The 71706-nt window shown below is 45.9% G+C and overlaps 2 protein-coding genes and 2 pseudogenes across 3 annotated transcripts in view; 1 reads left to right on the top strand and 3 right to left on the bottom strand.

Annotated features, from left to right (window-relative positions):
• Nucleotides 1-3418, bottom strand: part of LOC149995321 (uncharacterized) — a 14499-nt gene extending 11081 nt beyond the window's left edge. The window contains exons 1-2 of the mRNA XM_090261365.1: nt 3268-3418; nt 1-170 (exon numbers count right to left, since the gene is read on the bottom strand). The exon at nt 1-170 is cut by the window's left edge and continues 369 nt beyond it. The gene's annotated coding sequence lies outside the window, so the exon portion shown is untranslated. The remainder of the gene's footprint in view (nt 171-3267) is intronic.
• A 5695-nt stretch (nt 3419-9113) lies between these two features.
• Nucleotides 9114-9390, top strand: LOC149995320 (small nuclear ribonucleoprotein E pseudogene; annotated as a pseudogene).
• A 9669-nt stretch (nt 9391-19059) lies between these two features.
• Nucleotides 19060-34025, bottom strand: LOC149995319 (uncharacterized; annotated as a pseudogene). Its single transcript, XR_016507900.1, has 7 exons — nt 33834-34025; nt 31635-31731; nt 31206-31430; nt 28704-28830; nt 28247-28339; nt 22307-22380; nt 19060-21690 (listed from the first exon to the last, which is right to left on the bottom strand). The product of XR_016507900.1 is annotated as an uncharacterized LOC149995319 (transcript).
• Nucleotides 34026-42807: 8782 nt separating this feature from the next.
• Nucleotides 42808-68830, bottom strand: PPP2R1A (protein phosphatase 2 scaffold subunit Aalpha). The gene is made up of 15 exons (XM_090261364.1): nt 68658-68830; nt 63316-63406; nt 60071-60171; nt 55507-55739; nt 54393-54540; nt 54122-54277; nt 51840-51954; nt 51661-51731; nt 51083-51217; nt 48674-48847; nt 48328-48388; nt 47482-47636; nt 45816-45958; nt 43426-43517; nt 42808-43255 (listed from the first exon to the last, which is right to left on the bottom strand). Exons 1-15 carry the CDS (start codon nt 68733-68735, stop codon nt 43239-43241), a joined length of 1770 nt encoding a protein of 589 aa, XP_090117490.1. The 5' UTR covers nt 68736-68830; the 3' UTR covers nt 42808-43238.
• Nucleotides 68831-71706: the final 2876 nt, after the last annotated feature.

The following is a 71706-nucleotide window of genomic DNA, read 5'->3' as shown; positions in this document are numbered from 1 at the left end:
AGAGCCGGATCCTCACTCTCAAAAATGCATCCCAGAGTGCGTTTCCCTTCTTCTTCACCCTCTGGGTCTCCTGCAGATAACCTTTGCCCTTTCTTTCTTCTAAACTCGAAGGGCTCTTCTTTTGCCTCTGTCTTCTGTTCCCGGAGCCCACTTCTTCTACCTCTGGATTCCTAAATAAAATTTCTTATGTAAACAAAACAACAAAAAAGAATGCATCTCAGAGCCCTCCTGCTAATCCCTGGGCCCACCTTAGCATCACGTGGAGCACCTCATAAAACAAGGATGCTCCACACAGAGCACTTGTCACTTTGTGGAGGATGGCACTGCTGAACTCATTTCTTAAAACTCCTCATGTGACCTAACAGGAACCTCTGAGGGAACAGTATAGCTTTAAAATTAGTTGTTGTTTTTTTGTTGTTGGTGGTGGTGTTGCCTTTTTTTTTAGAGAGGAGAAGGGAGGGAGAAGGAGAGAAACATGGATAGGCTGACTCTCACACACAACCCAGGCATGTGCCCTGACCAGGAATCACCTTTTGCTTTGGGGGACAACGCCCAACCCACTGAGCCACACTGGTCAGAATGGAACAGTTTAGCTTTAATAAGCATGCAGACCCCTTGGAGATATAGATCCCACTCTAAGTTATAATTCTATAGGTGTGCAGTAGGGCCCATGAAATGGCATCTATAACTAGTTCCCTCCTGGTACCTGCATGGCTCCCCCACAGCTGTTTTCCATAGCACTGGACGACAGATATATCAGACCCAGCACACCTCAGACCTCTAGGTACTGTAAAGGCTTGGGCAGGAGCTTCCAGGACAGGCTGCCATGGAAGAATTCCTTTTTCTTTTCCAGGAAATTACAGTGAATTATTTTTTTAAAAAAATGATAACATAGGTTGTAAAGATGAAAACTTAACAAAAAAGTTAGCTATAAAAACATGCTCATCAAATTACCAAGTGAATAGGTGGGCTCTGTGGGAACCACATTTCAGGTCAATCCAGTCCATCCTTCAATATTTTCAGAGAATGGACAAGAGAGACTTGAGAGGAACCACTGCTCTGTGGCTCACAGACACTGATTCAACAAATCACATAAAGGGAAAGAAAAAGCTGCTGAATATTAGATGAACTCATGAAACTACGTTCTGACTGTTAAGATCACTGGCATCCTTACCAAGTGTAGTGATATAGCCTCATATTACAGACTAAATACCAATGGATGTTTCAACATATACTAAAGAGTAGAAAGGATGCAAGCTCAGAATATAAACTAGACACAATATAGGTAAAAGAAAAACAATTTGTGATTTTTGTTTGTTTGAGATTTTGTTTATTAGTTTTAGAGAGAGGGGAAAGAAGGGAGAAAGAGAGGGGAGGTCACATCAATGCGTGGTTGCCTCTAGCATGCCCCCAGCTAGGGACCTGGCTTCAACCCAGGCATGTGCCCTGACTGGGAATGGAACCAGTAACACTTTGGTTCGCAGGCCAGCGCTCAATGCACTGAGCCACACCAGCAAGGGACTGGGATTTTTTTTTTATTTTTTTTTTTATGTAATGATGTCTATGGTCAAAGTTTTAAAAAGTTAAAAGACTACCTCATATTTAGAAAAGAACGTTAAGTGCTGGTTAAGAAATATCACCAATGCTTATTTCAAAAGTTTATGACTACATACAGAAAAGCAGATATTCAACAGAGTAAGATTTATGTCAATGTTTTTAAAAAACATAAATTCAATGTGAGATGTAGAAGGAAAAGTAAATCCATAGGGCAGGGAAAAAAGAAGACCCAATATTTTAAATATTCTTTGAAAATGCATCATGTGGTAACAGACTCAGTTACTTCATGTCCCAGGTCACCTCCCTCTGGCCATCCCAGGAAACGAGAAGGGAGCCATGACTGACAGACAAGTCTTGCCCTCTGAGTGAATGAGGGTTGCAGTTGGAGGCAAGTGATTATATAATTCACAAGCCCTATAAACTGGAGATGTGTAATTATCATTCAAATCTATTTAAGGGAAACAATTCACCAAATGTTAAAGTAAATAGATTATAAAGTCACAAGAGGTATCTCACAACTTAATCATCCACATCCCATCAGCTCACCACTCATCCACATCGAGTTCCCCTTCTTCCCGCTGCTCTGTAATTTCTGTGTATGGATGCGTTTCTGTCTCTTCCCCGTTTCTCTGCACTTTTGTGCTTTCCTGTGTGTCCCCTCCCCCCTCCCCTGCTCGTTCTCCCCTCTTCTCTGTTCCCGTCCCTACACCTGTTTCGTGAAAGGACGGAAACCTATTTCACCTTCACTTACTCTACTCCCTCATCTGATGGCTCCGCTCCCATCTCCATGCAACCTGCGTCCCTCCCCACCCCGCGCCTGTGTCCTCTCTGGGGCCGCTGTGAGTCTTCCCGTCACCACCACCCACCCACTCCAGCTCGGTGACTTCAGCGCTGTTTCTCCCTATGACCCGTGACCCCAAACCTCGTTGCCGTCCCCGCTGTCGCGCCCCTAATCCCCTCAGAACCCCTCCCTCCGTCCGAGCGCCTCGCCCTGTGCCGCCCCCACGCCTGCGCACAGGCCCCCGCCCCGTCAGCTCCCCGCGTCTCCCCGGGGCCCCTCCGTCTCCCCGGCATCTCTCCCGCCCTCCTCCCCGGCTGCCCCCCCCAGTGACCCCTCACTCCCACGGCGCTGCCCCGTCCCTCCCCCACCCCCGGCGTCGCCGTCTCCCACGGCCCCTCACCGGCCTCTCCTCCCTCTCACGGCCCGTCTCCCTCACCCCGTGTCCGGATCCCCTCACAGCCTCGTCCCGCCGCCGTCCCGCGGGCTCCTCGCCCTCACCGCCTCCACAAAGGCCCTCCCGCGGGGGCAGGTCACCTCTTCTGGGGACACCGCGGACTTCCCTAAGTCCCACCCCACGGAGAGTGCGCTCGTCCTGCGTTCGGGTCTCGTATTAAATGGGGGTTGGGGGGCGGGGGCTGCAGATCCCCGGCCGCGGTGCAATGGGGCTCCGGGGGCCGAGAGCGGCGAGAAGGGGGAGGCGCACAGTGTTTGACCGCATCTCCCGGGGCTTTAAACAAAGCGGCTGGAACGGCTGCCTAGGTAAGGGCTTTAAGCAGCTAAGCCACGCGGCAGGCGGTGCCCCACGGCCCGAAGTCGGAGGGAGTACAAGCAGGACGGCCTCAGAGTTTCCCCGAAAAGAACACGGAGCCCCCGCCCCCGCGAGCTAAGCGGTCAGGGTTCAAGGCCTCTCACAGCGACGCCGGACTCACCGCTCTGGGAGGCTCGGGAGCGGGCATTTCCACGCCCGCAGCGCCCCTCGGCACTCGCACTTGCGCACGACTATGCACCGAGCCGACCAGGTCAGCACCAGGAAGGCCGCCGTCAGGGAGACGCGGAACACCCTGCTACTCCAGAGCCGCTCCTCGGGCTGCAAGACACTGAGCATGCGCTTTGCCTCGGAAGTCCAGTCCTGCGGGATCGGAATTGTTGCGGAGTGGTTCTGGCAAGTGGCTGAGCGTGAAAAGTGGCCACACCAGTGATGAGACAGCGGCCTGAAGGGGAGGGGGGGATACAGGGGCACAACAAGGGCTCCCCCTCGCTCTCCTTGGGTATAGCCTGTCCTTGTTCATTGTGTTTGACTTACCGCCTTCATTATTCCTAAAATTTGTAAGGTTGCGCTCCAAAATTAATATTACGATGACCCTCCAAGTATCCAATTTTGGATAATATCTTTGCCACATATTCTATTTTTAACATTTCTTAGACGTATATTGACTGATGTTTAGTAATGTTTGACCATCAGTTAAATACATTGTAAAGCTCATCATATTTTAACTTCTCCGCCAGAATGAATTTCTGATGCTCAGTGAAAGTTCTTCCTACCTAAAGTCCTTCCAAAGTCATTATATTTGTAGTTCCCCTCTAATGAGTATTAACTGTGGTATCTGTTTATCAGAGAATAAATCAAAACTTTCCCAATTTTATTGCAAAGGCCACTTTTCATAATAAGAATTCTTTCCAATTGTAAAGAGAAATAACGATATGAAAGAGAAACATGGATCTATTGCTGTCTTCTACTCGCTGGGGACCTAATCCGCAGCCCAGGCACGTGAGTGACAAGAACCACAACCGCCACCTTTCGGTTTACAGGTTTACAGGTTTACAGGACGAGCTCCAGCCATGTGAACCATACTGGCCAGGGCCTGAATATGTTTTTACAAAAAAAAAAAAAAAAAAAATACAATGTTGGGAATGATTTTGGTGATATTTGGAGGATAGATTGTGGAGATTATACATTGATATGTAATACTGCAAATAGTCATGTTGGGATGAAAGATCTCAACGTGCACACCCATGTTCATAAACAAATTAAATACATGGTTGGAGGAACTTTTCATCAAACTCAAAACCATTGGGAAATGGACAATTATCATTGAAAGTGCGGAATTTATTTTCTTTAAAGGAAGTTTTGTTGCTTGTAAATTTTACAAGGGAGTGAAATGAAAATATTCATAAGAATAAAGACCATCTCCTCAATCAATGGAAAGTTCTGACATGTCTCCTTGCAGCATTACTATAAAACAGATACAAATTATTAGATTATTAAACACATCAAAATTATAATAGACTTCAAAAATCTGAAAAACGCAAGCACTTGTGTAACCTGGTGAATTAATCTCTGCATCACAAAAAGACAGACTATTCATTTTTAAACACATAATGGAACAATACTATCAACCAGATTCCACTAGCATCTGTGTTACAGATGGAAGGGGCTGCCTCTGGGATTGAGCCCTTCACCTGTGGGATCTGATGCTATCTCCTGGGCCATAGTGTCAGAATTGCTTTAAATTATACGAAACCCAGTTGTCATCCCAGAAAATTGGAAGGGGGAAAACCCCGCACATTCAGTGACCAGAAGTGTCAGAAGTGTAGTGTCCAGTGTGAGTGTGGTAGTTGAGTGAGAGTAAAGAGGGCACAGAAGAAAGAAACCACAGTAGGTATTTTTTCTATACAAAAAGAGGGAAACAGATTTTTCTTTATAAGAACACTCTACCAGCCACGAGAATTATACCCATTCTTTAAAAATGCTTATAATACTATACACCAAGACTATGCATATGTGCCATGAAACAAGTCTTGATAAGTTTTAAAAGACTTCAAGTCATAAAAATTATTTACAACCACAGTGAATTTAAAATACAACTCAATAACTGAAAAATCTTTGGGAAATCTTGAAATATTTGGAAAATAATAATGGGCCTTGCACTAACCCTGGGACAAAGAATAAATTAAAGTGGGAGTTAGAATGGATTCTGAGCCCAATGAAAATAAAAAGAGAACATACCACATTTATAATTTGCCCCTGCAGCAGAAAAGATTTTAAATACCAGCCAACAGCCCTGGTTTGTGTGGTTCAGTGGATTGAGTGGTGGCCTGTGAACCAAAAGATCACCGGTTCCTATTCGATTCCCTGTCAAGGCACATGTCTGGGTTGCAGGCCAAGTCCCAATTAGGCATGTGCAAGAAGCAACCAAACTGCACATTGATGTTTCTCTCACTCTGTCTCCCTCCCTCCCCCTCTCTATAAATAAATAAATAAATAAAATCTTTAAAAAAGAAACCATCCATCAAAAAAAGACAGCATTTGAACAAAACACCTATAAGCCTAAAGTTTCTTTCTTTTTTCTTTTTAAAGATTCTATTTATTCTCTTTTAGAGTGAGGGAAAGGAAGGGATGCCTCTTGCACGTCACCTACTGAGCACCCGGCCTGCTACCCAGGCATGGGCCCTGACTGGGAATAGATCCAGCGACCCTTGGGCTCACAGGCCAGCACTCAGTCCAGTGATCCACACCAACCAGGGACTAAAGCTTCTCTTATTTTCATTTTGTGTGCTTTGGTTTTCTGTACGTCGCAGTGAATGTCCTGCCTGTAAATGGACTAAGTTGGAAACAGCTCATCCTGGTGGAAGGCTTCCTGAGGTGTGGACAGCATGGAGAAAGAGACCTGGGTACTTGAGATTATTTACAAATACTTAATCACAATAAAGCAGTTGAAAATGTTGTAAATGAAAACACATAGTCCATGGTGGGCAGGCAGACAATGAAAGGCAATGTATTTCTGGATGAATTTATAAAGGGCTCTTTTAATGGAAAGAGAGAATGTAAAATGGAAGAAATGAGGATAATAATGTAGAAAGGGAATCCCTGAATTCAAGATTTCAAATGTGGTACAATAATTGGAGATAAAGTGGTCCCATCTGTAATCTTTATTTTCAGAGGTTTAGGTAGTAAAGAAAAAAAAGAGGGACATTAAAAAAAAAAAAACATGAAAAATAACATACGAAATTAAAGTCACTAAAAGAAAACCCGTCAGCTTTCTTTTTTTTTTTTTTTTTTTTTTTACGTGTCCGCCGCCGCCAGGGCCGCCCCCGTCAGCTTTCTGAAAGCTTTGCTAGAGTATCACAAATTCCTAAATTCTCTTTGGCTTACCACAACAAACCTTTATTTCCTCCTCATCTTACGTCTATTATTTAATAACATACTTAATGCCTGCGTTTTTCAGATTTTTGAAGTCTATTATAATTTTGATGTGTTTAATAATCTAATAATTTGTATCTGTTTTATAGTGATGCTGCAGGGAGACATGTCAGAACTTCCCATTGATTGAGAAGATGGTCTTTATTCTTATGAATATTTTCATTTCACTCCCTTGTAAAATTTACAAGCAACAAAACTGCCTTTAAACAGTGCAAGCTTAATATCAATGGGAAGAGATGTGCAATTTTACAGGACAGTTATAATCAGAAATAATATCACAATCTGCTTCCATCAAATTTATCTGTCCCTCTTGTTCACACAAGACAATTACTTCTGTCCCAAAAGAAATTTTAAAAATTTCTATGTACACATGACTTCAATCACAGATGATTATTGATTTTAGAAGGAGAGAGGGCCCTGGTTGGTGTGGCTCCGTGGATTGAGTGTCAGCCTGTGAAACAAAAGGTCACCAGTCCAATTCCCACTTAGGGCACATGCCTGGGTTGCGGGTAGGGTCCCCAGTTGGGGGCGTGTGAAAGGCAACCACACATTGGTGTTTCACTCCCTCTCTTTCTCCTTTCCTTCCCCCTTCTCTAAAAATAAATAAGTAAAATCTTAAAAAAAAAAGAAGGGAAGAGAAAGAGGATGGGGGAGAGAGAGAGAGAGAGAGAGAGAGAGAGATTGATTTGTTGTTCTACTCATCTATGTGATTCTTATATGTGCCCTGACATGGTATGAAACTTGCAACCTTGGCTTACCAGGATGACACTAACTGACCTACCCAGCCAGGACTTTATTGTAATATAGCGTCATATGGCGTAAAAGTAGTATTTTTTTTTTTGCTATCCTGATCGCTACATCGATGAAGGTGATATGCAGCAGTGATCACCCACTTCCAAGGAAACATTTGCAAATATCAGAAGATTTTTTACATTGTCACAACTGGGGTGGTGCTAGTGGTGTCTACAGAGTACAGTCCAGTGATAACGTGCACATCCAACGCTGCATAGGACAGCTCCATACAACACAGAATGATCTGACCTCCAACATCAATAGAACACAACTTTTCTTTTTAGATGAGACCCGCCCCCCCCACCTAAATACGTCTATTTTTGGTTTTAATAGACCAATCTGATCTTAGTTTCAGAACCCCAGAGTACTCCATCCACAAACCCTAAGAAAAACACGTGTTTCAGGTCCTGTACAAAGCTCTCTGTCTGCACCCTGCTATGACACCTGAAAATGGAACTTCAAGAGGTGTCATGTAGCTTTTCCAAAACCTGTGAGGAACAAACTCATTGATTTCCCATTTCTTTACACTCCTGTTGGACCTTGGACCACTATCAAATACGCATCGCTCTAGTTTGTAAATGTTATTTTAATAAAGTTACAACAATAACACTAAACAATTATATGTAACAAAGAATTAAAAGCAATTCTGCATCATTTCTTTCCAAAAACAGGAGAGCACAAAACACTTCCCAACTCAATTTATGAAGCTAGTATCAACATAATACCAAAATAAGACAACAGCATTAAGAAAAAGAAAATTATCAACTGAATACCACATGAAGATGCAAAACTTCCTAATATATTAGCAATAGAATCATCAAAAGACAGAAAGAATAATACACCGTAAATACATTGGGTTTATTTTAAACATAGAGACTATTACCAATTCCAATCAATGTAATCCACAAAGTTAAAGGCTAAAGAAATCACAAGATTCTATGAACTGATGCAGTAAAACCATTAAGAAAATTCAACCCCATTTATTTAATAAGCTTTCAGAACACTAGGTATTGGAGGATATTTCTTACCTTGATAATAAGCAAGTACCAAAATCTCAGAGCAAACATCACACTTGATGGTTGAATTTTTTCCAAAGAGAGAGCACCAGGCAAGAATGTCCACTCCTTCCACTGCTAATTGACATTGAATTAAAAGTTCTAGCCCTGGCTGGTGTTGCTCAGTGGATTGAGTGCCTGCCTGCAAACCAAAGGGCCACTGGTTCAATTCCCAGCTGGGTTGCGGGCTAGGTCCCCGGTTGGGGGTGTGCAAGAGGCAACCACATATTGATGTTTCTCTCCCTCTCTTTCTGCCTTACCCTCTCTCTAAAAACAAACAAATAAAATCTTAAAAAAAAAAAAAAGAATTCAGAGAACAGCATTTGCTAGTGTGGTTCAGTGGACTGAGCATCATCAGTTTGCAGACCAAAAGGTTGCCTGTTTGATTCCCAGTCAGGGCGCATGTCTGGGTTGTGGGTCAGGTCCCAGTAGGGGAATGCAAAAGGCAGCCAATTGATGTTTCTCTCGCACATCAGTAATTCTCTCCCTCTCTTTCTCCCTCCCTTCTCCTCTCTCTAAAAATAAATAAATTAAAAAATATAAAGTACACAGTTTTATCCTTTTACATTTAGATATGTAAGAATTAACAAAATCCAAGTTTCTTTATGCTACGCCTAAATTATCACATTAGTGGTACATGAAAAAAATCTTGGATAATTAAAACATGACACTGAGAAGTAGCTTTTTGAGGTAGCACGCGGCTTAGTGCTGTCTGTCAGCTTGCACCATGGCATACTGTAGCCAGGGCCAAAAATTGCAGGTGACAGTGCAGCCCATAAACCTCATCTTCAGATACTTGCAAAATAGATCTCAGATTCAGGTGTGGCTTTATGAGCAAGTGAGTATGTGGACATAGGGCTGTGTCACTGGTTTTGGTGAGTACATGAACCTCTTATTAGATGATGCAGAAGGGATTCATTCTAAAACAGGGTCAAGAAAACAACTGGGTCAGATCATGATAAAAGGAGGTAATTATTACTCTCCTCCCAAGTGTCTGCAACTAGAAATAACTAATGAAGTGAGAAATTGTTGAGAAGCAATACAGTTTGTGTTTTTTAGGTGTTCTCTGTTGGGAGTATAATTCTTAAACATTTATTTGTATTGCTTTGATTACCCTCTTGTTATTACCAAGAGGGTAATCAAATTACAATAAATGCTATGTGATTGTTTTTATTAAAATTTTTTTTTACAAAAGGACACCAATGTACTTGGGTAAAAAACCAGTCATGAAGAAAGAACATTTCACCAAACACTTCAGTTAGCAGAAAAGACTGGGTGCATTTCCCCTGACATTGCAGTGGGGAAAGGGGACTGACCAGAGCTCCTGACTAAGCAGAAACCAGTAGAATAGGGAAAAGGAGGAAAAAATAGATTGAGACAAAAAGTCAAAGAGCTGAAACTGTAAAAATTCACAAATCTAAGGACAGAGATCGGATAATAATAAAATGAGGAAATCATATCCTAAAAAGAGCTGGGGTGGCTTTATTCTAAGATGACACATACTATAAGACCAAAACTCTCACAAAACACAAAGAACATTATGTACAATGATAAATAGCTCCATTCACCAGGAAATTATATGCATATAACATGAGAGTGCCCAAGTACTGACAGAAATGCAGACGGGAAGAGGCGCCAGCACAGTAATCGTAGAGGACTTCACTACTTCGGTTTTAGTTATGAATACAAGCAAACACGAGATTAATAAGGAAGCAGAACATCTGAATTACGCCACAGACGCATGGAATCTACAACAATATACAGAACACTGTACCAAACACCAGCAGAAAACATTCTTCTCAAGCACACATGAAACATTCTCCACGAAAAACCACAAGACCAATATTAAAAATGCTTTACAAATTGAATTCGTAAAAGGTATCTTCTTTAACTGCAATGAAATAAAACAAGAAACTAATCCAGAAAAACCTACAAAATGTGGAAAGTAAAATACCATTTTTAAATAACCAACGGTTCAAAGAAATGACAACAGAATTTTAAAAAATCTAGATGAAAATAAAAGTACAACATACTAAAATTTACAGAATGCAGCAAGAGCAGCATTAATAGGTAATAAGTGTAAGTACTTACACGAAAAAAATAAAGATCTCAGCCCTGACTGGTGTGGCTTAGTGGGTTGGGAGTGGTCCAGCTAACTGGAAGGTCACCCGGTAGATTCCCTGGTCGGGGCACATGCCTGGGTTATGGGTGTGTGAAATGCAACCAAGATCAATGTTACTCTCCCTCTTTCTCCCTCCTTTCACCTCTCTCTAAAAATAAATAAATAAAATCTTTTAAAATAAAGATCTCAAACTGGAAATCTACTTTTACACCTAAAAAAAAAAAACCTAACTTAAATTTTAGTAGGACAGAGGTAAATAAAGATTAGAGCTCATTAAAAGAGAAAGTAGAAAAACCCATTATAGAAACCACAAACCAAGAGTTGGTTTTTTGACCTAATTAACAAATTTACAAACCCTTTCCTACACCTAGAAAAACACAGAAGATTCCAATAAATCAGAAATGCAAGAGGGACTATTTCAATTGATGTAAATCTCAAACAATTTTAAGACAATCATATGAACAGTTATACACAAACTACATAATCTAGAAGATGGGGTAAATTTCTAAAACCAGACAAGGACCATTCATGAAAAAATTTAAAATGTAAAGGAAATTATAACTAGACAGATTCAAGCAGTAATTAAAAACACACAACAAAAACCTAGAACAGATGGCTTCATTGCAAAATCCTACCAAGCACTCACAAGGAATTAACGATCCTGCCAAAATTCTTCCAAAAATTTCCAGAGACAACACTTGTAAACTCATTCTACAGAGTCTGCATGATTCTGATAGCAAACGCAAGAAAGACACAAGAAGGAAAAAGAAACTATAGGCTAATATTCTGCGTCAATATTGATGCAAAAACAAAATACTACTAAATGTAGTTCAACAGCACATGAAAGCAGTTATACATCATGACCAAGAGGAATTTATTACTGTAATACAAGTACGTTTCCACATACAAAAACCAATTAATGTAACCCACCACACAAATAGAATAAGTAAAAGGACATGATCTCAAATGATGGAGAAAAGGCATTGGACAAAATTCAACAACCTTTAAAAGAAGTATTGTTACGGCTACATAGGCGAGATTGAACACTCTGAAGCAGTGTATAAAGTAAGCGAAGGATTTTTAATAATGGCCAGGAGTTGGGCAGACCCTGAGCTGGTCTCTAACATGCTCCAACCTACAATGGAGTCTAAACACTGGGTTTTTATACTGGTGCAGTCTCTTTGTTTCTTCTTTGGCGGGAAACAGCCTTAGGAAGAGGGGTGCTGGGCAGGACCAAAGGAATGTCTTGGCAGTAACAGGAACAGAAATTTGCAAGGCTATAAGGTTATCTCTGGCAGCAGCATAGCTCTCCAGCCAGGGAGGATCTCTTTGCAAAGCAATTTATTTTCAAAGGGCTAGATATCCTGTAAAGTATAACTTTCACAAATGTTATAAACCAGACACAAGCAAGCAAATGGAAGGTGATAAAGAGGCTGAGGTGCTTTTAGCTTGTAAATCACTAATTGCTATAACACTCCTTCTTACATTCCTTTTTCCAAGGCCTTTTAGCAAGTCCTTGCTACTTCTTACAAAGAACATTTAAAGCCCTTACATACTTACATATTTAGCAGACCTTTGAAACTTTTTACAGGGAATATTTGGTGCCCCTACAGTGTTAACAGTAAAGCACCTCAATGTTAATAAAGGCCATATTTGAAAAGGAAACGGGAGCATTTGAGATCTTACCCCCCAGTACAGTTTGGCTCAAATAAACTCTTACAAAAATATATTTAAAAAAAACAAAAACAAAAAAAAACAGTTACCATGATACTCAATGGTGAACATCTGAAAGCTTCAGATTCTTGCTGATGAAAAAGGCAAGGATGTATACTTTGGCACTCAACAAAGTACTGGCAGTCAAAGCCAGAACAATTAGATGAGGAAGAAAAGCACCCAAAATGAAAAGAAGTAAAACTGTCTTTCTTCACAGATGAAAAAAATCTTACATGCAGAAAACCATTGATTCCACAAAAAATGTTACAAACTAGAAAACTTTTATAGGAAAGTTGCAAGTAAAGACTCCAAAAAGAGAGAAAGAGCACCATGCAGTTTTAGAAGAGAGATCCATGGGCTTTAAAAGGGCAGAGGGGGAACCATGTGGTTTGTAAGGAGGCAGGAGAGAACCACGTGGCTTTGAAGTGAAGATAAAGAACCATGCGTGATTCAGTGCAACATAGCACGTTTTGCTGGACTGTTATACAGAGGCTGATGACATCATACCCCAGATCCTGAAGGAAAGAGCTGACAGATAAGGGGTGGGGAGCTATTGGGCTTGGTTTTGGTTTAAAGTCTTTTGGGGAGCAAGGGAAGTGCTGGGTGTCATGGGAGAACAGGATCTGAGCAGGAATGCTTACTGCCCTCCCCAGATTGGAATATTGTAAATAAAGACATATTTCCTCAAAAAAAAGAAAGACTCCAAAAAGAAACTTAAAATCTATTTACTAGAGCATCCAAAAGGTACACATACATAGAAATAAATGTAGCCAAGAAGGTATAAGATTCATACACTGAAAATGACAAAACATTGCTAAAGCAAAGGAGACACACATAAATAGAAGGGCATTCCTTATTCATGGATTGCAAGACTTAATATGGTTCAAATGTCCACGCTACCCAAAGCGTTCTACATATTAAATGGTATCCCTATCAAGATCCCAAAGGCGATTCTGGCAGGAAAAAAAAAGAAACACTAGTATTTATACAGAACAAAGCAAAAGGGATCTAGAAGAGCCAAAACACTACTTGAAGTAGAAAAAAGTTGAAGGCTTCACTTTTGTAAAATGAAAAACATATTATAAGCAAGAGTAATCAAGGCAATGTGATAATGGATTAATGTGATAATGGATATGTACAGATATTGTACATATACCAATGGAACAGAATAGAATGCCCTGAAATAAACGCCTGATGAAATCTTAGCTGCATCAAACATAAAGACTTCTCTGTGTCAAAGGATACAAGGGGAAAATGCAACCTCCAAGACATGGATGTGATAAAAAACGATCTAAGTAATCTCCACCAATCAGACATTTTGGTTGATTTCCTATTTTAAACTGATAGTGGGGAAAAACAAACAAACAACAACAAAAACACGCAAACACCCTGTGTCACAGAGATCTGTTTGTCAACTTTCCTCTCCATTCCCAATCATGAAAAGTTTGAAGTCAGTGACTGACTCATTTAGCTTCAAATGTACTATAAACACAGAAAGGTTTCTGCTTATCGGTCCCTTTTTCCTGGACTTACACAGTATTTGTGCATATTACTACATGACTTCTATGTGCGTATTCTTTTCTTGTGGTTGATAATATTCATGTCCCTGGATCATGGTGAGATGGAATTTAAGCAGAGATGACAGGAACTGAGGGCAGGCCCAGGCTGAGTGTGAAAAACAAATGTCAGGCAGATAATTCAGAGTCAGAGATCAGCAAGTCAAAGGGCATTTCTGAGCAGACAGACACAACTACTGAGAATATGACTTTAGCTGAGAAAGAGCCATTGCCGAACCCTCTTTCTTTCCTCTTCCTCCTCTTCCGGGCTTCTCAGGAAACAAGAGCCTTTCGCAGTAAATCTGAAAAGTGGAAAATACGCTGTTTATCCACATAACCCCTTCATGTGCCACAATGACACACATACACACGGTAATGACCTCACCACATGGGAAAGACGGTGTCTGCTGCCCACTGCTAAAGAAGAAATTCAAGGATAGTAAACTGCTTTCAGAGACAAACAAGTGAGTTTCCCCACCGCTTTTTACAGATCAGGCCGCCCTCCTGGTGACACTTTCACACACACACAGCAGTGGCAGGGACCTCCACTGAACCAACACTCTCCTTCAGGTTACAGGTCAGCCCTGATCAAACCCTAAGCAGAGCAGCAACTACAAAGGAGGTGCCTGAGAGCCTGAGCGGCTGGGCTAGAAAAGGACGCAGGGATTGGGAGGAGGGGCGTCTCAGGACAAGGGTGGGGTCACCAGAATCCCAGGACTGATAAAAGTGAGACTGGAAAAGCTGGTGTTCATGCTGTCTGTCATCTACCAGATCCAAAAAGCATAGACAGGGACTGAATCTTTATGGGAGCTTTATTCAGATGGTCCGGGACCTGAGAAGACGATGGGTTTGTACCCTAACAATCTGTCTTCAATTCCATTATAAAAGGACCTTTTTATAAGAAGAAACGTGTAGGTAAGGGGTTTGGAATTCAGGGAAAAGGTTGATCAGATAAAAGCTGCAGCACTCTGCCATCTGTGTCCTAGGGGTGGCCCTTGTACCCTGGGCGGTGGTCTCATCTCACCCTGGGGCACAATGACTCAGATACCATCTTGATGGCTTACACTCCGGAACTGCTTATGGTCTCTTGGAGTCAAGGTGGGTCGGTCAGTTCCTGAAATAAATGTTACGGCTACACAGGCGAGACTGATAACTCTGAGGCGATGACTAGAGTAAGCAAGAGGTTTATTGCCGACCGCCAGGGGAGACCAGAGTCTCTAACAAAGAACCGACCCCGAAGGGGGTTAGGGCAGGGTTTATATAGGCGGCTTCTGGGTGGCCGTTAGGGGGGCAGCAGGATGTAATCAGCTGGAACAAGCTAGCGGGAATGGTTGCAACAACAGGATATCAAAGCGGCAAAAACAGGAGAGTTGCACAAAGGTTAACTTTACAATGAGGAAGTTCATTCTTATGGGTCTGGGGTCCCTTAGTTTTCTAATTCTCTGGTGACTAACAATAGTTTTTTACAGTTATTACTAAGCTTATTAGCTGTTACCTGAAACTATTTTCCAACATTTGAGTCCCCCATCAAAAGGACCTGGGCTCTACGGGGGCGGGAGGTGACGCTGCCCGAGGCCGGGAGAGCGAGGGTGCGGGGCAGATATCTACCTCCCGGGAGGGCTTTAATGGCGGCTGAAGTCCAAAGACGTCAGTAAAGGGTAAGAAGGGAAACAACAGAAAGGCAGAAAAGTAGAAAACAGTGAGCAGCTCTGTAGCCATTTCAAACCTTTAGGAAAGCGCCGGGCCTCTCAATACACTGCCTGAGTTTACATGGCGGGCAGGGCCCGCTGCGGGGTCTCTAGAGACCGTGATGACCACCAGACTCCGAATGAAGAAGACGGGGATTCTGAAACGCAGGAGTAAACTAGAAAGACACAGCCCTCCCCCCTCACAGCATCACTAGCGTCGTCTCACCCCTTCCGGGTTCAGACAAAATGGCGAAGGGAGGGCAAAGGGGAGGTTCTGTGGGCGGAGTCTAGACCGAGCACGCGGGCGAGTGGGGGCTCCTGAGAGGCTGGGCTCGCGCTCCTTCCGCGAGAAAGCGAAACAGACGTTGGTGAAGGAGCGTGGCCTGGGCGGGGCTTAGCGAGCGAGTGGGGGCGGTACTTAGAAGCCAGGCATGCGCAGTAACCGGGGACATGCTGGAGAAAGCCGGCGTAGAGCAGCGACTTGTAAACGAGTCCGGCTGGTTCTTGTTCTGCCGGAGGCACAAGAGGAACTTGATTGAGGGGTGGGTGGCCTTTCCGGAGCTTCCAGGCTAGGGATGCACCGTGACCGCAAGGAATCAAAACTGAAGCTGTGTGAGAACCAGGCTGAGGGGCGCCCTGAGCTGCTCCCCCACTTGGCTCTCAGAGTGCCCTTTTTTTCTTATAAAGTTTTAAAAAATTCTTTTTTAGTGCGCACTGGAGGATATGTTTATTATTATTGATTTTTGAGAGGGAGTCAGAAACATTGATTTGTTTTCTGGTGTTTATTTATTTTGCAGGGTGGGAGAGAACAAAGACCAACGACCCAGAGAAATAAAGGCAAGCAAGTAGGTTTATTGGGATAGGGACAGTGGCACTGTCAGCCCGAGCTAGGTGCAGCAGAGGCCCCGTCTGCTAGGAGCTGGGGGCTTAGAAGCCCTAGTTTCTGCAGGTAGCTGCGTGCTGGCTGCGGTTGCCTCATTCCTGCAGCAGCAGTTCTTTCTGTTCAAGTTTATTTTTGGAACAACCGCACCTTGTTACTCACTTCGGTTTGTTCTTGCAACCTGCTGCTCAGCGTTCTGGCTCTGCCTGGGCTGCATTCAAGGTAATCGAGTTCAGGGCCTCCGATCACCTGACAATTTATGCATCCATTGATTGATGTATACGCTCTGACCAGGGATCAAACCACCAACCGTGGCATATCAGGACACTGCTCTTTGAGCTCCTGGGCCAAGGTTGAAACACCAATTTTTTGTTCTACTTATTCATGCATTCAGTGGTTGATTCTTGTATGTGTCCTGACCAGGGATTAGCCCTACAAACTTTGCCTATAGGGAAGTATCAGGTGGAACACTATAAAATGATTGTCTAACCACTATGACTGTACACCTAAAACTAAAACAAAATATTGAATGTAAACAGTAATTGAAAATATAAAAAATGCTTTCATGTCTGCAGCAGCGTGGCTTCCTTATTAATATTACACTGTCCATCAGTTTTAAGGTAAAAGCTTAGAGCTAGGTGAGCCACTTCTATTGGAAACTTAAGTTGTTTTCCTCTTTAAGCTAAAAAGGTTTAGATCAGAAGCTAATGAGGCTGAAGCAACTCTGCAGGAACTGGGATTTCAGTGACTGACTGTGGGTAGGGAGGACATTGGATCCAGGTACGTTTCTGCAATTAGAATTAATCTAAGCAGTTTTATTAAACAGGAACTGCAGCTGTCTGTGTAAGGATTAAGAATTAGAAAGTGAAATACACAACTCTAGGTAGAACATGCAATTTCATCCTGACACCCAGCAGCATTTCCTTTCTATATCCATTCACCAGGGAGGCCAAGTCAACAAGGCTGAGTTCCAGAATCTTTCACAGGGACACGAGCTGGGACATGAAACACTGACACCTAAGGCATGTGATCATTTAGGACAACACACATTACTTTAAAAAGGAAAATAACTTTTAAAAAACTGTTGTAAATTGCATTATTAAAATAAATGTTTTCTGTACCACACTTAAATTATTTTGAAATACCTTTGAGATAAACTTCTTCACATCATAACATTATGTCAATCATATCTAAATAAAATGTAATTTCAAATTCATTATATGTTCCTTCAGGGAGTAACAGCTCTTAAAAATATATATTTGTTTCTTTTAGAGAGGAAGGGAGAGAGAAAGAGAAACATCAATATTAGAGAGAAACATCCATTGGTTGCCTCCCATAGGCATCCCGACTAGGAATCAAACTTGCAATCCAGGTATGTGCCCTGACCCAGAATCAAACCCTTGACTATTTGGTGTAAGGGAGGATGCTCCAACCAAGCCACACCAGCCAGGTCTACAAAGTTTACCTTTTATTATATTTTATTTAAGATTAAATTTATTTATTTTCAGGGAAAGGGAAGGGAGGCTGAAAGAGAGGGAGAGAAACATCAATGTGACAAAGAAACATCAATTGGTTGCCTCTCCCATGTGCCCCAACCAGGGACTACCTGCAACTTAGGCATGTGTTCTGACCATGAATTGAACCAGTGACATTTAGCTTTTCTACATAATGCCCAACCAACAGAGCCACACTGGACAGGGCAGCACAGTTTTTTTTAAACACTGGATTTTTTTATTTAAAAAAGATAAAGCAATCACCAATTAAGTGGTTCAGATAAAAGAAAAGTATTTTTACCTGAGTTACCCATCAGTCCCGCTCTGACCTGCTCAAGCACCTGCCAAAAGAAGTTTCTGGGTATCTAAAAAGTTCACATGTTGATTCCATTAAAAGTGACCTCTACCATATGGGTCAGCTAACTATGAACATGGTTATTCTTTACATCTATCATATGTACACTGTCCACGATTAGATTGCTCACTAGAGCAATATTTTCTGCAGAGTAGGTTCTTTGGGGCCCAAAGGTAGAGGTGAATTAACTTTTCCCATGTCATTACTTTCACTCTGATCTGAGGTGGGTCTCTGTAGACAGAATATCTATGGGTCTTGTTCTGTCCCTTCAACTACCCTTTTGTCTTTTGATTGGATCTTATGATATAATGATCTGATAGCTGCACTTTTTGTGCTTTTCAGAATGGAGGCTAATTATTTAGGAAACATGGAAATACAATAATTTTATGCTCTTAGAAGCCACTCAATATTCTCTCCACCCCGCTATCCTCTCTCTCAAAAATCAATAAACTTATCCTCTGGTGAGTAGTTAAAAAAAAAGAAATGAGCTGTCTATACTTTTTCAAATATCCCTGATCACGTTTTTATTTCAACCACATCATCACTTCTATCTATGGCTACTATGAAGATACATCAGGATTTTAATAAACTGCCACCATATTTTTCTTGAAGAATCATTGGTAAAAGAACTTAAAATACATAATGTTCCACAGTCTTACACCAATGCAAAAAACGATGCCCTTCATGGTGACATACACAACGTTCTAAGTCAACCACAAACAACATCTCCATTTAGATTTTGTTCATACATTGTGCATTATTATGTCCTCAATCTTTCATGGAAAACTAGATATGAGTGAAACCCACTTAATAGACAAGAGTTCACAGATCTTTAAAAAAGTAACATTCAAACTCATCACGCACACTAGGAATAAAAACATAGTAGCATTTATTGATATGAGAGTGGAATCACATATTTTCTTCTCAAAATATCCAGGTTATCAGTGTAAAATATAATGCACTGTAAGTAATTGTACATATAGAAACACCCATCCCCTTGATATTCTGAAGGAAATAAAGTACTTATCTGAGTTTTTAAAAATTGGATTATTCTGTATGATAAGTATTCTGATTTATAGTAATACCCCAAAACTATTGTTGACTATCTACTGTGAATTCAGTAATATTTCAAAATTCATATTCAATCATAAACTTTTGCAAATTGTTTACATCTTAAGTCACTTTAAGATATAAATTGTTTGGGCTTTTGTAAAGTGTATAATGTGGACAAGTCTTTCAGCCTTTATTATGAATGTAGAAATCTTTCCCAATGTGCAATCCCTGATATTGAGTGAGGATGTTAGGTCCAGCCATAAGGTGTCTCACATTCTTCATTTGTAAGGTTTCTCTCTAGTATGAATTTTCATGTGTTGAATAAGCTGTGAATGCTGAATAAAGTCTTTTCACTTTCTTTACAACTGTAATATTTTGCTTTAGTATGAATTCTAATGTTGAGCAAGATTTGCATCCTGGATAAAGCTTTGACCACATTATTTTTGTTAGTCTTCTATGCAGTATTAATGATCAAATATTGAGAAAAATATGACTGAGGATAAAGACCTGGGAACATGTGTTACATTTATAAGGCTTATTTTTCTGATGCTTAATGAGGCTTGAAACAAAAGTTTTAATATTTTGCCAAATTATTTACATTATTATTGCTCCTCTCCAGCATGAACTCTGCAATGTTGAGCAAGTTTTGAGCACAGGTTAAAGGCTTTGCCACATTCTCTACCTTTGTAATATTTCTAAGTATGAATTCACTCGTATTGGGTAGGATACCACTGTAGATTAAAGGCTCTGGCATGTACAGTACATTTATAAGGCTTCTCTCCAGTATGAATTCTCTGATGTGTAAGATGCCAATGGCAATTAAAGGTTTTGCCACATTCTTTATATATGTAAGGCTTCTCGGTCGAGAATGAATTATCTAATTTTTAGTAAGATTCACTCTCAAGCAAATGTTTTACCACACTCCTTACAACTGTAAGGTTTCCAGTATGAACTTTCTGATGTATAGTAAGTTTTGAACGCTGGGTAAAGGCTTTGTCACATTTTATACACTTATAAGGCTTCTCTCCAGTATGAATTCTCTGATGATCAATAAGGGTCGAGGAAGCTCTAAAGGCTTTGCCACATTCTCTACATTTGTAAGGTTTCTCTCCAGTATGAATTCTCTCATGTCGGGTAAGACACCACCGCTGAATAAAGGCTTTGTCACATTTTCTACACTTATAAGGCTTCTCTCCAGTATGAATTCTCTGATGTTCAGTAAGGGTTGAGGGAGCACTAAAGGCTTTGCCACATTCTCTACATTTGTAAGGTTTCTCTCCAGTATGAATTTTCTCATGTCGAATAAGACACCACTGCTGATTAAAGGCTTTGGCACATACACTACATATATAAGGCTTCTCTCCAATATGAATTTTTTGATGATGGGTAAGTTCTGAGTGATAGATAAAGGCTCTACCACATTCTCTACATTTGTAACGTTTCTCCCCAGTATGAGCTCTTCTCTCATGTTCAGTAAGATACGAATGCCATTTGAAGCCTTTCCCACATTTTCTACATTTGTAAGGCTTCTCTCGAGAATGAGTTATTTGATGTTTAGTAAGGTACGAATACCACAAAAAGGCTTTTCCACATTCATTACATCTGTAAGGTTTCTCTTCACTATGAATAATCTGATGATGAGTAAGTTTTGAGGAGCATTTAAAGGCTTTGCCACATTGTCCACATTTGTAAGTATGATTTCTCTGATGGTCAATAAAGGTTGAGGACTGGCTAAAGACTTTGCCACATTCTCTACATTTATAAGGCTTCTCTCCAGTATGAATTCTCTTATGTTGAGTAATGTTTGGGAACTGGATAAAGACTTTACTACATTCTCTACATTTGTATGGGTTCTCTCCTGTGTGAATTCTCTGATGTTTAATAAGTTCTGAGTGGCAGAGAAAAGCTTTGCCACATTCTAAACATTTATAAGACTTTGTTCCAGTATGAATTCTCTGATATTTAGTAAGTTTTGAAGACTGGCAAAAGCCTTTGCCACATTCCCTGCATTTGTAAGGCTTCTCCCTAGTATGAATTATCTGATGTATAGTAAGACCTGAAGGCCAATTAAATGTTTTACCACATTCTTTACATTTGTAAAGTTTACCACTAGTATGGCTTTTCTTATGTCTATTTAGATTGAATATTTGACTGAAGACTCTCCCATACTGATTACATTTGTAAGCTTCCTCTCCGGAATGAATCTTCTCTTGTTTAGTATGATTTGAAGATTGCTTAAAAGATTTGATATATTTAGTTTGTTCATTTGTCTTTTCTACTACAATAGAAATAATCTGATGTGTATTGTGATTTGACTTTTGGTCAAAGACTTTACCATGGTTCTCTGGAAGCTGAGTTCTCTGATGTTTATTAGGATTTGACTCTTGATTAAAGGGTTTCCAATGTTCATTGAATTGATAACTTCCGTCTCCATTATATGTACTCTGGTAATCATTGAAGATAGAAAAGGCTTTAGTGATAGATATAATTTGATTAAACATGTACACTTATTTCCAAATAACTATCCTTTGGTACCTATTAAACTATGATGGTTGTATTAAAAAACACTTCATGTTTATAAAAATTATAAAAATGTTATTTAATGATGGAAAAATAATGATTTCCTGATAAAGGGAATGCCAATTTCTTCACATTTTAATTTTATATATGTCCCATAAATCTCTAAATTTTAGACATGACTGACTGAAAAGTTTAATTATATCCTACATTTTAAACAATACAAATGATTATTTTCATCACAGATTAAGTGAATTCCTAGATTTTCCACATTTCCTTTTCAAGAATATATATACCCTTAGAAAATGTTTTTCAGTCTTCACATAGAAACTGATTGATTTGCAAATGTAACTGACTTAAAGTGAGAGTTTTTCCAAATGTGTAATATCTTTGACCTCTTTAGGTAACAATAATTTTATTATGAATAATTGTCCCAGGTTAGTTTTATTCATATTAACAGCCTTTCTTCTTGTCACACTATTCCTCAATTTCAAAGGCTTGCATTAAGTGTACATTATCAAAGCCATACCTTCCATATCTTACCAGTGTTATTTTAGAGAATAAATCTTCTATTCTTGGCTTTCGTAACAAGGCCTGGTTGTCTTCAGATGACGTAGCTGAAAGAAATGAAATCAGTTTTCACAGTTATGACATTCAGGTGAATATACTTTGAACTTATCAGCAATTATACATCAAATCACATTTCTGAGTACTCCAAAAGCAAGTTAAGAGTTCAATGCAAGCCCATGAAAGGTACAGTTAAAAAAAAGTCACATTAAAGTGAGGCAAAAAGTTGGTTATATTTGCCACCAATACTGCTCAACCCCCATGGCACACACTGGCAATATTGTAAGAAAACTCCCAATTCCCAGTTTCTTCTCTGGAGAGATAAAGAAAACTGTACAGTGTGTTCAATGATCTCACTGTTTTGCAGCATCTTGAAGAATGTGTTTCTGTTTTGCATGACCCAGAGTGCTAAAAGAATGGCAATACACAGTGAACCCATTGTAGTAGCAACTCAAAAAAAGGAGTAATTGTTCAAATACCACATCTCTATAAGGTTAAAGACAGATATCAAGAACAAAAAAACACCATGGGATCTTAGGAAGAAATGGAAAATATTTTAAACTTGGAATTTACACACACAAAAGAATATAGAGCCCTGGCTGCTGTGGCTCAGTGGATTGAGCATCAGCCTGCGAACCAAGTGTCGCTGGTTTGATTCCCAGTCAGGGCACATGACTAGGTTGCATGCCAGGTCCCCAGTTGGGGGCACGTGAGAGGCAACCAAACAAATTGATGTTTCTCTCCCTCTCTTTCTCCTTTCCCCACTCTCTAAAAACATATAAATAAAATAAAAATAACATGAAAATTAAAAAATAAAATAAATATTTTTTTTAAAACTAGTTAAAAAAAAAAAGAACATGGAACATGCATCTCCACCACAACTGACTGTCATTTTCTTACTCCTATAAAACTCAAGTTCATAAAGCCTGGTTGGTTACAATCTGAACCTCAACAAAGATATCAAGACAGAAAAACAGAAAAATTGTCCAATCAGAAAAAAATATAAATCTACAGAAATTCACACTTCATTAATACAAATATGTTAATTACCTGAAAAAAGAATTGAAAATAACCATATTAAAAATGGAAAGTTAGATAAAACTGACAACTACATAATATCAGAAAAACTGTGGATGACCTAAATGAAAATGCAAAGACATAGAAAATGTAAAAATAAACCAAACAGAAATGGGAAGCTGAAAAATATAATATCAAAATTTTACAATACAGTAGGCTTATCAATGAAAGATGTTACCAATTTAAGACTCAAACAGCTGGTACATTCTTCCTTAAAAATTTCAATACAAGGAAGCCAACAAAAAAACAGAAAAGTGAAGAGAACCTAAGGGACTCATGCGACACCAACAAATTAACCACTTTGCACATTTAATGGACCCCATAAAGACAGAACAGTGAAAACGAGTAGATAGCTTATATGAAAAATTAAGATTCCAAAATTTGCAGAAAGAAAGAGACATACAAATTCAAACAGCTCACTGAATGCTAAATAGGATAAATGTAAAAATGTCAACAGAAAGACATAGTAATGCTGTTTCTCTCCCTCTCTTTCTCCCTTCCTTCCCCTCTTACTAAAAATAAATAAATAAAATCTTTTTTACAAAAAGATAACATGTACAGGACTATTATGCAAAACAAACAATGATACCTTCAAATTCAACAGAGAGAAAAGAAGGAACCTGATTGAAAAGGGAAAGCACAACAGACAGCACACTGAAGAAGATATACACATAGAAAATTAGAATCTAAAAAGATCCCCCACATCTGATGTCACAAAGGAAATGCACAATAAAACAATGAAAATTAAACAAAAAGAACATTCAAGCAACACTAAACCCCTATTGGAAAGTTCTGAATCCAGGACACTGACGACAGCAAATGCTGCTATCTCATTCATTGATGGTGAAAATGCAAAATGCTACAGCCCCTGGGAATACAGTGTGCAGATTCACGCAAAGCTGAACATACACTTACTGTATGATCAAGTAATTGCGTTCCTTAGCATTTAACCAAAGAGCTAAAAACGTTTATCCATACAATAGCCTACAAGGGGCTATTTATAGCAGCTTAATTCATAATTTCCAAAAATTGGAAGCAACGAAGATGTCTGTGAACAGGTGAATGGGTAAGTAAACTGAGGTACATACAATGGAATATTATTCAGTGCTATAAAGAAATAATATATCAAGCCATGAAAAGATGCGACAGAAACCTAGATACATAGAATTAAATAAAAGAATCAAAACCGCCTGGTTAGAGAACTGTCCTTATACATCTAGGTTGTGCTTCTATTCCTGGTCAGGGCACATACAAGGATCAACCAATGAATGCATAAGTAAGTGGAACAATAAAGTGATGTTTTTTCTCTCTTAAAAAAAAATCAACTAAAAAAAATTTAATCTGTAAAGGTTATATACTATATGATAATAACTATATGACATTCTAGAAAAGGCAAAATGAGGGAATCATTAAAAATATCAGTGGTTGCAAGAGTTTAGGGGACATAGGGAAGAACAAGCAGAGCACAGAGAATGTTTAAGGCTGAGAAACTAGTCTGTATGATACTATGATAGTGGATACATGTCAACATAAATATTTCTAAATGCATAGAATGCACAACCCAGCAGTGAACCCTCAGGTATACTAAACCTTGGGGTGATAATGATGTGCCAATAGGTTCACAAATATCACAAATGGACCACTCTGGTAGGGGACACTGAAAAGAGAGAGGCTAGGCATGTAGAAGCAGGGAGCATGTAGGAATTCTCATGAACTCCTACACAATTTTGCTATGAACCTAAAACTGCTCTTTAAAAAAGTAATTCACAGACCTTCTCTGAAGTATCTGTTGTCAGGTCTATGCGTCTTTCCTATGGTTCTTTATGCACGTCTGAGAAATAAATGTTTGTCCTCCATTAAAAACAAAACTCAAGATACGACCTCACAACAATTAGGATGACCAGTATCAAAGAAACAAATAATTTCAAGTGTTTCCAAAAAATGTGGAGAAATTGGACCCTATACACAGTTGAATGAAAAATAAATTTGTGCAAACAGTATTAAAAGTATGGTGGCATTAGTCAAAAAATTAAAAATAGAATTATTCTATGATGTAGCCATCTGACTTCTAGGTATATAGTGAAAAGAATTCAAAGAAGGATCTGCAAGAGACAGGTGCACATCTGTGTCTGTTATAACATTATTCACAAAAGACTGTAGGAAGTGGAAGCAACCCCAATGTCTAAGGATAGAGATAGATGAACAAAATGTAACACATACATACAATTCAATACAACTCTGCTATAAAATAGAACCACATCTTACCACCTAATAGCACAAAGACAAACCTTGAGGACCTTTTTTTAAAGGAAGAGACAGACACTTTTAGATTCCACTTAGGTGAGTAAACTAATAGAGTCTACCTCACAGAAAATAAAAAAGGTAGTTATCTGGGCCTTGGTTTTAAGGCAAATGAAGAAGTGGTTGCTTAATGGATTATTGTGACATTTCTGCAAGATGGATGCTTCCAGAGATCGGACGCACAGCAACAAAGAGAGTATGCTTAATACGATTAAACTGTATAGTTACAATGGTTAAGATGGTAGTTTTTTTCTCACATGGTTTTTAACAAAATTGAAAATAACATCTAAAAGAGATAGTTATACAACATTTCAAAAACTACCTTTAATTTTAAAAAGTGTTTCTCTCACAGAAAGAGAATATAAATTCATAAACAGGTATAGACTATTTTCATACCTATGTAACTACACTGACCATTAACCAAGCACAGAAAGAAACAAGGTAAGTCATGAACAAAGTAGGGTAAAGCTAACCAGACGAACATACACATAATTTCAATGGCAACAGATATATAACTGATTCATATTTGAATTAAGTCTCACAATGTCTTAAGTGTACTGAGCTAAAAACTGTCATTCACTTTGTAATACAGAAGTAAAACCCAAAAATATAAAATAAATTTCAGGAAACTACCATTAAAAAAACAAACACATTGTTATGGAATTGGAAAAGAATAGAAAATTTAAATCCAGAAATCTGAGTGCTATCAATATATAAAAGTACTATTGAAAAAGAATTCTTCTATAAACTATACATTCCAACTGTGAGAGCAACCCCATGAACAGCAAGCATTCTGCATCACTGACGTGTTGTATGGCAGGAAAATTTCACAAAAAATGCATTGAAATCATTCAAAAATAGCTCTAAAAATAATTTTAATAAAGAATATTTAAATACAGTATTCCCTCACTTATCGTGGGTATTACGTTCTAGGCCCCCCACACGAAGTAGGAACCTTACATTTATTCTGCACTCTTAAACCTACGTAACTTGAACAACATACGTATACAGTACCGCAAACTCCCGCGATATAGCGAAAAATCTGCGATAAATAATGAAATATAATATTTTTAAAACTCCTGAGATATAGTGTGGCTGCAATAAGTAAACCATGATATAGCGAGAGACTACTGTAATCCAAGAAATTTTTTAAGCCATTAATATATTTCAGCTATTCTTTTTAAAAAATGTATTGGGGGTGACAGTGGTTCACAAAAGCATACAGGTTTCTAACATACAACTCAACAGATCATCCGCACACCGCTATTTCAGCTATTCTTACACAAAATGTGTAGACTGCAATTCATCCTACAGAAAAAAAAAAAAGCCTTCATTTCTAAATAAAAGAATCATCACAAAGTTGTAAAATATGCAGAGAATAAGTGATGTTTAAACTAAACATCTGAGATTAAGTATGCCATCATTAAGAGACATGCTCAATAAAGGTTAACTTTATTTATTTATGTTTTAAAATTTTTTTTAAAAGATTAACTTTTAAAAAATGCAAGCTAAAAAAGGAAGAGACATGCTGAGGAAAATAAATGAAAAACATACTCATTGCTTTTGCCTGAACTAAAGTTAAACTGAGAAACAAAACATTTTCCTAAATATGAAATGTGTAATAATTCTGTAACTCACTTCTTATCAAAGGAAAACACTGAACATACTGTATCAGCACTTCTGAACCTAACGGCAGAACTTTGAGAAAAATCTAATCACGAAGTGAAAACACACAGGCCACAATTTGGGGCAGCTTTGGACTGAACAAGAGGGAATGATAAAATGATAGTGATGAAGAAGTCAGGTCACAATAGACACTTTCCTACGTGGTGGGCACTGTTCCAAGGTCACCTCAGGCAGTAACTTATTGAAGAATTCTATAAGGTAAATGGACATGTCAACTATTCTGACATGGAGAAATTGGAGAATACAGACTAGAAATGTGTTAGTGAATACAAGGCAAGAGGGCATTTTAAAGTAAAAGAGATAATTAGATTTCCTCCTTCTCAGAAGGTGCATTGTGCTGTGATGTAATCACCGAGTCTAAACTATGTAGGGTCTTGTGTGAAGCCTCCATAGGATTAGAAATAATAAATCAGAAAACATAACACCTGTCCCCAGGGTTCCTGGGATTTCTGCAACAAATTCCAGGATTTCAATCACTCCCTTCATAAACTCTTTACAACACACACACACACAGCTTAACATACAATTCCTCAGCATCGAACACAGATATTCCCAGGTCCCCAAAGCAACAAAGAGGAGCCAGACCATGGCAGCCCTCAAAGGAGAGGATTTTGTCCCCAGATCTAATGTGATTACAGAGGTCACTAGAGCAGAAGCAGAGTCCTGGGAGGATACAGGAGCAAGGGGCATGTTGGAGACCAGCTGGCCCTCTGTGACAGCAACAGAAATCAACCTGGGCTTCTCAAAATCCTTTCCACAGAAGCACAGTTCACAAACCACACTTTAAGTCTGGCTTCCTCTGTGACCTTTGGGCCTCTCACCTGTGTCATCTGCTGTCCCCATCCCACCTACCTGAGTGGGCAGATACTATATTTTTTCTCTTCACATCCCAGTGCTCCTTCATTTGCTCCAAAAAGGAAACCAGGACTGACTTAGAGACAAGACCTGTTTATCAGAAATAAGAACATGAGTTTTGAAAGAGATTCTCCCATTTCCAATCCAGTTTGTGCTCAGACAAGAAGACATGGCATAATATTAGAATATTCTAGAAATGATTTTCCAAAATACTTTTTTTCTGTTAGCACGTTAATTATTCTAGACAACATATAAAGCCTTCAGACACTGCAGTTCTGTTTCACATATATCACAAAGCTTTTCTTTTCTACACCAGAAAAATCCCCATTTCTTCACTGAGAACAGAGATCTAAAAGTCTATCATACAAAGCAGAAGGTACAAGGAGACGTTTTTCTCATGAAGGAAACAAAACCCCGCAGGTGGGGTAAAACTCTGAAAGGAACTCATCCTCACCCAGGGAGACCAGGTTCCTGTAGTTCTCCGACATCACATCCACGTACAATTTCCTCTGAGCTGGGTCCAGGCACTCCCACTCCTCCTGAGAGAAATCTACTGACACGTCCCTGAAGGTCAACAGTCCCTGAAAAATAAGACACATTTACCAAGGGGTCACCAGCAGAGTTAATGATGTAACCCAATGTGAAAACAGTGTTAGAAATGGGTTGGACCTAGGAGAGTACACTGACTCATCCAGTAAGATCATTTCTGACCCAGTGATATTCTCTAATGTACTTTCTAACACTGAGAAATGAGTGACTCATATACACAGTCCACTGCAGAGACGGTACTTTCCAGGAAAATGGACTTTAAAATGAAGGCTTAGTTTGTTGGGTATCATTCTGCAAAGAAAAAGGTCATTGATTCAATTCTTGGTCAGGGCACATGCCTGGGTTGCAGGTCTGGTCCTCGGTTGGGGAGCATAGGAGAGGCAACAGATCGATGTTTCTCTCCCACATTGAGGCTTCTCTCCCTGTTTCTCCCTCTCCACACTCTCTCTAAAAATTTAAAAATGAAAAAAATAAAAAAATATGAAGGCATCAACAGAGACACATGGATTTCTAAGACTTATATCATTCAGAATCATGTGTGTATATTTCTCAGCTGGAAAAGATACGATGAGCTGGAAGTATAAGGACGTCAAGTTCAACACAGACAACAAAGAACTGCAGTTTTTAAAAATGCAGATTCTGATTCAGGAGTTCTGGGATGGGGCCTGTGTTTCCACATCTTTAACAAGCTCACTTTTTACTAGTGACGCCAATATCTCTGGTCCACATGCCATGCTTCTGAATAGCACAGAAAAATTCATAGATGACTTTGAGCTGAAAGGATGCCATAGAATTTACAGTTCTCATAAAACAGGAAGCATAGCAACCACAATCCTTTTTGATAATGTACTATATTCTGAATATTGTAACAAGAGTTTTATATATATTAATTTTTAATATACATAAGTAATCTGAGAAGAATATTATTCTTTATCTGTTATAAGAATATTTTGTGGAACTTCCAGTAAATGGTAGATCTTGAGTTTTAATTTAAAATCTAGAATTTTTCAAAAAGAACACAGACCAATATGCAAAGAACTGTCATGAGCATTCACGGCAATTTCTGTAACGGAGAAGAACAGAAACATCTTAAGCAAGTAAGGAGAAAGAATAGCTCAAATAATGTTAACATTTTATGCACACAGACATACATATGAAAACTATGAGCACATTAACAAGGATGAAATAGAATTTTCACATCAATGACATCAAGATTATTTTGCAATTCTGTAAATCTCATTAATCTTTTTGTGGATGATACTTTGTGTTTTATAAACATGATAGGGAGAGGGACACAATAACTTGGAGGAAGTTACAGCTATTGTTTCTTAGGCTTTCATTTCTTTGAAAATTTTCGTGTACCACCTTTGGTGAGCTATATCTTAGAAACTTAACTGACGTGAACATACATTAATGATACGATTCTTGTAAACTTTCATGAGAAGACAAAAAGGGATAAAGTGAAGTATGTCTGTAATAGGACTGTGGAATGTTATTAAAATTTACAGGAACTTAAAATTTTTAACCTGATTGGTTAAAGCCTCCACATTAACAGCCAATAATCTCTAGGGTCTTCAGCCCTAGTCGGGTAGCTAAGTTGGTTAGTGTGTCAATCTGATGCACCAAGAATCTGGGTTTGATCTCTAGTCAGGGTACATACAAGACTCAACCAATGATGCATAAATAAGTGGGATAAGAAATCAATGTTTCTCTCTCTCCCCCTAAAATCAATAATTTTTTTTTTAAGTAGACAACAGATTTTCCAGATAAAATGTGACAGTTTTTCACATCTCTCAATAATTCCCTATTATATAGTGAAGAGAGCACTTCAGCTAAGTGACTACCAGGTGGACTGGAAAATGAATATCAGGCTTGACTAAGGCACATGGAAGGACATGTCATCACTGCTGTGACATTACTGGCAAGTCTCTTCTATCTACTATTCTTTTGTCAGTACATTCTGAGCCCTCCTGACCAGTAAATGTGCATTTTCTTACCCCTGGTCTACAGACCTGATGCTGTAGCCTCATGAACCTAACTCTACATGTCCCTTCTTCACTGATGCCTGAGCCTCTGAGCCCATCCCAACAGGGATGATGGACATGGGTGTTGTCCCAGGTTAATCTGTCACAGAAGGGATATGCTCAGCAGTTGAAGGTCATTAATTAAAGACAGAAATTCTTCATGACCTTCGGGACGGTGGATAAAGAGAACGTAAATAGGACAAAGGAGAAAAGTATATAACTGCTGACCTAGACGATCACAGAAAGAAAAGAAGAAACTAAGTAGCTGAAAACATTACTAGTATAAAACATCACAACTAGAGGACTAAAGGTTGCAGGTTTTAAATTCACTGATATTAAAGAGAAAAAGAAACAGAGCCTCTGGCCCAGGACACATTGTTTACCTGAGAAGCAGCCATGCCGTCCTGGCCGTGGTCCTGCTCTGGGCTGTTTTCTCAGGCGACGATATGCTGAGGAGTCACGTCTGCATGTTGAGGATTTGCCTTCGTAGGTGTCCGCAGACCCCCTTAAACCGCTTCCGCTACACTCACAAACAGGAGGACCAGGATATGATGACAAGGCCACTCTCTCCTGTCCTTTGTCATAGGAGAGTCAGGAACAATGAGCTCCTACATGGAGACCACACTGTGAACTTTTCTGTTTTCATGTTCCCTCTCCTCCCACAGATGCCCACAAACTCAAGAGCAATGAGAATGTGTGTTGCTCTCCTGAACCCCAAACCCAGCAGAGCACCCTGTTATCTCCTCTGAACATAGCCTGCTCCCCATTCTAAACAGACATTCGGGAGCCCCCCTGCTAGTCCCTGGGTTTACCTTAGAAATGATGCGCCAACCAGAGCAGGTGATCACGCTACAGGGAGCACACAGCCGATGTCATTTCTTAAAACTTCTCAAGTGATCTAAAGGGAACCTGGAGGGGAACCATTTAGGGTTAATGAGCATGCAGGTACCTTGGGAACCTGGACCCTACTCTAAGTTATGGTTCTGCAGTCTGCAGATGGGGCTCATGAAATGGTATCTTCAACTAGTTCCATCCTGGTTCCTGCATTGCTCCCCCAGAGCTGATTTCAGTAGCACTGGGCAACAGATATCTGACCCAGCACAGCTGAGACCTCTGGGCACTGTGAGAACAGATGGATAATAAAACAATAAAAACATAAATTTTACAATGAATAGGTGTAGGTATATATATTTTCTCCCATTTTAATAAAGATTTTATTTATTTATTATTAGAGAGAGGGGAAGGGAGGGAGAAAGAGAAATGTTTCCACATATGATAAACAGTAGAAAGGATGCAGGGCTCGGAATCTAAATTAGATGCAACATATTTAACGTGGAAACGATTTGGGATTTTTAAAAAATGTGATGACTTCTAAAGTTAAAGTTCTAATGATGTTGAGACTATCTCATATTTAAGAAAGAACAGTAGGAGCTGATTATGAGATGTCACAGGCTTATTTCAGAAGTCAATGATGATTTACAAAAAAATAAGATATTTTACAAACTCAGATTTATCTCAATATGGTTATATAAAATAAACTATTTTTGAGAGATAGAAAAATGTAAATTCATTGGAGAGAAAAAAGAAGACTCGAGGTTTTCAGTATTCCTTGAAAGAATCATGTCGTGACAGACTCAAGTCACTTCTTGTACCACGTCACCTCCCTCTTGCCATCCCAGGAAATGAGAAAGGTCCCACTACTGACAGACAAGTCTCTCCCTGAGTGAGTAACGGCTGTCAATGGAAGCTATCTGGTGATGCAAATACTTACAGTTTTGTAATTCCAATTCAGCTGTTTAACAAGAACAATTCAGCAAAAGCCGATATCTCACAAATTAATCGTCCACACCCCGTCAGTTCACCATTCTTCCACATCCTGGTTCCCCTTCTCCTGCTACTTCCACTTCCGTGTATGGATCTGTTCGTCTCCCCCGTTTCTCTGAACTGTTGTCCTTTCCCCTCCCGCTTCCCCTGCTTTCTCTCTCCTTTTCTCTGTTCCTGTCTCCACATCCGTGCCCTGAAACTCCTGAAACCTGTTTCACCTTCACTGGCTCTTTCTCCCTGATCTTCCTCACTGCTCCCATCTCCATACCCGTCTGCGTCCCTCCCCCCGCACCTGGGTCCCCTGTGCGGCCGCTGTGAGTCTTCCCGTCACCCCCCCACCCAGCTCGGTGACTTCAGCGCTGTTTCTCCCTATGACCCGTGACCCCAAACCTCGTTGCCGTCCCCGCTCTCACGCCCCCAATCCCCTCAGAACCCCTCCCTCCGTCTGAGCTCCTCGCCCTGTGCCGCCCCCACGCCTGCGCACAGGCCCCCGCCCCGTCAGCTCCCCGCGTCTCCCCGGGGCCCCTCCGTCTCCCCGGCATCTCTCCCGTCCTCCTCCCCGGCTGCCCCCCCCCCAGTGACCCCTCCCTCCCACGGCGCTGCCCCGTCCCTCCTCCAACCCTGGCGTCGCCGTCTCCCACGGCCCCTCACCGGCCTCTCCTCCCTCTCACGGCCCGTCTCCCTCACCCCGTGCCCGGATCCCCTCACGGCCTCGTCCCGCCGCCGTCCCGCGGGCCCCTCGCCCTCACCGCCTCCACAAAGGCCCTCCCGCAGGGGCAGGTCGCCTCTTCTGGGGACACCGCGGACTTCCCTAAGTCCCACCCCACGGAGAGTGCGCTCGTCCTGGATTCAGGTCTCGTATTAAATGGGGGTTGGGGGGCGGGGGCTGCAGATCCCCGGGCCGCGGTGCAATGGGGCTCCGGGGGCCAAGAGCGGCGAGAAGGGGGAGGCGCACAGTGTTTGACCGCATCTCCCGGGGCTTTAAACAAAGCGGCTGGAACGGCTGCCCAGGGAAGGCCTTTAAGCAGCTAAGCCACGCGGGTCCTACGGCCCGAAGGCGGAGAGACCACGGGCAGGACGGCCTCAGAGTTTCCCGGAAACAGACGAAGACCCTCCACCCAGCAGCGAAGCGGTCTGGGCAGCGATGTGGTCCCGGTTGGGGAACATCGAGGGGACAGCGGACTCACCGCTGAAGGTGCAGCTTCGGGGATTCCAGCGCCTGTAGTGACCCTCAGGCTTTACGCTCAGGTTGAAAGCAGAAACACTGAAACCAGGAAGGCCAGCGTGCCATTCCACACTCCACAAGCCGCTTCCGGGTCTGTAGGAATCTGCGGGTACGCGCAGCCTGAAAGGCGGGGTCAGGGGCTCGTCCGCGGCCCGGCTTCCAACAATGAGGGGGCGTGAATAACGGCCAAGCCAGGGCCGAGACAACGGGAGGGTGTGGAGGAGAGGGCTGTGCAGGGGGGGCCGGGACTCAGCCGTGCTCTCAGGGGGTTTCTCTTTTCTGCATTTTGGGGTCTGTTCTTTCCTGTCATGCGGAGCTGGGTGCCTTCCTGCGTGCTTAATTTGATGTTCCAAACAGTTTAAGGTAAATGCTGAGAGTTGTGTGCTCCACGTTATGTTGAAAGCTGAGATGTCTACTTTTAACAGGTGGAAACTCCTTTTGCGAAGATGGGAGGAAGGTTGGATCCAGGAATGACCATACCTGCAATTTGAATTTCATTCATTGCAGCGTTATTTCCAGTAGTCAAGGTTTGGAAGCAGCCCAGGTGTCCATCAATAAGTTGATTAGTGAATAAAATAGCTGTGGTTGGCCAAAAAGTCTTTTTAAAAAAAATATAATTTATTTTATTTGTAGAGAGAGGGGAGAGGAGAGAGGGAAACATCACTGTGTGGTTGCCTCTCACTCGCGCCCCCAACAGGGGACCTGACGTGCAACCTAGTCATGTGCCCTGACTGGGAATGGAACCAGAGACACTTGGCTCGCAGGCTGACACTCAATCCACTGAGCCACAGCAGCCACGGTGCCAAAGTTTTTTAATGTCATTCAAAACAATTTTGTTATTGTATTGTGACAGCTGTCATATCAGTGTGCACTAAAAAAAAAAAAATCAGAATTGGTCAACATTTTTGTTGTATTATGCTTTATTATTTCAAGAAAGGTAAAAACTGAAATGCAAGAGATTTGTAGTGTTTTGGAAAAGGTGTTGTGACTGATCAGACGTGTCAAAAGTGGTTTGCCAAGTTTCTTGGTATTGACATTTTCCCCAAATAACTTTCTACTATGGGGCTGTCTTATGCCTAAGTGGTTGGAGCGTCATCCCTTAACCAAAAGGTTGCAGATTTGATTCCCAATCGGGGCACATACGTGAGGCAACCAATTGCTGTTTCTCTTTCACATCGTTGTCTGTCTCTCTCTCTCTCCCCCTCCCTTCCTCTCTCTCTAAAACCAGTAAGCATATCCTTGGGTGAGGATTTAAAAAAAAAAAAAATGTGGCCCTGGCTGGTGTGGCTCAGTGGATTTAGTGCCGGCCTGCCAACCAAACAGTCGCCAGTTCGTTTCCCAGTCAGGGCAGTCAGGGTTTTGGGTCAGGTCCCCAGTTGGGGATGTGCAGAAAGCAAGCAATTGATGTATCTCTCACACATAGATGTTTTTCTCCTTCTCTTTCTCCCTCCCCTACCCTCTAATAGTAAATGAATAAAATCATTAAAGGCACTATTATGAGTTACTGAGCATGGGAGTATGTGTGGATTTACATCTTTCCTGTGTCCCAGAGCCTTTCTCCATCCTGTCCATTCTGACTTCCCATGTGATGTGAACAATTCTTAGTCAGGGCAGATGCCTGGGTTGCGTGCCAGGTCCCCCATTGTAGGTGCACAAGAGACTACCACACATTGATGCTTCTCTCCCTCTCTGCCTCCCTTCTCCTCTCTCTAAAAATGTCAATGTTAAAAAAAAAAAAATGTGGATAAGGAGAACAAGGTAAGCCCTAGAAATATGTCAGGATCTGACCTATGTCACTCTGCCAGAAAGTAAAATGAGCCAGACAGTGCTGTCTCTTCACCAGGTGGGCACTACGGGAAAGAGGAGACCCTTCCAATGGAAACTCTATGGGATGGTGCCTGACTTGATGACTTCATCACAGTACAAAGGAATCTGCTAGTAATGATGGGGATGTTCATTAGGAAAAATGAGGCAGAGAAAGGTTTGGGAAGACCAAGTGGGAAATGAAGGGGAAACAGTAGCCAGCCTGGTGGGAAGGAATGCAAATACTCCTGTCACCTTTTCCATGACCACTATCCCCACCCTCACTCTCCACACACCAACTGATCCAGCCCATATCCCTGTGGCTCAGCAGGGAACTCTGGACCACAATGGTGCACCCTGGCAGAAGTGTGCAGGGAACTTACCTTTGAGTATAAAGACAATGTCTGAGTGATGCTTTCAGGCCTGTTATCCCTTGTTTGGGGAGATGAACCTGGAGCTTTCCTTCCAATATTCGGGATCTTGTCCTCAGTATGAACAGTTCACTCATTAGGAATGAGGTGCCACCTGGTGATTCTCATCTGCTCGAGGAGCTATGATAATTCTCCCTGTGTTGAGGACACAGTGACCCTAGGGTTCTGCTTGAACCTGTGCTTAGACCACTGAAATTAAAGCAGCCAAAGGCACCAAAATGGCTGCTCAAACCCATCCCCATAAGAGTCTTCTATGTGAAAGCAGTTGAATGATTAAGTGGAGAAGCCACAGGTAAAAAAAAAAAAAAAACAACAACCCACTCATCCAGAGTGGGTGGTTGAGATCTGAAGGGGGAGAGAAATCAGGGCAGTGTGGCCCATTCTGGTTCCACCCCTCTCATCACCTTGACGGAGCTCCATGATCAAGGGCCTAGGGCAGCCAACTTAAGCTCTCTCAGAGGCTCAGGCTTGCACCGCCTGTAGCAGGAGGTGATCAGTAACTGCTCCTCACAATGTAGTGTCACACTTTCACTTGATTCTCCCCACCCACTTCAAGTTAATAGAAGCAAAGTCACCCTTTAGGTGGAGAAGCCAGGACTTAATAGGATCACAAGGCCACGTGATCCCATGGCTGAAGCACTTTTCAAGCAAGAGCTGGTAGGTTAAAGGGCTGTGTGACCTCAGGCCACGTAAGTAGGAAATTTCTTCAAAAACAAGACGATCCATATAGAAACATTAAGCTATACTCAGTAGCCTGATTATTAGTAAATCTGTTGTTTTGGAACTACTGTTCTATGTTTTCCTAATACATAGAATGTGTAATTATAACATATTCTATTTATATGATACAAGTATATTAAGTATTACATACTTCCTTACTCTAAAATATAAATAAAACAATTATGCCAATACCACTAAAAACTAAGATTTTCAGCATAAAAGACAAGTAAAAATATAAAGCTGAACAAGTCTGGGTTGGGGGTTAGGCATTCTGCACTCGTAACAACCACCCAAGGGATGCTAAAGTTGGTCCAATGACTACATCTGAGTGTCAATATTCTGAGGTTCTTATATGAAGCACAGGAAGAGAAAAGGTTCTGATTAATGCTAGACTTAGATATGTTGGTTATAAATGTCATTTCTAGGGCAGTAGTTCTCAGCTGGGAGGGATTTTGCCTCCTAGTGTACATATGTGATGTCTGGCGACATTTCTACTCATAGAGAAGGTGTAGAGGCGTTACTGTTACCGTGGAGCTCAGCCAGGGATGCTAATGAGCCCCTTCAAGGGTTGTCCATCTAAAAATGTCAATAGTACTGAATTTGAGAAACACTGCTCTGGGGAGCCATTAAAAGAATAAAAAAGTTTGTGAATTCCAAACTTGGAAAAAGGGAGAAATGGATTGATAAATCCTAAGTCAATCCACAAAGTGGCAAAAAACAAAACAAAAAACAGCAGGGTAGAATAAAGGAGGTGGCAGATTTAAGTCCTAGTATATTAATTAGTAAGCAAGCCAATCAGATATAACTGCAAATAAATACCAGTTAAAAACGAAGATGGTCAGACTGAATTTTCTAAACTATGTCTCTTAAAATTGAGGTTATATATATATATATATAAACCTAAGGATGTGGAAAGTTTGAATACAAAAGGGTAGGAAAACCATACTGTGCAATTAATAATGAAAAGAAACCTTGTGTGTCTATACTGATACCAGATAAGACTTGTAAGAAAAAAGGTTATGCTCTATCTGAAGAAGGTAATCTATTTCAGGACAGATGATTGGATTCACCAACATATGTATTCTTCATTTTATGCATCTATAAACATGACTTCAAAAACGTATAAAGCAAAAATTTAGAAAAGAGGAAGTAGTCAATTCTACAATCAGAGTGGCAGTTTAGCACAATTTCATTAGTACTACGTTTTAAAAAGCAGAATTAATTTCGATACAAATAGCAGGTCTGCTTACCAACAAATAATAAACTTGATCTTTGGATTGAATATAGAATGTTGCTTCCAACATCTGCACATTACATATTCTATTCATAAAATCTGACCAGATACTGGATCCTTCAGTAAGTCTCAGCAGTTATAATTTTTAAAATATCAAATATAGTCTCTAATTATAATTCAATGATGCTAAGAATCAATAGCAAACATGTTAGGAAATCCTCTTCTAAACAGCACTTGAAACAAATAGTATATTTAACTTTGTGAAAAGAAGAAAATTGCATTTTATACTTGGAAACCCACTTACCTGGACCAAGAGCTAAGTACACTCTGTTGGCCAAATCTCACCTGCTGCCTTGTTTTGGAGGTGGGACGGAGCTTGGTGGTGGTTGTTTCTTGTTCAGAAGTTAACTCACATACCATCAATTTTGTAGTGTAAAATTCAGTGGCTTTTCGTACAGTTACAAAGTTGTGAAAACAGCTCCAATCCCAGAACAGTTCGTCCCTCCCAAAAGAATCCCCATACCCATTAGGCAATCATTTACATCGCTCCATCCCTCACCAGCCACAAACCTATTTTCTCTAGATTTGCCCGTTTTGGAAATTTCACATAAATGGAATCCTATAATACATGGTCTTCTGTTTCTGGCTTCTCAAGCATGTTTTCCAGGTTCATCCATGCCATAGCATGTAACAATACTTCACTCATTTTCATGGTTAATATCCATCCAATCCTTCTGTGTCCGTATGTTTTCAATTCTTTTGGGTATATACCTAGGAATGGAATTGCTGGGAAAAATGTTAACTCAGTGGGGCTGTGAGATGGTTTTCCAAAGTAGGTCGACCATTTTACATTCCCACTGGCAGTGTATGAGGGCTCCAGTGTCTCCACACCCTCACCAACACTTATTATCTGCAACAATACAAATGATTTTTGTATATTGGTCTTGTATCCTGCAATCTTGCTGAACTTCCTAGCTCACTTTCTTTAAAGTGGTTTTACTACATACAAGATCATGACCTCTACAAAGTTTTATTTCTTCCTTTCTAATCTGCATGCCTTTTCTTTCTTGCCTATTGCTCTGGCTAGAACTTCCAGTACAGTGTTGAGTAGAACTGGCAGGGGTGAATATCTGTGTCTTCTTTTTCTTCAGTGGAAAGCACCCCATCTTTCACCACTAGGTATGGTGTTTAGTTGTTGGGATTTTCTTGTAGATGCCGTCTATCAGGTTAATGAAGTTCCCTTCTATTTCTAGTTTGAGTGTATTTATCAAATAGGTGTTGTATTTTGTCACATGCTTTTTCTGCACCAGCTGAGATGGTCAGGTGATTTTTTTTTTTTTAACTCTATAGATATTGTGTACTACATTGATTTTCCTGGTGTTAGTATAAATTCCACTTGGTTGTGATGTGTTCATAAGAGATAATGGTCTGTAGACTTCTTTCATTCTTTGTCCAGTCTGTGTCAGGGTAATGCTGGCCTCAGAACGAGTTGGGAAGAGTATCCTCCCTTTCTACTTCTTGGAAGAGTTCATGAAGACATAGTATTCTTTACATGTTTTGGTAGAATTCAGTGAAGTCATCTGGGCCTGGGATTTTCTGTGGATAGTTCGTTTTGGTCACTAATTCAATATATTCCTAACCCATGAATATTTCTGCTGTGATTTCTATTCCATGTAAGAGGATAAAACAGCAACAGCTAAGTTTGGTTTTGTCACTCGCAGCTCAGGTGAGATCAGGTTTTGCCCCCAATAACTCATTAAAAAGCCTACCAGAGATATCCACATTTTGCTGTATGGCTAAGAGATCAGGGCCTGTGTTTCCTAGAGTGCATTTTCTTGTCTAGCTTGTACGGCCAACATCCTTCCTTGGTTGGGCCCTCGGAGGATCTTAAACTACCAAAGTATTATTATTTCTGGATTTGTAGTTCTGAACTGGTCAGTCTGTGAGAGCCCACACTGCACACCCCACACACTCTGGGTGTGTTCCCTCTCTGGAAACACAGCTGCACAGGGGACTAAAGGGAGTGCTTGGAGTGGGGACGTTCTCCCTGACAGGAGGGCCAGTAACAAGGCATGTGCTGAGCCTGCAGGTATTTTGATCAGATGTGAGGACTGGAGGGACAGGGCCTTCCTTCCAGACACTCCTTGCATAACTTCTTGTGGGTGTGAAAAGCAGTATTAACTCCACCGCCTCAGTCCATGGTCTCTTTCCTGGCCTCAGCAGAGGCCCTGACCTCACCCTCCAGCTACCTCCCTGGTGTCCTGGCCTTATTGACCCCAGAAGGATCTTCCCAAGTCTCAGTGGACCCTGTTCTTTGGGGCCAAGTTCAAGGTCTTCACCCTGATGCCCTGAGATTTGGAAGCTCTTTAAGGTCTGGCCCCTATAAACTTCTTCATACTCACGGTACCACACCACTTCTCAATTATCCCATTCTCTCTACTGAATTACTTGTTTCCCTGAAGAGTGAGGAAGAAAGAAGGCTTTGCAGGCAGATTCATGTTACAACCAAAAGGCTGAAGATGCTGAGGCACATGGGTTTATAGAAACCAAGGATGTTTTCCAAGGCGGAGAAAGTGGTGAGTCGGGGCACACTTGAATCCTGGTTGCCAAGGTGATTGCATCGTTCCCTTTAGTCCCCAAAACCAGGTGTCACTGAGTCCCAATCTGTCTCCTTGGGAATCTTTTTATTGTTTCCCTTTTTAGCCACCACCTCCCTCACTCCACAGTACCTGCTCCAGCTCAAAACTCCTCTCAATTAGACCAGAATCCCCCAGGGCCTACTGTCCTCATGTCTCTGCCTTCAGTTCTGATGCTGTCACTCCTCTGCCAAAACACCCTGTGGCTGCTTCTGTCTTCCAGGATGGTTAAATCTTCACCTTGCTCCAAAATGGCTCTCTGTACTCTGAAATCAGCCTCACTTCCTTGTGCTGTTGACCCCTGTGTATGTCAGCAGAAGAGCCAAGATGGGACTCTTAAGTGTCTCTGCACTGCGTGTGGCAGACTGTTATACTGCCAGGCCCGCTGAGCCACACCTGCAGGTTTGCACATCTTAGCAGGGACCCTCTGCCAAGAGGGTCTTGACTCTGGGCTTGACCACGTGGCTGGTTTTGGCTTGTGGTACAAAAGCACTTGTTAACTGGGATTTGTTCTCTTGGAGACTGCTTTGGAGACATATACTATCAGGTAGAGGTCCAGCCACCCTGGACATGGGAGAGATGCTATGCCAGGATTCAGCTCAGGTGCCAGCCATGGAAGTGAGAAAGTCATCTCAAACATTTCAGCCCCAGGAGACACCACAAGGAGCATCAGGACCTTCCAACTGACCCGAGCCTGGACTACAGAAGTATGAGAAGGATATATCTTTATTGTTTGAAGGGACTAAGCTTTGGGGATGGTTGTTATGCAGTAAAATATAACTGAACCACCACAGATCATTCATTTGAATCTTCTGTCAACAATTACTGGTAGGCTGCCTACTAAGCTGGAACATTCAACATCATGCTGAAAGTGATTATACTGCCCTCTGCCCTGCTTCCCTCTCTCATGAATTCTTTACTCCCTCAGTTGGCCAAATATTTATATCCTAGGAAACATATCCGTGTCAGGATAGGGGGGTGGCCACAATGAGCTTAAACCACAGGCCTTACCCTTATGAAACTAACATAAAATAAGCCAATAATGGGAGAAACAGGATTTTTTTCACCCTCGTTCCTCCAGGGCCCAACTGGGTCTAAACTAACAAACAGTAGGGACTCAGTAACATAAATACTGAGCTGGGGAAATTCACCTCGCCATCCAATATACCAATTCCCCCTCCACCCCGCTGAGCCAAATTTTACTCAGGTAGCCTGTCCTCACATCCTCTCTGAAACCTTACATGCACCGCCTCCACTAAGCCTCCTGCTCCTCGCTCCAGGACTCTTTGGTCCCTGCATCACTTAGAATTCAGGTGGCCTGCAAGTGACGGAACCCCAAACGGACAGTCACTCGAACAGCTTAGCTCTCCCAGGTACCTGATACCAGCGTGGGCCCTTGCAGCGACAGGACCTACGCTCGTCCAACCCTGTTCTGCTGGGAGAACAATGACTGGCCAGAAGCCCGTTACCTGATGCACCAGATTTCAAGAGACCCGGGACACTGCCTGAAATCCAGACAGTCATCTCTATTACTAAAGAAACGGGAGAGCAGATACTGAGGAACACTGGTTCGGTCTTGTCACGGTACCTCCTGCTCTATTCCAGCCCTGATTTTCCTCAGACCTTCTCAGGGGCAGGGCCCGGCCCCGGGGAGGTTCTCTGGCAAGTCAGAGCTACCCCAACGGCTTCTCTGTGCCGGGCCCCGTTACCCAGCTGACAGGCATGAACATACTGAAGTCTTCACAACTGCCCTGCGGTCCCGACACTACAGTTACCCCCATCTTACAGAGTACAAAACTAAGTTCAGAGAGACTGGGTAACCTACTCACAGTTGCACAGCTCTTAATGGAAAGCCGGGATATGGACCCAGGCAGTCTGGTTCCAAGGCACCTGCGTTCGCCACCACATACTCGGCCAGCATCTGTGGAACTGAACTGAGCACAGAACTCTGCTGGCCAGCGACACCTCAGGGTCCCTATACTCCGCAGGCCAGCTGCACTCCCCACAGGAACCCCATGCCCAGTAGTGCGGGCTTCCCCAGAGAGAGGGCAGAGACCATGGCCCTGATATGGAGTCCCCTCCTCCATACTAGTGACAGACCAGAGGACCAGCTACTTCTAGACCTTTATTTCTCTGCGAAAAGGGGGAAAAAAGAATAAACTAAAAACAGCACAGTTGACACAAAAAACCACTGTGGGGGAGGAAGGAAGGTGGAGAAGTAGACGGGGGAGGGGTCCCCATTACAGCAGCAGGAACCAGTGACCTGGGATGCTCACCTCTCTCCCCTCCGAAGTGGGAGTTGCCGCCCCTTCCTCCCAGGGTCACTGCCTTGTCCCACTTTGTGCTCCCCCAGACCCTTGGAAGGTAGGCAGTGAGAAGTCAGAGTCCCAGGCTGGGGAGAGGAGGAACCGTGCTGGGGTAGGGGCCTGGGGTCAGACCATGCACAGGGAGTGACAGTCAAAGGCCCCCCGCTGTCTCCCAGAGGAGGGAACTTGGGGGTTGGGGGTGGACACCAGAGGCCAGCGTTGGCTCCTCTTCCAGCATCAGGCGAGAGACAGCACTGGGGGAACAGGAACAGGTGGGAGTCAGAGCCACAGGTAGCCCAGCCCACAATTGCTCCTGCATCTCCCCTGCCAGGAGCTGCTGCTCCCAGGCCTGGGCCCCTCTTCGCACACCACCCGGGGTCTCCGCACACCACCCCCTGCTGGGTCTCCGGTCTCAAAGCCTTACCAGTCAGGGCCTCCTGGGCAAAGTACTTGACATCCACATCCTGGTCCTGGGTCAGCTTCTCTAGGATGGGCTTGACTTCACTCTGCAGCGTGCTGGGACGAGAAGGGAAGGGCAAGGGAAAGGGTGAGCCGGGCAGGGCTGGGGGCACGAGGCAGGCAAAGGCCAGGGCAAGAGGTACAGACAGGCTTGCATGGGGATTAGCGGTCTCTGGGGCCCAGAACAGGCACAGGGAGGTCAGACAGTGTGGGCAAGTGGGGCAGAGAATCACCGAACCCGCCAATCTCTGAGGTCGGCAGATGGATGTCTTCCATTTGTTTAACCTGTTTACTGAGGCCTACTGGGGATGAGAGGTGAACACAGAGGTAACTCCAACGTTCTAGATTCTTGCTCATGAGGAGCTTGGGTGGGGAGTGAAACAGAGCCAACTGATAAAAAACAAAGGGGCAACTGCCAAAAGGGAAGTACTTGACCCCCCAGGAGTCTGGGGGAGGCATCTGCTCTCCTGGAAGGGGGCCCAAGGAAATCTGTCTGCACTGACAGCCCATCATTTTGGGGAATGAAGGTAGACTTCAGAGAGGCACTAAAGGTGTGAGGTGGTACCCTAGAACAGACGCAGGGAAAAACACGAGAGGCAGGCATCGTGTGTCCCCTTCCAAGTGACAGACAGCTTCTCTCCATCCCCATATATTCATTTTCACTTCTATCATCTAGATCTGTTTTATCTATTTTTGAACTTGATATAAATGGAATCACAGGATCCATTTTCTTGGGTCTGGCATCTCGTCTAACATAATGGTGTGAGTCGTGAGAGTCAGCTTCACTGTCGAGTATAGCAGCTTCTTTTCCCTGTTGAATAGTCTTCCTTGTACGAATAAACCACAATTTACCCACTGTCCTGTTCTTGGGCTCTTGAGTTGTTTCCATGTCAGGGACATTATGAGTAAAGCTACCACAAATATTCTTCCGTTAGAAATAAACACTCATTTCTCTAGGATACACACCCAGGAGTGGATGTGCCAGCTCACGGGGCATACCTTCACTAGATTCCACCAGTTTTCAAAGGGACTGTTCCCATCTACAGCCCCACCAGCAATGTGGCAACACCAAATTGATGCGGAGCATCTGGGCATATGCTCATTGGCTATGTGGGGATCTCTTTTGTAAGCCCCTGCTCAAGTCTTGTTGTTGCCCGTGTTTCTTGGGTTTTCTTTGTCGTGGCGACTTGCAGGACAGTATTTTGAATAAGGTGTCCTGTCAGAAATGAGTACTGCAAATGTCTCCTCCCAGTCAGTGGCTTGCTATCTTACTTTCATAATGTTCTCTTGATGAAGTTCTTCATTTTTTTGCTGTTGTTGACCATATAGACCTGGGTTTATTTCCGGGCTCTCTATTCTGTTCCAATGATCCATATGTCTGTTCTTATGCCAGTACCAGACGGTTTTGATTACAATGGCTTTGAAGTATAGTTTGAGATGAAGTTCTTCATTTTACTGAAGGCCAATTTATTGAGCTATTTACATATCTGTGCCCAGCATAAGTCTTGAGGATATTTTCTGATGCTTTCTTCTAAGATTTTTTTTTTCTTAATCTTTCCAATTCTGGTCTGTTATCTCTAATTTTGCATGCTCAGGGGGGATGTTTCTCTCCCACATGCATATCATAGTGACCCAGCCATCTCTGGAAAATACCTACTTCTCCCTGACCCCGAATTGCAGTGGCACAAGCTGAATACATGTACGTGTGTTGCTGTACCCTTATTCCTGTCCAACTGGCCATTCAAATACTGTGCCAATGCCTCACTTTTTAATTACAGCATTGTCATAGTGAGTCTTGGTATCTGGTAGTTCAGGTGTTCCAATTTTATTCTTCTATGGAATTGCCTTGGCTTTTCAGACCTTTGCATCTCCATGTACATTCCAGAACCAACCTGGCAATTTTTCACTGAAGAACCTGCTGACACTTACTGAGATTATACAGAACCTATACATGTATTTGGGGAACCCTCCCATCCCAAAGTACTATGTAGGTCTTCTTTAAGTTCTCAAAGCACTAGTGGTGTTGCACATCTTTCATTACCTTACTCATGGTATTTAATGGTTTTGGGGCCATTATAAATTACACACACACACATACACACTTATATTTGTTAATTTCATTTTCTAACGATTTGCTGCTAGCTCTCACTCCCACCCACTAGGTGAGGTAGGCCATGTGATTTCTCATTCTACACCTCAGGAAACCAAGACCTTGGGAAGAAGAGATCAGCCACAATCACACAGAAAGGGAAGAGCAGGGCTGGGTCTCAAACACTAGGCTCTGTCCTCAAAGGTCAAAAATTAAGATGACCAGAATTTGCCCTACCAGCACGCAAGGGTCGGTCCAGGCCTCACCTGTTGTCCAGGATGGGTCCTATCTTCTGCAGGGACTTGGCCACATTGAAGCGGACGTTGGCAACAGGGTCCCCAGCCATACGCAAGACAGTGGGCAGCATGTGCTTGGTGGTGATGTCCTGCCCACAGACCTCAGACAGCACCTGGCGGGGAGTGGCAGAGGGGTGATTATCCAAAGTTCAAGGCTAACTCCTCTGACCGGGCCATCTTGGTCATCACCAGGCCTGAGGGTAAAGCTGAGCAATATGGGGACTCTGAGCCCAGAGTTACCCTCCCAGGGGACAATTTATATTCCTGAAGCTCCCATCTCCCCTAACCCCTTCCTAACACCACCATCTCCCAGCCCCAGTAACTCCCAGCCCCGGTGGTCCCAGGCCCATCCTCAGACTTCTCTTCACCCTCTGGGGATGGGCCTTGATTCCTAACCCTTGGAATCCAAGGTGAGGCATGGGCACAAATAATCTGAACATTTAGTTATAACTGTTTTTAAATGTTATCCTTTCATTTCTAGCCACGTGTGTGGTTTATTGAAATGACTGGAAAGGAGCACTTGCTCTTATCACTTAACTGTCTAAGCCCTACGTGTACAACAAGGTTATCGTCAGAACCTGATGAATGAAGTACTATGATTGCCAGCATGAATCCTTCCTAGGTAAGAAAACTGAAGCACTTAGCTGTGAAGTCTGTTTCCCAAGGTAACAGCTAATATATGCAAGAGCTAGAATTAAAAACTAGGTCTGTGCCCTGGCCACAGTCATGTTAACTGAAAGGTTGCGGGTTCGACCCCCAGTTGGGGCATGTGTGAGAGGCAACTGATCGATGTTTCTCTCCCTCTCTCTAAAATCAATGAGTACAGCCCTGGCTGGTGTGGTTCAGTGGACTGAGTGCTGACCTGTGAACCTAAGGGTCGCCAGTTCAATTCCCAGTCAGGGCACATGCCTGGGTTGCGGGCCAGGTCCCTAAATGGGGGCGCGCAGGAGGCAACCACACATTGATGTTTCTCTCCCTCTCTTTCTCCCTTCCCCTCTCTCTAAAAATAAATAAATAAAATCTTTAAAATCAGTAAGTACGTCCTCGGGTGAAGATACAAAAAAATGAAAACTAGGTCTAAGCCCTGACGAGTAAGTTGGTTTAGTTTCATCCCTATACGCCAAGGTTGCAGGTTCAATCCTCAGTCAGAGCACATGCAAGACTCAACCAATGAATGCATGAATAAGTGGAAAAACAAATTGATGTTTCTGTTTCTCTTACTCCCATCCTCTCTCTCTCTAAAATCAATTAAAAATAAAAACAAAACTAGGTCTGATTCTAGAGCCTGCACACTTCCCCATTCTACCATAAATAAACATACATGCATATTTGTAGGAAAGGAGGGGGTGCTCAGAAAGGTGTGGCTATCACTGCTTCAACAGGCCAAATGCCCTTCCTTGCCCTGGGTATCCCACCAGGCAGGCACCCATCCCCCACCTGCAGAGGCCCTGCAGCTCTGATTGGGGGAGCTCTAATCTCTGGCCTGCGGTTCCCCAGGAACACACCCCTTGAACCCCAGGTCCCCACCACTTTCCCACTCCTAAGCCAGCTATCTCCCTTGAGGACCCTCCGCCCTCCCTCTCCCAGGCACACCCAGTTCCTGGGGACAGGCCGGTGGGTAGGTGGGGGTGCTCACATTGATGCAGAAGAGTGTGGTCATGCGGTGCAGGTAGTTGGGATCCCCAGACATGGCCAAGACCTTGGGGATGATAGTGGCATGGGCCCACTCCTTCCCAAACTTCTCCACTAGCTTCTTCAGGTTGCTGGTGGCCGCCTCACGTATGGCATAGACTGCAGGAGGGCAAGGGGGACAGAGCAGGGCTTCAGGGGCTGAAGGACTGATGCGGGGAGGGAGTAACAGCCATGCTCACTACTGCTTCCTGAGCAGCCCCTAGGTCTCAGGCCGCAGGTGACCCAATCACTCCAAGGGGACAAAAAGGCTCACTACGTGCTAAATGTGGGCTTTTCTTTTCATGCAGTACCCTCCCAAAAGCCCGAAGACACAGATTTCATTGTTAGCCTCATTTTACAGACGGGCCAAAGGGCTTTAAGAAGTGATGTGTCCAGGCCAGGATTTAGTACTTAGTTTGGAATGGTGGCTGATACAAATGTTAACTTCTATATTTTCACCAGTCTTAGTGAAAACAATGGCTCTAGAACTCTGGGATGAGAAGTCCCATGCTTCCTGGAAGGCGTGTGGCAGGTGACCTGCTTCAGCTTCAGTAGCCAGGAGATGAGGTTCAAACCCAGGCTCTCGGACTCTCCACTATACCGGGCAGCCCATGGGTGACCTGTTATGTCCCCCTCCTGCCCTATACTTCTGCAGGATTCTAAAGAGCAAGGGAACTGGTCCACATGTGACGAGCATCTGATGCACAGGAGAGCGACTCCAGCCCCCCAACTCCCCGCACTGGCCCCAGCCAACCTGCCACCCCTCTTCCTAGAGCCCCATCTCCTCCTCCAGTCTGCTGGAGGCACTCACCGTGATCCACGAGCCATGCCATGCATAAGGAGTTGAGTTTCTCATCAAAAAACTCCACGCCCTGCAGGGGAAAATGAGGTAAGGGATGGAGGGAGACTGGGTGACTTCCAGCAAACCCCCAGAGAAACCACCCCCACCCCCAGACAGACACTTCTCGGCTTCTCCTGAGGGGCTCCTTCCCCTTCTTTTCCTAACTGAATTCTATTCATCTTCTCGGGCCCTGCTGCCTGTGCCCCTTCCTCCCACTCCCCAGGCAGCCCTCACAGCCTGGCAACCGGCCACACTGCACTGTCACTAGGCCCTGGCAGTTCCTCCCGTGCCAGCGTGTACCCAGCTCCTCACTCACCAGCTGCCCCGCTAGCAGGGGCATGTACTCGATGATGGCCAGCCGCACCCGCCACTTGGCATCCTCCGCCAGTTCCACGATGGCAGGGAGCAGGGACTGCGACAGCTGCCGGATGCCGATCACCTCGTTTACGCAGTCCAGGTTGGAGATGATGTTCAGCCGCACCTCTGGGCACTGAGAAGAGGACGGGGTTCCTGAGAGCATGCGCTGCACACGGTCTGCCAGGGCAGCGTGAAAAGAGCTCAACGGCGCCAACCATGTAACAATCACCTCCTGAGGACCTACTACTGCCCAGGCCCAGCTCCTGGCCCTGGGGACACGTGAAAGGCACACGGGAAGCAAGCAACGTGGATTATTAAAGGAAGCAGCTTTTCAAATCTCAGAATAGCAGCACAAGAAACGTTCAGCTATTTTGAAGGACTTGCAGAACTCACTGCAAAACTATGGATCCCTGCAAGAAAGACAGGTAATAATCCCACTCTGCTGTTTGCTAGCTGGGAGCCCTTCTGGAGATAAATTTGTGACAAGGTAACGTCCATCCAGCTGCAAAGGGTGGGTGAGGCCACTCAGGTGCCTGCCACAGTGCCTGATCCACAAAGGGCTTAACACTGGGGGAGCTTATTATGACCATTTCTTACTACTTTTATTCTCTCTGCTAGCCCTCGAGCTCCATAAGGAGCATGTCTCATTCATTCTTCTGTCTCTAGTACCCAGCATCATCTGCGGTCCATAGCAGGTGCTCAATACATGGCTGCTGAAAGAATGAACAATGGAATAAAGATGTATGTATGTATGTATGTATGTATGTATTGATTGATTGATTGAGAGAGCGGAAGGGAAGGAGAAAGGGAGGGAGAGAAACATCAATGTGTGGTTGCCTCTTGTGCACCCCCAACTGGGGACCCAGCCCGCAAGTCGGGTATGTGCCCTGACTGGGAATCAAACTGGCGACCCTTTGGTTTATAGGCAGGTGCTCAATCCACTGAGCCACACCAGCCAGAGCTAAAGAAGTAGTTTTAAACTGCCTGTTGACTACCACTATTATGAGCGCTGATTTACAATACCGATCTACAGACACCTCTACCTTCCAGAAGTATGTGAAGCAACTTAGAAGACAAGACACAGAAACACAATTAGTTCCTGTTCATCAAAACAGACGCCCTACCAGATCCTTGTCCTACACCACATATCCTGTACGGCAGACCCGCTGGCTAGTGCTTCCCAACTTGAAAGAAGTAAGAAGCGCATCAATGAAGCAAGGACGCAGTGCAGTACAGGGCTACTCAGCAGGCCGGCAGAGTCCGCAGGACTGGCCCTTGTCTGGCTCCTGGGAGATGACCTCTAAGCCCCTGGACCATCCTCCCTGGTTAGTGTCTTGGTTTACCTGGGCGCCTGCGGACATGAAGCTTCAACACTGAGGGGGTGGGGGACACAGTAGCTAAGGGCAGCCATGTCAGGGGCTCCAAGGTGAGCTTCCCCAGCAGCAGCACGTCGTGCTGCCACACAGCGTCAGTGGGAGAAGTGAGTGCTGTCCATGTGACTCCAGGGGCAGAGGACAACTGGAAGCTGGTGCCCCTGTACCTTCCTGGCTGTGGGACTTCGCTCTTTCTTGGACAATAGCCTCGGGGCTCCTACCTAACACCCAACTCTGTTCCAGCTCCTCCTTCCACCAGACTTAAGTCCACGCCCCTTCTCTGGCTGGGACCCGTGAGCTCTCCAGCCATCGCCCAGTGCGCTCTCCCCGCTTCTGTACCTGGGCCAGCTAAACTCAGGGTGCGCACGTGACTGGCCCTGGTCGATGGGGAGTGAGCAGGCTGGCGGGTGCCCTCTTTGGGCACCGCTCTCACAGGCCCAGGCCTGCTGCTGCCCAGCGCCTTCACCCTTCACCCTTCACGCTGCCTGGGAGGTGGTAAAAATGGGAGCAGCCGACTCAGACCAGAGGGCGCCGAGTGAGGCAGAGCTAACCGCCCACACAGGCCCGCCCGCCTGCCTCTGGACTGTTGGTTGTGAGGGAAACAATTCTCCATCTTATTTAGGCCACTGTTTTTTGGGGGTCTCTATCAAAGGGCTTTAGCCTGTGCTGCCAAAACCGTGAACATGTCCCAGCACCTGTACTATCACGGAATCATGGGACATCCCTTGTCTCTCTTCACTGTCAATCTCCGAGAGTCTCTGAGGATCAAAACCTTCTTGTCTTATTCTGGCACCTCCAACGCCCAGGAAAAGGACCAGCACAGAGTAAGGGCGTGCAAGACACCTGCCCAATAAACGAACGAGGGACTGCAGTCCATCGTGCCCACGTCCGTCCATCCGGGCGTCCGGGATGACTGACCAGCATGGGCAAACAGCTGACCCCCCACCAGTCGCCTCGGCAAACCCAGGAGTTCAAAGCCTGCCCGGTGCCCTTACCTCGTCCTTCAGCTGAGCCAAGAAGAGTGGCAGGAGGTGCTCAATTGTGTTGTCTTTGCCCAGGATGGGAGAGAGGCCCATGATGACTGAGGCCAGGGCCGATTTGACATGCTGGTTGGCGTCGGACACCAGCTCCTGGAGGGAGGAGGAAGGGGCAGCCACGGGGTTAGCGGCCAAGTGCACGCCCGTGCCTGCGCGGCCTGGGCCACGCTCTGCTTTTGCCCCTGCCACTCGGGGAGCAGGGGCGGCTGAGGCTCCCAGGGCGACTGTGGTTCCCTCTATGTCCTGCCTGCTTTGAGTTCAATGACCTCCGCTCTGGCAGTCCCCATCTGACCCCAAAGCTTTCTGGATGTGGGGACTCAGCGGCCTTTGAGGGGGAAGCACTCCCATGCTGAAGCTCAGCTCCCAGCCTCAGGTTCTGCCTCCCCTTGGGGTCCCCAACTACCTCAAACCCAAGGTGGCCTGGTCCCAGAAGGCTGTGAAACCAGTGTGCACATGGCTGTGCCTAAAGCCCAGTCTCCACCCTTGTTTTCGGCAGGCTCTGGTCTGCTCTGTTCCTCCCACTAAATCCCCTTTACCTTGATGCAGGGCAAGATCTGGGTCATGATCACATTCTCCCGACAGTCAGCTGAGAGATTTTCACAGAATTCTGTGGGAGGGGGAAGGGAGGAAGGGGAGGTGAGACCTGATGTCCTGGTTCTACCCCCAGCACCTCCGACAACCGCCCACTTGAGGAGTTCTGGTCGCCAGCACCAACCTTTGACCTTGTGGGAGGCTGCGGCCCTCACCTCGGCCTCACAGTCTTTCATCAGGTTCTGGAAGGCAGGGACCAGGTCTGTCTTGGTGATCTCAGGCCCCACGGCTTTCTGGAGCTGCAGGAAGAGGGGCAGGTGAGGGACAGTGAGAGGCTTAGCAAGCACTCTGGGCAAATGAGACCAAAATCAAAGTTAAAGGAACCAGAATTAGGGGCAAGAGTACGACCCTTAAAATCACTGCCAAGATATAATCCCAGCACCAGGGGGCGACCCCAGGCAAGTCTCTGGGCCTCTGAGCTGCAGTGTCCTCACTGTGTGGGGGAGCTGGGCTGGGAAGGGTCATGGTCACGAGTGTGGTTCTGGAGTCCAATTGCGTGGCTCAAATTTCCTTATCAACTGTGAACTTGAATGAGTCCCTTTACATCTCAGATCCTGTTTCCTCAAAAGCAAAATGCAGACCACAAGGGTACCTACTGCATGGTGGTGGTGTCTACATAAAAAATAACAAGAGACCCCCATATGGTTCAGGTTATTTGGGATGGGTTTTCTGTTACCTGACCCCAAAACATTCTGATGATATAGTGGCTCTCGCTCTTTGACTGATGTAATTCTGTTTTTTTTTTTTCCTTTTCTTTTTTAAAGACTGGTTATCAGAAGCACTTTTGTAATTAAGGAGAAGAAGGCATGCTGGGCCCTGCCTGTCCTACTGCAAAGCCGGGTCTTGAAGCGCTGGTAGGAGGCAGGGTGGTTCGAGGCTAAGAAGGAAACAAGTAAAGACCCTGAAGGGCCTAACACTATCCTGGGCAAGTGTCGTGTAGTCACCTAACAAATGCACCACTTAATCGCCTAAGATCCCTGCTCTCACGGAGCCGAGCTTTCATCTAACCCGTGCGCACCAGGTCAAGCTGTCCAGGGGTGAAGGATGGGAAGAAGCCTCCTGCACTGCTGCGCCGAGGCTCCCGGCACAGCCACGGCTGCACAGCCACGTGGCGCTAACACTTCCACAGAGGAAAGTGGATGGTCCTGGGAGATGTCACCCTTGGGCTCCGGGTCCTTACAGCAAACACCAGGGGAAATACTTGTACGGAAACAGGGAGCCACAGGGTATACTGGCACCGAGGCCTCTCTGCTCGGGCCCTGCCTGCCTCTCCACTCCAGCTCCCTCCCGGAGCCCCCGGGAGCCAGCCCTGACCGTGCCCGCCTGTGCTCTCTCTCCCCTCCACGGGTCCTTCGCACGTGCTGCGCTTTCACTACATCGGTTCCCGCCCCAGGTCTCACCCATTCATGTTCTAGACCCAGCTGTCACACCACCTCCTCCTCTTAGCATGTCCATGCTCGTGTGTGTGTGTCAGCCCCGGCACCTGGGACACGTGACTATGACATTTATCTCACTGGACAGTCGCCTGTAGGCCATCTGCTCCACAATGGATGGGACTGTGCTGAATTCACGGCATTCCAGCGCCCAGCAAAGAGCTGGAGCTTGACACACATGCTGGCGGAGGGAGCAAAGCACGTCTGGGTCCCATGGGAAGAGCACTGTCCCAGGAGACAGAGAGGTGGGATCTCGTCCCTCTTCTGTCGCCCTGTGATGTCACTCTGACTAGTCAGCTCTGGGGCAGTGTGGTGGGCTAGCCTATGCTGCCCCCACCAAGCTCAAGTCTCAGAATGTGACTGCACATGAAGACAAGGTCTTTAAAGAGCTAAAGTGCACTGAGGTCATCAGGGTGGCCCTAACTCAAAGTGACTGTGGTCACTATAAGAAGGGGAGATGAGGACACACACATGCACAGAGGGACGACCACGTGAGGACACAGGGAGAAGACAGCCATCTGCAAGCCAAGGAAAGAAATCTCAGAAAATTCACTGGCTGAGCCCTTGACTCCCAAACTGTGAGGACATGGAATACACCCTGTGTGTGGCACTTTGTGACAGCAGTCCCAGCAAACTTATACAGGCCCTGTCACCCCTTTTGTCCCAGGACAGAGTTTGATCAGGTCAGGAAGGCAGAGGTGGTGCCCCTCTCTCCTCCTGGGCGCCCTCTCCCACAGAACCTGGCCATTAACGGTCCTTCTCAACATGGCGCTTCCAGCTGCCACTGCCACTCTCAGGCAGCCCGGCTGGCACGTGAAGTGAGGTCCGACAGGGATGATCAGAGATCCCACTGCCCACACACCCAACGATGCCACTGTGATGAACTCAGACCCAGCTCCAGTAGGTGCCACCCCTTCACGTCTGAGGGCCTCAGTGTGCCTCTGTGTGACATTGTCAATGGTCCCTCACCTACCTCTGTGAACTTGTCGGCCACCATGTATCGGACGCGCCAGGACTTGTCCTCAGCAGCCTGGCGCAGGGTGGGCATCACCAGGGCCTCCAGATCCTCCTGGGGCAGGAGCTGTGCGATGTTCACACACGCCTCCACCGCCAGCAGCCGCACCGAGTCCTGGGGAGATGACGGGGACAGGGCAGAGCAGCAGAGGCCCCGTCAGCGCTAGGATTCCCTCTGACACAGGGCCCGCCCGAGGGAGTGGTGGGGAGGGCCGGGGGGCAGAACCCACCTGCTCGTCAGAGGCCAGGTTGGAGAACATGGGGATGATCTCGCTCTTGACGTTGTCCAGCTCCAGCACCTTGGCGAACTCCCCCAGCTTGGAGGCTGCGGCCCGCCGCACCATGGGGGTGTCATCTGAGCACAGGTTCCGGAAATACCTGGGGGTCAGGATGGGGCTTAGGAAGGGGAATCCTGGCACCTCAAGGCAGCAGGCAGCATGGCAGACAGGAGCAAGCAGACGGTGGTCATGAAGGTCCTGGCTTTGCCTGGTGGCCTTGGGCACCTCTGTGTCTTCCCTGCCCTATATAATGAGCTCACATAGAGAATACCTATCCCACAGGGTCACTATGAGGTTTAAATGAGTTCACACGTAAGTCTGCAGAGAACAGCAGGTGCTGATTATATTACAATGACCATATAAAACTGCGGAGCTGGGATGCTGGTCCGGGGCAACTCAAAGGTTTTACTTTCAGCAGTGACTTCTCCTGTTGGAGACGCAGGGGGTGAAAGCAGGTCTCCAAGCACCTGTGCGCAGCTGCCCACCGTCCCCTGGGGGAGCAAGGGCTCAGGGCCTGGGCTTGCTGCTCCAAAGTCCGTGGGGCTGGTGGGCGGACATAAGTCCAGAGAAAGGAAGAGCAACACACATGAACGGGAATTTCCATCCAATTAAAACCTTTTTCATTCATCCTTCAGGAAGGCAAGTCTTATATACAAGAAGTCCCTGGGGTACGAGGCCCAGGGGGCGGAGCCTGGAAGAGGCCAAACCAAGAGGGTTCTGCACCCCGGGCTGGCCTCACACGGGACACCCCCCTCGCGGTCACTGCTTCACCTGCCAGATTCTGCTCTAAGCACTTCATACATGGGAACTTTTAAATCCTCACAAGAACCAACGGGGGAAGGAACTGTCATCATTTCCGTTTCCTAAATGAGCAAGGGACAGCGTCTGGATTGGGGACCGGGCCCTTGGTGACACAGCTTCTCCGAGGGGTGGGAAGGGAGCTGGGGGCTGAGAGCTCAGGGGTGTCTGGGACCTGGGGGGCAGAGGCTAAATGGACTGGGGCTTGAGAGAAGCGAACCAGGCTAAGGGGGAGGCTGAGCTTCTCAGGGGCCATGGCAGGACTCACTGTCGAAGTTCTGCCTTGACGGCGCTGGACACACGGGGGTAGCAGACGGAGAAGAGGCCGCAGGCTGAGGTTCGGGAGGTGAACCAGTCGCCGCCCGCCAGCCGCTTCACCAGCGGCACGAAGTGGGCCTCCAGGTCCGAGGGCGAGTGCTCGTGTGAGGTGGCCCGCAAGGACTCCACCGCTTTGTCCCGCACCACTGTCTCCTCCACCGTGGCCAGCGACTCCAGGGGCGGCTGTGGCACAGAGCCGTGAGGTCACAGGACAGCTCCCTCCCCACCAGCCCCAGCCCCAGCGCCCCCGCCCTCCATGGGTCCATTTTCCCCAGAAACCTTCTGTGATCGCCCCACCCCAGCCTTCACCCAGCGTGCCTTCCCAGAGAACCACAACAAGCCTCATTTAGACGTCCTTCAGGGAGCTTCAGTGGGGTGGGTCCGTGAACCTCTAAATGGTACATGTCACTTTCTGAGGGCAGGGCCACAACTGTCACTAGCTTCTCTAAGAGCAGTAATTGTCATAGATGATGACTGGAATACCTCTTTATTACATGATCTAGGCAGGCCACTGTGTCACATTGCTGGTTCTAACTATGAAGCAGGTCCAGTCTGTCTTCATTTTTAAGAGGGACCCGATGCACAGACAGGCTAGTAGGAGTCACACGCCAGGCTCTAAACCAGGCCACCTGACTCCAGGGCCTCCAAAGGCTAAAAAGCACGGCTGTGGTTCATGACAGGTGACTGCATCAGGAGCTCACACCAGTAGGGGACTCTGAGTTCAGGACTGCTCAATGGTTTGTCAGTGCGAGGCCTGGAGGGACACTTGACTGACTCACCTCTGTGTCCCCAGAGCCCAGCAGAGCTCCTAGCACAGGGCAGGAACTCAGTAAGCACTGACCTAACGAAGGGAGACTCAATCATTCTAAGCTGTTCAAATAAAGGTGTGGAGGTCTGAAGTCCAGTGTGGCCTGACAGATACAAGAAAGCAGGAAGAAATCACAAAGGAAAATGCTGCCAGGGCCCAGGCAGGTAACAAGAATGAAGCACTGGGCAGAGGTGATGGGTGGGGACACCAGAGAGGCAGCCAGTGCGGCATGGAGCCTGGGGAGGAAAGCTGCTTCCCAGATCATCAACCATCACTGAGGGGGGCGGAGGGCGGGGAACAGAGCTGGTAAAAGCCAATCTAGTTTTCTAAGAGTGGCCAGAAGGGCCAGGTTTGTTTAGTTATTTTTTAAGATTTTATTTATTTATTTTTTAGAGAAAAGGGAAGGGAGGGAGAAAGAAAGGGAGAGAAACACCAATGTGCGGTTGCCTCTCGTGCGCCCCCAACTGGGAACACAGCCCACAACCCAGGCTTGTGCCCTGACTGGGAATTGAACCAGCAACCCTTTGGTTTGCAGGCCAGTGCTCAATCCACTGAGCCACACCAGCCAGGGCAAGGGCGCCAGGTTTTAAATGTAAAAAAAAAAAATCTCATTTAACATGTGGGACATCATGGATGGACCCTGAAGACATTACGCTAAATGAAATGAGCCAGTCACGATTCCCGTAGATGGAGAAGGTAGAATGGAGAAGGTGGTTTCTGAGAGCAGGGGCGTTATTGGTTAACGAGTACAGTTTCCCTTTGTGAAGGTGAGAAAGATCTGGGGATGGATTGTAGGGGGGATGGCTGCTCTACAGTGTGAATGTTCACATCACTGGACACTTAACAATGGTTAAAACAGCCCTGGCTGGTGTGGCTCAGTGGACTGAGCGCCAGCCTGCGAACCAAAGGGTCACCGGTTTGATTCCCAGTCAGGGCACATGCCTGGGTTGCGGGCCAGGTCTCCAGTTGGGAGTGCGCAAGAGGCAACCACACATTGATGATTCTCTCCCTCTCTTTCTCCCTCCCTTCCCCTCTCTCTAAAAATAAATAAAATCTTTTTTTAATCGTTAAAATGGTAAAAATACATATATATTTTATCACAATAAAACAGTTTAAAACAAATCAAAGAACTTTTTAAAAATCTCATCTACAAAAGGTTGGCAATGATTCAAGAGGAAAATGTAACGCTGTGCTGGCCTGGGGACCCCCAGCAGGGGCGTAGGTCTTGCTAGCCCTCACAGGGTTTGAGGTTCAGGGATGGCTCCCAGGGGTGCAGTGGGAGGGTGATGTCCCTGGGCTACTGCAGGGATTGGCACACAGGAGGCACTCAGTCAGTGTTCACCAAGTCACTGCAACTGGAACTTAACATTAACTTGTCACTGTCACAGAGGCCTGGGGAGCGACATTGAGCAGTAGTCAGTTATGGGTTACTTGCAGGGACAGATTGTTGCAGTGCAGGGTCAGGATGGCCCACACAAGGGTCACCCAGGAGGCCCCCCCAGCACGTTCCTAAAGCATCAGTCTAGGGTGGGGCCCAGGAAGGTGCACAGTCAGGAAACACCAAGTGAAGAGCCACTGTAGCGGGGCCAATCTGTGAACAATAGAGGGCAGGGTTCTCAAGCTGGGACCAAGCCGGGAGTGAGGGGCAGAGGTGTGAACATCCTAAAATCAACTGTCGTCTCGAGAAGAGAGGGTTTAGATTCTCAAAGGCATCCACCATTCCAAAATGGTTAGGGGCTGTGGATGCAGAACAATCCCGGTGCTGCAGCTGCGCAGGTCCCTGGGAAATGAATTCCATTTTACCACCGCTGAGACCGAGGACCAGGTCGGGTCTGGCGCCCTTCTGGTTTCCCACAGTCCACCATCCTTGCTCATGAGTGTGGAATAAGCAAATTGCGTAATAGCCGGTCTCCATTTCTCATAACTTGTCAAAATCCAGGTTAACTGACTCCTCCTCCAGGAGGCCTTCCATGACCCCACCCCCGCCAATCTCATCTAAACTGGATTAGGTGCCTCCTCTGGGTTCTAAGGGCCCCGGCTTCCCTCTTTTCCAGCTCTGAGCAGCCTTTGAAGCAACCAGGAGCCCTTTGAGGATGGTACAGAGGAGAGGTAGTGGTAAGAGGCAGCAACCTGGGTTCAAACCCTGACTGCGTCTTTCCAGCTCAGGCCAGTCACTTAAGCCAGCCAGTGCCTCAGCTTCTCACCTGTGAACTGGGGCCTTTCCCACAGGGTCGCTGTGGGATGCGGTGGGTTACCGTGCCTCAGGCGCTTGGCACATACGCCACACTGAGCACTGAGTGAGTGCCAGCCGCTCTGACCTGACTCCCCTCTAGGTTGCCAGCACTGCAGCACCGCCAGGGCCCAGAGGGCCTCAGGATGTGTCCCGGAGGTCACAGGTGCTGCTCCCCAGAAGGAAGTGTGGGATGACTGGGGTTCGCCTCGCTGATAATGCTCTGTGGGAAGACCCTGCCCGACTGGGGAAGGACCCCTGGGTTCTAGAACTGGCTCCCAGCGAGCCTGGGTCCTACCCGCCCTGGGAGCCCTGGGGTTCTTAGCAGCGTTTTCTGCTCAAGTCCTCTGAGAAGCTGCTGAACGCTATGCATTCTCTCAGAAAAGATGACAAAGGCCAGCAGCTGTAGAGCTCCATGGAGTTCAAGGGCCCCTTTCAGGCTGGTCCCTGCACCCCCTGTTCCTTGTGTTACACAGCCCATGTAAATGATCTCATTCACGTATGATTTTCTGCGTACATACACAAATATTATACACTACACACAGATGCAAGCTCAGATACCACCACTGAACGGCAATGACCAAATTCCCTTAGACTGAATGCTGTCCAGGAGAAAAATGGCCACACTGGCTGAAATCCAAGATATTTTATAAACCACTAAAAGGAACAATGGCTGCTGATGGTAACTGAGGACCCCATCAGGTGCAGAGGCCAAAGTATGAAATGTGCCTTCAGAAACAACGCAATGCAGAATGACTGGGGGAAAATGAAGGCTCAGGGGTCTGAGGAGCAGAGAAAGCCAAGGGCCTGGGCCGCCTCTAAGGTGCTTTCTTCCCAGATCAAAGGATGAGCTCTTCCCTGAGGACAACGGGAGCCCTCCCCCACCCTCCCGAACAGCAGTCACTGTTCAAATCTGACCGGTGTCTGTGTCCCTGGCCGTCACAAGTGCAAGGCCAAGGACAGCCAGGCAGTGGGGTGGGGGTCTGTGGGAGCGTCAAATGAACACGCCTGGAGTCCCAGCTCTGCCACTTACTAGCCATGTGACCTTGGACAAAATGCTCAACCTCTCAGCACTCCAACAGCTCATCTATAAAAAGGGAACCCTCCCCACCCCAATGGTGCACATGACCACGTAACACAGGGCATCATGACAATGGCAGCTAACACCTGTTAGTAGTTACTATGTACCAAGTACTGTGCTAAGGTCTTCTTAAGTCAATTATAAAGGCAGGTGTTAATGAGTTCCGTTTAGAGATGAGAAAAGGATAGAACAGAGAGGTTAAGTAATTTTTACAAGTCACACAGTAAATCAGTAGTAGAAGCCAGACTGACTCCGACACAAAGCCTTGACTTGTTGGATTAAAGTGAATGTCCAAGGCCCATCTGTTCTCAGATGACCCCCCAGTGCCTTCTACATTGTCCCATCCGTGACTCCCAAGGGGAGGGCAAGGGTACTTCCCCGCCTTCCAGACTCACCAGCAGGCAGTGCACATACTCAGGGCCTCCCACCAGCGTGGTGAAGGTTCCCAGCTGCTCCGCCAGGGCCAAGAGGACCTCATCCTCATCGTAGATGGTGTCTGTGGAACCAGGACAGACTCGGTTCCAGTCCCCCCTGAAGTCTAACCTCAGCCCCTCAGTGACCCAAGTTGGAACAAGCAGCCTCACTCTGCTTCCTCCAACTGTGGGCACTAACAGCCCCCTCACCCCCAGGGTTGGCACAGAGATGAAAGAACAGGGCTGGGCCGGATGACCACTCCTGCCCCTGACGAGGTGTGGGATGCAGGGTGAGTGCGACCACCTCTCTGAGCCTGTCCTGCACCTGTAAAATGGTCCTTCTCACCTCCACCTCTCGGTGTGTTAGTGAGGAGCAAATGTTCCATCTGAGTGAGTGCAGAGCCGGTGAACGGGAGCTATTTACTCGGTCCACCTTCCACCCTTAGCACAGTCTCCGTCAGGAACTTCTTTCTCTTTGGCCTGAGAATTTCTTCTCCATCCTTCGAGACTCGGTTCAGCTACTGCTTCTTGCAAGAGTTCCTGACCAGATCAGGTGGGTCCCTTCTCTGGGCACTCATCCCCCCATGTCACCTTTATCAGTCCTTGTCATAAGTTTCAGACTGGCTCCTTTGTGTGTCCCAGTTCCTGCCAGAGACCAGCATAGTGGAAGCCCAATCAGCTTTGCTGAAATAACTGAATGACTGTGTGAGGAGAGAATGCGCTGTCCGGATGCTGAACCGAAAGGCCTTTCCCTCCAGCTCCATCCAGTCTTCCCTGAGGTGGCCTAACTGCTGACCTCCATGGCAGAAGATGCTAACATCCCTAGCATCTATGCTAGCATTGAAACTTCCTGAGTTTAAGCCAGGCCTATGGCAACCCAGCTGGACTCCATTTCCCAGGATCCCCTATAGCTGGCATGACCATGTGACTATGCTCTGGCCAATGGGGAGGGAGTGGAAGTGGGGGGTTTGAGCTTCGGCTCACCTCCTTACCACAGCCCTCTCATGATGTCATCACCATCACCCCCATCTTGTGGGGCTATTCCTCTTTTCTGACCTCAAAATGTCAGGGCCTAAAGGCAGATATCAAGCTACTTCTCTCAGTCTCAGGGAACCTGCACTTGAAGGTCTTTGCAACAAAACCACGAGGTATATTCAGGGCAAACCTGGGATTTCAGAGTATACTTTCCATTAATGTCTACCTGAGTATGAGTCTTTAAATGGCAGGTTGCTGTGCAGCCCAGTGACAGACACAAGGTGACTTGACTCACCTTGGAGCCCACCCATGTCTCACAAATTACGGCCAAAAATTACTGGCACTGGTCTCTTTAACAAAGTAAAGAAAATCTGATGTCACTTGGGATTACAGCAGCCCAAAGACACCTTTCTCTTAAATTAGTGGCTCCTCTTCAAGCTCATGGTTCCCACACCACTCTGTCCCTCACAGTCCCTTCACCTGGAGTATGAGTATTATATGTGACTCCACGATATAATAAACATAACACATACATTAAACTGCCCAAATCCTCACAATGGCCCTCACTTGTATCACATGAGTATCCCCATTTTACAGGTGAGGCCATGAAGCCCATCGAGGTTGGGACAGCACCCAGCAGTCCAGCCCCGGGGTCTCCGCTCTTAGCTGCAGTCTCCCAAGTGAACGTCCGGCTTCTGACCTTCTTTCGCCCACCCCACCCCTCAATACAATTCTGCCTTGCGCATTAGGTTTATTTTTCTACATCTCATGCCATCTACCTACAACGGCTGCCCTGCCTTCGTCTACTGGGCTGAACCCAAACTGCCGCCTGTAACCCAAGGCCTGCAAACCCCAGCCCACCCCCGCCCCGCTGCCCCTGCGCACTCCCTGGTGAGCCGCCGCGCCCCCGCCGGCCCCCATCTGCGGTTTCCTCCCGCCGGTTTCCCCGCGTGGGTTGCCTCCTCACCACCTCACCGCAGAACTGCCACCCACCGGCACGCACTGAGCCTTTTCTCCGGACCAGGCTCCGTGCGAAGCACTTTATCCTCCCACCAGCTCTGTGAGTTCGGTCTGACTCTTTTGACTACTGCTGTGTGGAGCCCGCCCCAAAGCAGGAACGTGGGTCTTAACCAGCTGGTTTCTTGTCTTTTATGCTTGTATGAATCCCACCCTCTGGGGGATTTTAAAGATAGACTACAAATACAAAGTGGCTTTTAAGGAAAAGGGAACCTGCTCTGTTTTTCTCTGAATAGCCTCAAATCCTTGTCAGTAGAACGTGAAGAACAGAACGATTAAGTAGGAGGAAATGTTTTTGAACTTGTGTAAAATACCTGGGCATGTCAACCCTGTGTTGATCTGCATTTCCCTTTCACTCCCCACCATTTGGGGAAGGGCTGCATGTTTTCCTTCCTCATTTCCACGTGTGGAAAGTGGATAAAAACCCTGGCTAATAAAGAAACGGGGGTGATTTTCCTGAGATGGTGAGTGTCTTGAGTAGTTTCTTCATCCATTCCGAGGGACCCAGAGTCTCTCAGGAACTGAGGCAGGCAGCTGGAGTCGCTCACCCAGGTTTGCCAAGCAGGTTGGAGGTTGGTGGCACCACTGGGTTTCAACCCCAGGTCCCTCCAACCTTTTCTCTCTACAACTTTTTAACCATTTTGTTACACTCTGTGCCTTGTCCCTTGCTGCCTCAAAAGTTATTCCTGTCTCAGCATCCAAAAGCTTTCACGTCTCTCCAACAGTTCACCAGTTTGGGGTCATCTACTCAGTGTCACATGTGCAGACGCCAACTCCTCATGTGGAATTCAGAGGTAGATACACTTCTGCTCCCGAGTCATAGCTGTGTCACTGCGCACAGGTAAGTCCCTGTACCTTTTTTGGCCTCACTTTCTGTGTGTCAAATGAGGAAGGGGCAACACGCTCCGTCCCCTTCTTCCCCAGGACTGTCACTAGGTCTGAGAGGACTGGATGCGAGATAGCTCATTAGCGACAAAGTGCTGCGTGACTCTGAGGCTTCAGTTGCAATTGTAATTAGTATAAAGTTGTAACGAGAATAATGGGAAGAGAGGATTTACTAGAAGTATGTCAGACATTGTCCTAAGTGCTGCGCCTACATCTTCACAGACAGGAGTGCTTAGAATGGGCACACACTTACAAATGACCTGTTAGATCCCCAGCGAGGCCCCTTACCCAGGAGGCAGCCCCGCCAATAGTCCCCACTCAACCTGGACCCCAGGAGTTCACCTCATTACCTGTAAGGAAGGGCAGAAGCTCACTGCGGGTCCTTTCCACCCCGAGGGCCAAGGCGATGGTGGACAGTTTTTTGATGCTGTTCAGGCGAAGCTAATGAGAACAAGAGGAGGAGATGATGTTAGCAAGCCCAGACTTAAGGAAGTCTAACAGAACCCAGAACTAAGTATGTGTGAAGATGCCAAATAATAACTCGGTGAACACCAATCAAGTGACCATGACCTTGAGTCATTAGGTTGCCACGAGGGCACCAGCCTCGGCAAAGCATCTTTCAGGTCCTGCTGAGCCAACACCCGCGCAGCGGCACTCTCCAGGACCATTCTGTGGGAGCCTCTCCCCGGCTCCCCCGCCCCTGTGCCCTTGCCCCTTTACACTGTGGGACACACTACACATCACACTCTAACAGTGGCAGCCATGTCACAGAGCATGTCCTCTGTGCTGGTCCCTGTGCTAGTCTTTCACAGCTCTGTATGTCTGATGTCTTCTATAAGACATCGGGAGAAGCAGTGACTTAGCTGTCTCTTTCCTCTTTGTCACCTTCAAGCTGGGTCTCTGGGTTCTTCTGACAGCTGGGCTACGGGGAAACATACACAGGGGCCCGGGCCGTAACAGGTGAGCAGCAGCCCTGAGGACAGTGAGGTGCAGCAGGGACTGTCATCATGACGCCAGGAAAAATAGCAGCTAGGCAGCATTCAAGGGCTCAACACGGAGAATGAACACACCTAATCCTTAGGACTCTGCCCCAAGGTAGGTACTGTTACTAGAACCCTCCCTTTACAGAGGCAAGGACACTGATGCACAGAGAAGCCGTCACTCGCAGGAAAGCAGCAGAGCCAGGACCAGAAGCCAGGTGCTCGGACCCTTAATTTCAACATCATGCTGTCACTTAGGGAAGACGTCCAGGGGGTGGGCCATGAGAATCAGGTCATCTCTGCCATGGTGAAGAGTGCCCATCTTTCCGTTGCCGCCCTCGGGCATCCTGGCTTGGGTTTCGTTGAGAGCATCCGCTGGTTTCTTCAGGAGACAGCACCAGAATGCGTACAAAAGGCAGCACGGAGAGGTGCTTTAGCGCCGCACTGCCTGTGTTCAAGGCTGAGCTGCTTTACACATCAGCTGTGGGGTCCGGGGCCACACTCCGCACCTTTCTGAACCTCAGTGTTCTCATCGGTGAAATGGGGTTATAATATCTCCCCTCAGAAGGTTACTGTAAGTCCAAAGTGACATAATACTGGGAACACCCCAGCGTCAGAGGTAGATCAATAATGGCAGCACGACCACCTCGCCCTGTTGACAGAGTCCTGGTTTTGTTTGGGTACCAGAAAGGGCACGAGTGGCAGCTAGCTAGCTGTCCACCAAGGTCTCTTCCCCTCTCTCCCAGTGAGAAAACAGACAGCAAATATCTCCATGGAACTTACTATGTGCCAGGCCCCATTCTTGGTGTTCATGCTTTAACTCATCTGATCCTCACAACAGCCTCATGAGGTAAATACAGGATCACCTCATGGCAGGGAAAACAAAGGCACAGGGAGGTGAAGAAGCCTCACGCACTCGTCGGTGGCAGAATCGGGATCTGAACCCCAGCCAGCTGGCTCTTAATCTGTAGCCACCAACAACCTGTATTTGTTTTTGTTTTTTTTTATTGGCGGGGAACGGGGGCCCAGGGAGCTTTAGCAGGTCTAATGACGACCACAATTCTGAAACAGAGGTGAGCATAAACACTAGAGATATCTGCAATGGCTGAAATGAGAAAGGAACACTGTCATGATTTCCACTGGTGACAGTCACAGGTTTTGCTAAGACTACTTATAATATGTTCTTGCAATACTAGAGTTCATAATAGGAGGGGAAGTTAAATTTTAGTTAGAGGTTAGAGAAAATAAAGATCTTATTCTTTTCATCCAAATTCATGGACCTGCCCTAGGAATACAGACGGATCCCAGGTTGAGCTGCACTGGTTATACTGCTGCTCCTTAACCCTTGGTTTTCTGCTGTGCACATGACCCTCACCCCACCCCCAAGAAAAGATATTTCCTTATCACCCTTGCCTCTGGATTTTACCATGAGCCTAATGTCTGGCTAATGAAATCCAAGAGGGAATGGTGTGCTTGACTTCTAGGGAGCGCCCTTATGGGGAGATTAGGCCAGGTCACAGCTTTTTCCCCTCCTTTCTGTCTGGAATGAGGCTATGATGGCTGGGGCTTTAGCAGCCATCTTGGGACCATGAAGTAACCCAGGGATGAGGGCAGGATGGACGGCATGCAAGCCTGGGACCCGAACACCACCGAGTGCCACGCCGGCTTGTACCGCCATCAGACTTTCTGATCATGAGTCAGAAATAAACTTCAAGCTCTTTTAAGCCTCATTTATTTAGTGGTCCTATTACTTACAGCTAAACCTAATCCCAACTAACTCAGCACATGACCTAGTTCTGGACAAAGAGACACATGAGCAAATCAGCTGAAGAGCTTCCAGGAAAGATTTTTCTCCCTGACAAAAGGAAGGACAAGAAGAACTTCTGTCGTAGAACGGCCCCGGCTTTTAGCAAAGACTTAATGAGAGCAGATGCGCAGCAAGCTTGTGACCACAGGAAGCAGGTAAAAAAGGCGCACTCTGACCCAATTCTGTAATCTTATTAATAATAAAGGGGAAAATGAACCCTTTACTTGTTTAAATGACTACTGGTTGGGTTCTCTGTAACGTTTCTGATAGAGAAGCTATTAATAAGAAATCTTCCCATGTAAAGAGTGCTTACTATGTATAAAGCTCAGGGCTTTAGGTGTAAAGTCTTTTGTAATTCTTGCAACAAACCCATGAGGCGGATGGATACCACTTTGTGTTTATTTTACAGACAAGGACGCTTAGACACAGAGAAGGAAATGCAAGTGACCCAGTGAATTCCTGACAGAGCCTGGGACTTGAACCCATGTTCCTCACCACCATCCTACCAACTTCTTTTTTGGTGTAAACTCTCAGAGGGCAGGCAGCCTTATTTATAGAATGCTTCACCAAATCCCCAAGCATTCTATAAAAAGGGGTCGGAGCCTGTCACGTCCTATTTCTAAGACGTGCAAGGGCTTAGCACCCTGGCCCAACGTGTCTTCTACCCTTTTTTCCACTTCACAAGAAAATCAAGGCCCAGAAGGGCTGAGCAACTCGTGACATGGCCAGACCCTCGTCTGCCTACTCCCATGGCACTGTCTCCTGTGCGTCACCTCCAGGGCTAGACTTTCCTTTGTGGATGGAGCAAGGGGTCATGAGCCAAGAAATATAGGCAGCCTTGGGAAACTGGAAAAGGCAAGAGAACAGGTGCTCCCCTGGAGCCTCCAGGAAGGAATCAGCCCTGGCAACACCTAGATTTTAGCCCAGTGAGATCCCTGGCAGACTTCTGACTCTCAGTCTCATCACTGTGGACATTTTGGGCAGGTAATTCATTGCTGTGGGGCCTGTCCTGTGAATTGTTAGGTTTCACAGCTTCCCTGACCTCTATTCACTAGACACCAGTAACACTTCCCCAGCTGTGACAACCCAAAAGGTCTCCAGACATTACCGAATGTCCCCTGGTGGGCAAAACTACCGCCATTACCTGCCTGCTCTTTCTTCCTGGAAGATGCTTCCCTAGCTTCTTCCATGGGCTGGGCCCTTCTTCTGGTCCCATCTTAAACTCCGCATCCTCAGACGAGCCTTCCCCGACCAGCCCACCTCACGCCTGCTGTGTGTTCTGCCCAGACAGCCTCATGGCTCCTTCCCTCCCGCCTCCTTCAGGTCTTTGTTCAGACATCACCTTCCCAGCAAGGGCCCCCTTGATCCCCCTTGAAAACTTCACTCCCCACCTGTTTTTCTCCTTAGCACTTATCCCCACGTGACAAACACATTTTACTGCCTTGCTAATCGTCTGTTTCCCTTCACTACAAGGCACGCTCACGAGGCCAGGCTTTTTTGTATGGTTCCCCGCTGCGTATCTGTGCCCCACACAGAGTAGAGGCCCCCCAAAATATTTACTGGGTCACTGTCACAATATCCTGATGTTTCCGTCCCATGACACCTCACACGTTACTTGTGTGTTCAGCTGTTTCACATCTGTCTCTTGTGTTAACTGATGTCAGCACTACATCCTCAGCACCATATGTGACATGTGACAGGTGTTCAGTGAACAAATGAGTCCATATAGCAGCCTATGAACTAGATAATTACCTCCGCTGGAGAGAAGGGGAAACCAAGGCTCAGTGAGCCCGACTAACCTGCCCGTCAATCAGCAAGTGGAAGAGCCGGCCCTACAGCCGCGGCCTGTGTGACTCCAGAACAAGAATGAGGTACCCGGAGCCTCAATCGGCTGGGCCCAGGGCAACCAGCTCTACTCTATAAACAGGGAAATGGGGGCCCAACGGGCGGATGGGACCTCTTCAGCCACCACTCCCAATAATTAAGAGCTAACATTTATTGGGCTCTTAAAAGAGGCCAGACACCGTTCTATGGTACTTGTATTACTAACTCGTTCAGTCCCTCACCATCGCCTAAAGAGGCCGGGGCTGTTACTATTACCTACATTTTGTGGAAAGCAGAGGTCCAGAGGACTCAGGTGATGTGCCCAAGGTCACGCGGCGGGTGGCAGGTGGAGCTGGGTGGGCAAACTCTCCCTCAATCCCTCGCCAGTCAGGCTCAGGGACCTGAGCCTCCTTACCCGATCACAAGAATGCATCAGCCCGTTTGGTAAACTGATCACGCTCGGGACAATGGGAGGGTCCCAAAAACCGCGCGGGGTTCCACCTCTCACCTCATCCCTAAATTTAGCAAGATGCCGCTTGAAGGTGGAGCGTGTTCGACCCCCACCCCCAGGCTGAACCGGAAAGGAGGGCAAGAACTGGGAAGGCAGTCTTCACCATCAGCCCCCGTCTGGGGAGCTGACGCCGCTGCGCTGAGGCCCAGCAGCCGAACCCCAGGAAAGACAAAAACCTACGCGACCAGTCAGGCGGCCCCTCCCCCACTCAGACCCAAGCCCAAGGGCCCTTCTGGAGGCCGCCGCCAATCGCCGAGCCCGCCACTCTCCCCAACGCGGGCAGCCGACCCCCTAGAGAGCCGCGGCCTCCCAGGCTCCGAGCCGCCGCGCGCACTTGGCCGGCCCGGGACCCTCGAGGTTCGCCCTCGCTCCCGCCCTCCGCTGGGCCGACAGCCAATCCCGGCCGCCGTCTCAGCGAGCCTGGGGATCCGCAGAGAAGAGAGCTGGACGCTGATTGGCCGCCACCCCCTTCCGCCACTCACGGCGAACACCGAACCTTTTCCGCGAGGGCCGTCCGCGCCCCCTGGTCCCCCATCCCTCCTTTCCCAAGGTCCCCTGTGGCTTCCAGACCTGAACATCCTCGTTGCGGAGCTCGTCTATGAGCACCGCGATGGGATACAGAGAGTCGTCCCCGTCGGCCGCCGCCATCTTGGCTCCGTCCCGTTCCTGTCAGACTGCGGCCTGGGCCGTGCAGAATCCCGGTTCGGGAGGGGCAGAGCCCGGAGGAGGAGGAGGAGGAGGAAAGGCGAGCGTGGGGATACCCGAGCCACTTTACAGGGGCTGCCCCTCGGTCATTGGCCGCCGTACGTGCGGCCGCATTTCTTTGGTCCGGACTAATGAAGTCCCGCCCATTGCCCACTTGCTATTGGTCGGGGGAACGTTGTGAGGCCGGCCGCGGCCAAGTAGGGGTAGAAAATGGAAGTACGTAGTATCTCAGCGACTAACACTGTATACCCGCCTACGTCGCTACTAGCAACCGCCGAGACGAGCAGTTGTTTCTAGCCAATGAGGGGCAGGATTGGGAGGAGTCGAAGCCTGCCCTGCGAGTCCTGTAGAAAGCTTCTCCGCTTGCGTGCTAGGAATGCCTGACGTCATGTGCCGGAGGAGCCGTGTGATTTTTTCATTTAGTGTGCCGTATTATGCCGAGGCCCAGAGAAGGGTGGTGATTTGCCTTCATGTCTGGATTAAAAACCAAGGCCTTCGCGGGCCCTGGCCGGGTCTCTGTGTTCCAGCGTCTTCCAGAAACAGAAAGGTATATTTCTCTCTCTGTCCCTTCTTTTCCCTCCCTTTAAAAAACAACGAAAATGTCCTTGGATGAGGATTAAAAAAACAACAAAACAAAACAAAAAAACCCGACCAAATAAAAAAAAACAAGCCCCTCAGGCTGATCTTCAAGACCCTTGTGCCTCTAATTCATGAACCCTCTCTAGACACATCTACCTTCCACTTGAGCGCTCCTGGAAAATTAGGGCCCGCTGACCAGCAAGCACATGGCTTTTTCATGCCCAAACCGTACTTCCTACTTGGAGAGCTTTTCCTGTTCAATTCTCAAATTTTTACACAAATGTATACCATCTCCCTGCTTCTTTTCAAGCTTGGCCCTCAAACTGCCAGTCTGCAGTTCTCCCCGCGGCACAATGAACACCTAGGCCGCTGGCAGCAGTCCAGGTACCTGAGAGCTGACCAGTGAAGGGAACCACCAGGTCTGATTTCAGTTCTGCACAGCTGGCACTGAGACAAAACAGCCACAGCGCCCACGGGACACCATTAAGTTTCAGCTTAAACCACCAGTGAACCAGGGCCCTGCAATTAGGGGACTCTCAGAGGATGGGGGTTCCTAGTGCCAGTGGTTCTGGCTACAGTGTGGAGCTTAAAATTTCCTCCATAAGAGACAGGTACCATTTATTCCTGTAAAGCCAAGATGTCGCTGGGGCCATTCTAGCTTCATTCTTGAATATGCACTTGGCGGGAGACACAGGGATTTTTAAACTCTTCCTACTTTGTGAGTAGTGGAGTCCAAACTGAGTCATTCCAAAATTGGAATATCAGGCCTGTTACAAAAGGAGACAGCAGGCCCAAAGCGGAGTCACTTGTAGGAAACACCACATCAGTCAAACAAGACCTACCACCTAACCTAATGGCAGTTTCAAGGGCTCTTGATATTTAACCTTTGACCACAGCACCAGGGAGGTAAAATGTGTCACCTTCCATTCCCCTTACAAGGCGGTCTTACTGAAAACAATGTGTTTCTTGCTCAGAATTTCCTTTCCCTGCCGCCTCTTTTTCCTCTTTAAATATCTTTCCTTTTCTGTCTTCCTTTGGAGCACCTTTCTATTTGCTAGATGGAATGTTGTCTGGTTAATTAATCACTGAATAAAGCCAATTTGATCTTTATTTGTTTGAAGCCAGAGGATCACACATTCCTAAAAATCACACTTCAGTTTTGAAGAGACTGCTTTCAAAAGTGTACCTGTGAGTTATGTCAGGGTGGCCCTGAGTTCATACACCAAACAGGTCCTATGGGGAGACTGCTGTCCTTGCCAGAGGCTCCAAATGACAAAATCATCACTCACAGAGAGATGTGCCATCTCTTATCTCCCAGGAAACTACTGAGGGCTGGGCCTCCTGTAGATGATGGGGAGCCAGAGCGACAACAGATGTTCCTTCACTGTTGGAAGGACTAAGCTCAGAACATCTGCTCATAGGGTCCCAGTCAACTGTCATTGGAAATCAGGACTCTGAATATGGTCAGGGTACATCAGCCTCCCCAGCTGGAAGAGAGGGGATGACACCTTAGGGCTGTGGGGACAGTCCTTTAACCTGCCAACAAAGACAGGATCATTCATATAATAAAAACTACATTAGCCCTGGCTGGTGTGGCTCAGTGGTTTAAACGCTGGCCTGGGAACCAAAGAGTCACCAGTTCGATTCCCAGTCAGGGCATATGCCTGGGTTGTGAGCCAGGTCCCCAGTTGGGGGCGCACGAGAGGCAACCACAGTGATGTTTCTCTCCCTCTCTTCCTCCCTCCCTTCCCCTCTCTCTAAATATAAATAAATAAAATATGCTTTTTAAAAAACACTGTACATCAGAGGCTGGTGGCACTTGATTTAAACCCCTACCCTCTGATGATGGGGTAGTTTGTCTCACTAACACTTCTCTCCCTGACCTCACTGACTGGGACAATCCCCTCTGGCACTAAGGGGGTGGGGAAGCACAGGCATGACACATGTAATTCCTATTATATTCGAATGTAGAAACAAAAGAATATTACCTTTTCCCAAGCAGTCCTGCTATGGTGTGTGTGTGTCCCACAAAATTCACATATTAAAACCTAACCCCCAAGGTCATGGTATTAGGAGGTGGAGACTTTGGGAGGTGACTGGGTCACAAGTGTAGAATCTTCATGGATGAGATTGATGCCATTGAATAAGAGGCCTGACTGAGAACCCCAGCGTGTGTGGCTCGGTTGGAGTGTCATTCTGTAGTCAAAAGGTTAAGGGTTCAATCCCCAGTCCAGATGAATAGGATCCCAGGTCCAGGACATATGAGAGGCAACCAGTCGATGTTTCTCTTTCACACTGATGTTCCGCTTTCTCCCTTCCTCTCTCTCTAAAAGCA

The sequence above is a fragment of the Furipterus horrens genome, unplaced genomic scaffold (genome assembly GCF_987537825.1).
Source record: "Furipterus horrens unplaced genomic scaffold, mFurHor1.1.pri manual_scaffold_13, whole genome shotgun sequence".
Taxonomy (NCBI): domain Eukaryota; kingdom Metazoa; phylum Chordata; class Mammalia; order Chiroptera; family Furipteridae; genus Furipterus; species Furipterus horrens.
Note: the sequence above shows the minus strand (reverse complement) of the source record. Positions and strands in the feature narration are given on the sequence as shown.

Coding starts and splice junctions, on each gene's coding strand:
- PPP2R1A (XM_090261364.1), bottom strand. CDS start 68,735: ATGGCGGCGGCCGACGGGGACGACTCTCTGTATCCCATCGCGGTGCTC. Junction 55,740..60,070: donor AGTATGTGCACTGCCTGCTG/GTGAGTCTGGAA, acceptor TCTGTGCCACAG/CCGCCCCTGGAGTCGCTGGC. Junction 43,518..45,815: donor GGACCCATCCTGGACAACAG/GTGAGGCCTGGA, acceptor TTCTCGTCCCAG/CACGCTGCAGAGTGAAGTCA.